Source organism: Rhincodon typus, chromosome 13 (genome assembly GCF_021869965.1).
Source record: "Rhincodon typus isolate 14 chromosome 13, sRhiTyp1.1, whole genome shotgun sequence".
Classification (NCBI taxonomy): Eukaryota; Metazoa; Chordata; class Chondrichthyes; order Orectolobiformes; family Rhincodontidae; genus Rhincodon; species Rhincodon typus.
This window is the reverse complement of record NC_063344.1, coordinates 27,265,011-27,320,109: the sequence shown is the minus strand read 5'-3', so window position 1 is coordinate 27,320,109 and position 55,099 is coordinate 27,265,011. Positions and strand designations below refer to the sequence as shown.

At 40.0% G+C, this 55,099-nt stretch overlaps 1 protein-coding gene across 1 annotated transcript; it reads right to left on the bottom strand.

Moving 5' to 3' along the window:
- Positions 1-16,501: 16,501 nt before the first annotated feature.
- prss56 (serine protease 56) lies at positions 16,502-53,530 on the bottom strand. The gene is made up of 10 exons (XM_048604571.1): positions 53,521-53,530; positions 51,760-51,946; positions 50,640-50,748; positions 45,027-45,186; positions 41,884-42,026; positions 37,722-37,881; positions 34,664-34,852; positions 28,046-28,216; positions 18,568-18,674; positions 16,502-16,675 (listed from the first exon to the last, which is right to left on the bottom strand). Exons 1-10 carry the CDS (start codon positions 53,528-53,530, stop codon positions 16,502-16,504), a joined length of 1,410 nt encoding a protein of 469 aa, XP_048460528.1.
- Between the last annotated feature and the right edge of the window lie 1,569 nt (positions 53,531-55,099).

Here is a 55,099-nt window from a genome sequence, read left to right as displayed (position 1 = left end):
AATCTGATTATGATATTTACATTGGGAAAATACTAAATTGGAGAAAGTGAGCAATAATCAGAAACTGCAAAAGTATGTTTGTTGGTTATACTATATGAGAACACAGCTAAAGATTTTGCTGGTGATCTGGATGATGCTTACTGATTTACCTAGAAGTCTTAAAATTAAGCAAAAATTTTTATGTTGGAATATTTGGCCATATTTACCTGAGGCACCAAACCACTCTCAGAAAAAAAAACCTCTTCTTGAATATCTAATGGTCTCATGAATAGAAAGCATTCTCAGATAAATTGTTGTTTGTTTGTCAAATAATACAGTGGTGCTAACTCCCTTTGGTGGGGGCAGGAAGTACGTTTTGTTTTCATAAATCTTTAAATTAGAAAATCACTCCATCTATCTTGCGGACAAGAAAGATTTAAAAAAGAATGAATTGGATTCTAAATCACCATGACCAAAATAGACTGTGACTGAATACCCTGTTGTCAGAAATGCTTTTAACGATAGGTGAAATGTAGAATCCATGGAGTCCCCATTGCATGATACAGTACATTGCTAGTTCAACATATGCTGTTGGATAAGCAGAAATTTTCTCCAGTTAAATATCTGGAGATTAAAGCTATTGCTTGTGATCCCTATCCCTAACTCCATTCCATGGATTCCAATTCCATTGTCTCCTTGGACTACTGTCCGAGGCTGAATCAGACCATTCACAACTTTAATGTTCCATTTGATCTTCAACATAACTTTCAATGCCATATCTTCCCCATCACCAAGATAGTCAACTTTCACCCAGCTCTCAATTATTGGAAGCAGGTGTCAATGGCTGGCTTGTGGCACCCAATGCAGCTGAGCTCTTTCATGGAAAATGCCAGCTCCTTGCAGTGTCCTTGTCCTCCACCTCCTCAAAAACTGCTCCAATTCAAAGTTCTTCAACATCCTGCACATTGCATCATTGCCTGCTCCAATTATGCAGAGTGCAATATACCAAGAGGAGGTTTGTTGGACTAAACTGGGGGGGACACTGCACCTCTCCCACATACCCTGCCCCACCAAAACTGCCATAACTGGTCCAAACAGTGGAACTGCATTTTCAACAACCCTATAATCTGCTCCACCACAACACTGGTTGAGACATGGGAGGCACTGAATCTATGCTCTACCTCAGTACAATAGGATGACGAACCTTGCTAGTAAGTGTGTATTCCTTGTCCCTTACCAGCCTTGTAAGGACCCTCGAATGCAGTGAGTATATGAGAGTGTTCCAGGATATAGGAGTCATGGTACCTGCCAGGGGAGCAGGTATCCATATCCAGGAAGTGGTAATGGTGATCACAGATCACCTGGACATTGATCAAATAGAATCACTTCCTGTTGATGAGTTCCAGAACATTGTGGTATGGCCCTCTCAGTGCTGTGTGTATGCAGTCATCAGCATCTTGCACCTTGCACCTTGCACCTGGGGGAACACAGCAACGTTCCTGAATCCTACAGTCTGGGCTACAGCACTGAATTGATCTTTGGGGAAAGTAATAAACTAGTGTGATTTTGCATAGATGGCATCAGTCACTATCCTGTTGCATTAGTAGGGGCAGGACTGAGAGATCTCATACAGGTTATCATACGTTCCCTGGAAGGAACCAATAGCATAGAAGTTCTGAGGGGCAGTCACCTTCATAGCCAATGAGAGAGGATGACCTCCCACTCCTGCAGCCCTCCAGCATCTGGCAAAGTTCTATCACGGTGTCCCAGGACATATGGAGCCAGTGTCAGTGCTGCGCCTCACTCATCCCCAGGAAATAGATTGGGGTCTGAAAATCTCTGGGCCTCCTGTTCAACCCAGACATTTTGAAAGGTCCTGCAGAGATCTCTCTTTGAGCTGGGAGCTCCTTATCCAACATATTGGCCTGTTGCTGCTCCTGGGTTTGCCATTGGCCCTGCTCCTCCTACATCTGTCTTTGCCTTCCAAGGTAGACAGCCACAGTGACCAACATCTCCCCAGAAGCTGAACGTAAGCTGAACAAAAGAGGCTCCTAGATCTCAGAACACCCATCACTGGTCTACCCTGTAGATAAAGGCTGAACACAGTTCTCTGCACCTAGATAATGAGGGACATGTCACCATCATCCATTAACATTCAGGCTTAGCATGTGCAGAAATTTGGTGAAGGTGCTGTGCTGGCTAAGTGACCACCCAATGTCATCAAGAGGGAAGTGCCTGCAGCATTTTGGCACTTTCCGTACCCAGACCCACAAACTCTTAAATATCTCATTGCATTCAGTACAGGCAATTATACGCACCCAGCAGATGATCAAGTAATATTGTGTGCAACCTTTAGCCATAATCTGACCCCCTAAACATCTTCACTCTGCATGCAAAACAAATGGGCAATAAAATTATTTTAAATTGAATGTAGTCAGGGTTTGCAAATGGTAGATTCATGCATTTGTTGCTACAATGTTCTCGCATCCAGCAAACATGGATTCTGTGCCTACCATACCCTCCTATACTTTTCAGCATTATCCCTCATGCACCTCGAATTTCCTCCTGTCAGCATCCCAGTCTCCACCTCTACAAAAGCCTCTGTTCACCGTTCCCAGACTTAACTCACCACCCTTTCTTGCAGTGATCTCTCTGCTTCCCCTATAGGCTCCTCTTGAAGTATCAACGGACAGATCGCCAGGTCCGTACTTGCTCAGGTCTCTGACTGCTATCTTTGCAGCTCCCTAACGGACAGTATGTGATTCCCCTCACTGCTTATGTTGACCCTACAGCACTGACGATTGCCCACTCCATGGACTGGAGTCTGACTGATATTATGGCCATGAGCATCCCAGTCAGACAACGAACCCTGGACTGTGCACAATCTGCACTCATGACTGATTAGTAACAGGACCCCTGACCAACAGTGGTGTCCATTTAACTGGAATGAGGATGAGCCACCAGCCATTTCTGACATGGGCATTTGGTTGTCTGAACATGCAAACTAGACAGGCAGCTAGCATATGCTGTAGTTGTTAGGTAAACGTTTTAGTGTGTCACTTATCAAGATGTGTCCCCACACCACCCTTCTATGGAGAAGTTCCTATTGACAAGTATGAGCAGCCAGTTTGTGTGTCTGCACTGAAAAGCACGTCAATTCAGCAGTAAGGATAGCCTTTGGCTCTGGCCAAAGTGGAAATGTGCTACCAGGCAAGGAAATGTAAGATATTGATACTGCAAGCATGCAGATAGACAATGTGAGCAGATGCTAAAAGACCAAATGAGCAGTTTTAATATGAAGCCTGGTCCAATCCTAGATCTGAGAATCTGTCCCTGCATAAAAGTCCTTGCAGCAGCCTTTCAATGCTCACTGTTGGTTCACTCTGCAGTACTGGGCTGTGCTCCCTATATGGCTTGGAAGTGTATACCAGAGGTCCCGTAATGATCATGTGTGCTAGATACCAATGTCTGTGGAAGAGACATATGTGTGGCTAGCGCCCGTGGATCATACCCTCGGCTGTAGTTTGGTTGCAATCAACGTAGAGATCTTTTGGAACAAACAGCAAGGTGATTGGCCAGGTAGCCGTTGTGGTTTCCATTTTGAATTTTCAAATCTGGCTTGTTTGATGAGTTTGGTAAGATAGATAACTTAATATTAATGAGGCAAGTTAAAGAGTCATAGAGTCATAAACTAATACAGCATGGAAACAGGCCCTTTGGCCCAAACTGGTCCATGCTGCCCACGGTGCCATTCACCTAGTTGCGCATTTGGTCCATATCCCTCTAAACCCTTCCCATCCATGTACCTATCCAAGTGTTTTTTAAATGTTGCTACTGTGCCTGCCTCAACCACTTCCCCTGGCAGTCCATTCCATATACACACCACTCTCTGCGTGAAAAGGTTGTCCCTCAGGTCCCTCGTAAATCTTTTCCTCTCACCTTAAACCTATGCCCTCTAGTTTTCAATACCCCATCCCTGGGAAAAAGACTGTATGCATTCATCCTATCTATGTCCCTTATAATTTTATACGCCTCATTAAGGTCACGTCTCATTCTCCTACGTTCCAAGGAATAAAGTCCTATCCTGGCTAACCTCTCCCTATAACTCAGGCCTACTAGTCCTGGCAACATCCTCATAAAATCTTTGCACACTTGCCAGTTTAGCTATGTCTTTCATATAACAGGGTGGCCAAAACTGTACGCAATACTCCAAGTGTGCCCTCACCAATGACATAACATAATGTTCCAACTCCTATTCTCAATGCCTTGACTGATGAAGGCCAATATGCTAAATGCCTTCTTCACCACCCTGTCCACCTGTGATGCTGCTTTCAATGAACTACTTACTTATACTCAAAGTCATTCTGTTCCACAACACTGCTCAGGACCTTACCATTTACTGTATAAGTCGTACCTTGGTTTGACTTTCCAAAGTGCAACACCTCACACCTATCTGCATTGAATTGCATTTGCCAATCCTCAGCCCACTTCCCCAACTGAGCAGATCCATCTGTAATTTTTGATAACCTTCCTCGCTATCAACGATACCTCCTAATTTTGTATTATCAACAAACTTTCTAATCATACCTTGCATTCACATCCAGATCATTTATGTAAATAACAAATAACAAAAGTCCCAGTACTGACCCCTGTGGCACACCACTAGTGACAGGCCTCCAGTCCAAGAAACAATCTTTAACCATCACCCTCTGCTTCCTACCATCAAGCCAATTTTGAATCCAATTAGCTAGCTCTCCCTGGGTCCCATGTGGCCTAACCTTCATGACTAGCCTGCCATGTGGGACTTTGTCAAAGGCCTTACTAAAGTCCATATAGACAACATACACTGCCCTACCATCATTTATCCCCTTGGTTACCTCTTTAAAAAACTCTAAAAGGTTTGTCAGACATGACTTCCCACACACAAATCCATGCTGACTATCCCTAATCAGAGCTTGACTATCCAAATGTTGGTTGATCCTGTCTTTCAGTATCCTCTCTAATAACTTGCTTACCACTGATGTCAGGCTCACTGGACTGTAGTTCCCTGGCTTGTCTTTGCTACCTTTCTTAAACAATGGAACAACATTAACCACTCTCTAGTCTTCAGGAACTTTACCAGAGGCTAAAGGAGTGGCAAAAATCTCTGCAAGCGCCTCTGCAATTTCTTCCCTAGCCTCCCACAATGTCTGAGGATGGATTTGATCAGGTCGAGGGGATTTATCCACCTTATTGTGATCTAAGGCTGAAAACACCTGCTCTCTGGTAATGTGTATGTTGTTCAAAACATCCCCACTTATTTCTTTTATTTCCTTAGCATCCATGATTCTCTCCTCAGTAACAATCTCCCCCGACTCCTGTGGCTCCACACATTGACAGCAATGTTGATCTTTAAGGGGATCTATTCTTTCCCCAGCCACCCTTACACTTTTAATATTGCTGTAGAACCTCTTGAGATTTAAAGTTTTTGAGAAGATTTGTAGCTTGGGTTGTGGATAAGGTTGTAGACTTGCTTGCCGAGCCAGTGGATTTGGTTGCAAATGTTTTGTCACCCTGCCAGGTAACATCATTAATGCGCCTCCGGTGAAGCGTCGGTGGTCTGTCCCGCTTGTTATTTAAATGCCTCGGTTTGCTGGGGAGGTTGATATTATTTCCGGTTTTGTTTCTCAGTGGTTTGTACACAGGGTCTAATTCAATGTGTTTGTTGATGGAATTCTGGTTGGAGTGATGACCACAGAGACGACCACAAGACTACTCAGACCCCTGGGTATCAGAGTAGCCCACAAACTGACAAGCACCCTATGACAGCTACTGATGAACGTAAAGGATCCCATAGCCAAAAGCGGCAAAACTGGGGTAATATACAAAATACCATGCAAGGACTGTGAGAAACACTACATAGGTAAACTGGAAGAAAATTGACTATATGGATACATGACCACCAACTAGCCACCAAGAGACACAACCAATTCTCACTTGTCGCACTATACACAGACAAAGAGGGACACGAATTCCACTGGGACAACACATTGATAATTGCACAAGCCAAAGAGAGACATGCCAGGAAATTCCTGGAGGCCTGGCATTCCAACCAGAACTCCATCAACAAACACATTGAATTAGACCTTGTGAACAAACCACTGAAAAACAAAACCAGAAGTAATACCAACCACCCCAACAAACTGGGGCATATAAATAACAAGCGGGATAGAACACCAATGCTTCACTAGAGGCGCACTGATGATGTTACCTAGCAGGGTGACGAAACGTTTGCAACCAAACCCACCAGCTTGGTGAGCATGTCTACAACTTCACCTCGGGATTAACTTTAACCTTATCTACCAGATAATTCTGCACTGAGACATTGTACTTCAGAAAAGCAAAAATGTGAACACATATGCGTTAAGGAACTAATGCATTTTGCAATTGGGTAGCTTTTTCCAGATTGATAATTAAAATGCACTGATTGACTAAATGACTAAATGTGCATATGTTTCCTGTTGTCTTACAATATGTTAACCATATAAAATTTACATCAAGACTCAGAGATTCTATTTATTGTACAGAACATAAGACGCCTGTCACTTAGGCACTATCACTATCATATAACTTCAATCGGAAGTGAAATTATACAAGGAAACCACATCCAGATAGTAATACTTCATTTGAAAGCGAGATGCTTGCACACAGTCAGCACGGAAATTCCAGGGATTTATTTATATACATGTGAATCCGCTGTGCCTGTCAATTTAAATTCCCTAAATATTTTCTCCTGCCACTTTTATCTTATATAATGACCAATTATCCTGCCCACAAGGATCAAATTTTATGGATAGGAAAATCAAAACATAAAATAATATCCTACTTGCATGCAATAATTCTGATCTACCTCCTGCAGCGATCTATGATAGTGATGGTTTCATACAAGTTTGTATCAATATTAACTTCTTGACTTAATAGAGTTCTAATATCACTGCACTTTGTTCAACCTGCTCATGGAACTTTTCCTTCATTAATGTATCGCTGGAGGAAGCCAACCATACGCCAAATTAATCTTGCAATGGTCCCAAAACTTTTAAAGGTGAATTCTAAAATGTTTTTGATGCCAAATATAGTTCTTTTACAACAGAATTCCATTTAATTGTTTCTATTTATATGCTTGAGTCATAAAATTTCAATCATGGGGTTTGGTCTGAGGAGCATAAAGAAGCTTCTTTTAGGAATTGCCAGGCCGGAACATCCTTCAGTTGTTGATTACAGTAAACTCTTACAATCAACATTGCAGCAACATATATTTAAGAAAAACATTCATGATGTTAGGATTTTCATTTCAAAAGTTAATAAGGCATGTTTAATTCTCATTGGTTTTGGTGAATATTGCTCACATTTTCTAATTTGATTCAGGAATTTAGTCAGAACAGCTGTACAGACTGTAGATTAAACTACAGGGTGAATTAATAGAATTAGCAGTAATACAATGCCTAATACAGTTGGTTCAGGTTTGAAATCATATCTAGCCTGGCATTTTAATCATTCACATTTGCCGTACAACAAAATTATGTAGTGGACTGGAACATAAGGACATAAGCTTATGCTGCAGCTACACAAAACCCTGGTTAGACCCCATTTGGAGAACTATGAGCAGATCTCAGCACCACACCTTAGGAAGGATGTTTTAAGAAGGCCTTGGAAGGAGTACATCATAGATTTACAAGAATAATACCTAGACTTCAGGGATTAAATTATGAGGAGAGATTATACAAATTTTGCCGGTTTTGTTTAGAATTTATAAGACTGTAAGATATTAACAGGAAAAGGCAGGATAAATCATGATAAACTGTTTCCACTGGTTGGGGATTCTAGAACTACAGGACATAGTCTAAAAATTAGGGCCAGACCATTCAGAAGAGATGTTAAGAAACATTTCTACACTCAGCACCATTGTTGACAGGGTCCTCAGCCGGGTCTCACCTATCTCCCGCGCTTCAGCCCTTGCCCCCTCTCTTCCCTCCCGCAACAGCGATATGGTCCCCCTTGTCCTCAATTACCATCCCACCAGCATCCACATTCAGAGGATCATTAGCCACCATTTCTGCCACCTCCAGTGAGAAGCAACCATCAGGCACATTTTGCCCTCCCCTCCTTTGTCAGCCTTCTGCAGGGACCGTTCCCTCTGGGACACCGTAGTCCATTTTTCCTTCACTTCCAATGACCCCCCGACCCCGTGCCACACACCCACACACACCCACACCCACACACACACACACCCACACACACACACACACAGCCCCATGGCACCATCCCCTGCAATCGCAGAAAGTGTACTGTTCATTTACTTCCTCCCTCCCCAGTATCCAAGGGCCCAAACACACCTTCCCGATGAAGAAGCGCTTTACCCGCTCTTCTTGCAATCTAGTCCAGTGCATTCGCTACTCACAATGTTGTCTCATTTATATTGGGGAAACGAAGCGTAGACTGAGTGACCACTTCACAGAATACCTATGTTCTGTCCACAAAAATAACTCTGAGCTTTCAGTTGCCTGCCACTTCAACACACTAGCCTTTAACCTGCCCAACATCTCTGTCTCAAGTTTGCTGTAGTGCCCCAGTGAAGGTCAGTGCAATCTGGAAGAACAACACCTCATTTTCCACTTGGGGGTCTATTTCCATCTATCGATTACTCCTTAACCCCTCTCCCACACCCTACTTTCTGAATATAAACTGACATTTTCCTAGCTGCCATCAGTTCTGAGGAAGGGTCACTTGAACTGAAATGTTAACTCTGATTTCTCTTCACAGATGCTGCCAGACCTCCTGAGCTTTTCCAGCAATTTCTGTTTTTGTTTCTACACACAGAGGATGGTAGAGCTTTGGAACTCTTTTCCACTAATGGCAGTTGATGCTGGATCATTTGTTAATTTTAAATCTGAGATAGCTGACTTTTTGTTGAGCAAAAGTATTTGTGGTTCATATGTGGAATGAACTGCCAAAGGAAGTGGTAGATGCAGGTACATTTACAACATTGAAAAGACATTTGGATGGGTACATGAATAGGAAAGGTTTAGAAGGATATGGGCCAAATACAGGCAAATGGAACCAGTTTAGTTTGAGAAACCTGGTTGGCGTGAATGAGTTGGACCAAATGGCTTGTTTCCATGCTGCATGACTCTATTATGGGACCTGGGCCAAAAACAGGTATATGGAATTAGGCCACAGAACAACGATGATCTCATTGAATTGTGGTACAGGGTCAAAGGGCTGAATGGCCCACTCCTCTTGCTGTGTTCCTAAATGGAGAAAAAAAAAAATTAACGTATTATAATACTAGTCTTTCAGCTATGAGACAAATACAGGGGGCTCTGCAATAATGTGTGTTCCATCAATGTGAATTGGCTATAACACGACTGACAAAGAGGGGAACGCTATTTCTAAAACACAAACATGTATTGGCTATAACATGATTCCATCAGTGCACGGAGGAGCACGCGTCAACATCACATGATCATTTTGCAGACATTGTCCAATGTTCTTCAATTTTGGAGAGATTTAACACCAAGAACACAATTGACATTATCGTGCAGGCTTGGGGTGATGTCAGGAATGACTACTTGCATGCAGTTTGGTGGAAGCTTCTCCCAGATTTTTTTCAAGATTTTAAAACCTTTGATCTGTCAGAAGGTCTCCCAAGAAACAAACAACAATGTGTTGATCTTTCAAAGCAAGTTGGATTTGAAGAAATGGAGAGTGAGGATGTTGAAGAGCTGCTCGAGTCCCACTGTGAAGACCTCTCTACAGTTGATCTACAGCAACTTGTCGCTGAGAGGGAATTGGAAGCTGGAGATGAAGAAGATGAAGCCAGCACCATGAGACCTTTCCACTTCTGTTTTGTCTTCTGCCCTCAGGGAAATTGAGAAGCAGTTGCAGCTGTTAGAGGAGAATGATTACAATGCAGAATGCAGTAGGATAGCAGTTCATGGAATAAAATCTTAGTTGGCACCCTATGAACAGCTTCTTCATGAAAGAAGAAAAAGGGCAAAGCAGCAAAAATTGGATGTCTTTTTTAAGCCAACGCCCAAGAAACAGTCGGAAGACAACGAACCACAGCCATCCACTTCTGGATTAACTATTTTTCGCCCTAACCCTGCAACCACAATTGCACCTGAAAGTGGTGGTGATGATGACAACCCTCAGCCACTGCATTAATAACAGAATTATCTCAAAACCTCCTCCCCTGTCAAGTCATCTTGATATCTTTTCAAGATAAGGTGTTGAATTTACTTTTATTTCATTATTAGATATGAATTAAACATTTATTCAAACTCTGCTATCCTTTGTGTTAGGCTTTTGAGTGAGTTTTGAGTGATGTTTTTTGGTGGTCTGCCCTAACCACAGTTTTCCCATAGGCCCTGTTATTTCTATAGTGTGATTTTCTACAATGCGATGTTGCACAGGAACGCAACTATCGTGTTATAGCAGAACTCCCCGCAGATTGAATTCTATCAAAATGAAGGTAGTGGTTATGAATGTTAGGTACAGGATACATAAGTCCTCTTAGATTCAAATGAGAATTTTCTCCCGCAAGGAAATTTTTCCCTCACTCCACTAATTAGATATATGGTCAAAACAGTCAAGAAAGAGATGAATTAGATTTTTTTTGTATCTGACTGCAGGATTTTTACCAATTGGAAAGTGATCATAGAATCATAGAGTCTCAACAGTGCAGATGGATAATGGGGATCTTGATCACATCTCAGATCAGTTGGATCTGAAATAGAAAAAAGTAAATTATATTTACAATTTAATCCTGTTTATACATTGGCAGAACTTCAATGAAAATCCTTGATTTCAGGATCCCAATATCTGTATTGTGTCCAGTCTTCTATGTCTATTAAAGCAAATTTATCCAAATCTGTGTTGTCATATCCTTTATACATGCCATTTAATGTGATGACATATGCAGTAGGATGGATTTTCTCCATGAGATGGAAAACAAAATGAATGTTGCTGCTTTAAATTGTTTCCCTATTTCTGTCTTTGAAATCGGCTTTATCACTTAACCAGAGTGAAATAACTGCACAGAGGCTGGTATCCAGTCACCAAGTCACCCTTTATTTACTCGTACACAGTGCTCTGGCTGTAGCCAGCCAGCTCGGAGTCAGTCACCTGGGCTGAGGAGATTCCCATCTCCTGGTTATATTAGTCAGCCAGGGCTTTCCTGATAAGCTCAGCTTAACAATCCCAATCAATGACCTTGTAGTTGATGATGTCAACCTGGTTCCAATCACCACACATCCTTCCCCTAGTAAGTCTGGGGATGTAGGCCTGGTCTTTGGCTTATTGTTTTTCCTGCGACATTTTCACCCCAAGTCTGGTTCCTCCTATTCGGACGCTGACACGGGCGGCCGCCTCTTGTGTCAGAGCATCTCGGGAGAGTTTTCTCCTCTTCTGGCAGTAACGGTATTGAGGCTGCATCCATCTCGGACTCTAAGGTTTGCTCGACACTAGACGGAGGGCGAGAACTTACAGTTTCCAACAGGCCTTCTGGCTGTTTTGAGGTGCCAGGTATGTTTTGTTCCTGTCCTGTTCGTGAGGTAACAGCTTTCAGGTGATCCTCGTGTTTGTTCAGGACTGTATCACCTATCTGAACTTTATAAGTGACAGGACATGACCTTGCATCAACCTTGCCTCGTACACATACAGGGCCATTTCCATGTCTCCAACACCAAACGTCGTCCCCTGAATTAAATTGTCTCTCTCACTTAGAGGAGGCATGTGGCCAGCATTGCCGTTCCTGCTGCTGTTTCAGGTCTGGGAATATCAGGTTTAACCTGGTACGGAGTCTTCTCCCCATCAGCAACTTTGCTGGAGCCATCCCTGTTGTTGCATGGGGGAAGGTCCTATAATTGAACAGGAACCAGGATAGATTGGCATCAAGTGACGCTGTAGGCTGCTTCTTTAAGCCTGCCTTAATCTGCAACGTTTCCACAGTGTATGTTCTTAGTCTTGCTAAGCTCTTCTGCAAACTTAAGGATTGGAGTCCTGAATGAATCTTGTTAAAGACTGATTCTGCAACCACAGATACAGCTGCACTGGAATCGACATCCATAGGAACTGGGTGATTGTTTAACCAAACATTAATTTTACCTGGTTCCCATTTGAATGTCACTAAGCAATTTAATTGTTCCAACCCACATGTAGGGGGACTTTCCAGGGTATGCACTCTCCTGGGTACCGGCCTATGAGTTTTCTTACTCACATCAGGCCTTGTAGGATTCCTTTGCTGTCTCAAGTCCACATACTAGCAGCAACTACAATAGCTTGTTGGCCCAGAACCTGAAGAACTTTTTAGCTATTTGGCCGAGGTTTGGCTTTGTTGTGGGGTTCTGCTGTGGGCTGGCCTAGGGTCCCTCTGCTCAGGATATGCCCTGCGTGAGGCTCTGCGATTGCCTACGCTCAAGTGGTGTTCCCCAAGCTCAGTCATACAGGTGAGGGAATCCACTTCCATTGGATGCCCTGTAATTCCCATGCTCCACTTGCTGCATTTTCTAATGAGAACACCAGCTGTTTGAAGTCCAGTTGGTGTTCAGCTTGTAGGTGCTTGTGCATGGTTATGTCATTAATTCCACATACCGAATGGTCTCTCAACATCTCATTGTGTTAACCCAAAATCACATGCCTCTGCCAGTCATCTCAACCTCATCAAAAGTCCTGATACAGATTTCCGCGGTTGTCTAACAGCCGAATAAAACCAATAGCGTTTTGGAATTAGAGGAGGTTTGGGTTGTAGTATTCCTTAACCAGCTCTGTCACCACTTGGAAGGTTTTGGTGTCTGGTAGCTCTGGGAAAGTTAAGCCCCTTATAACCGAGAATGCTATGGGTCCGCAAGCAGTCACGATTGCTTTTCATCTGCCCCAATGTCATTTGCCTGGAAAAGAAAATCACAATCTTTCCACATACTAGGCTCAGTCTATGACAGCAGGATCAAATGAGTCAAGCTTCCCAAAAAAAGAGCATGATGCCAGAAATTCTTACCCCAACTCCAAGATGATTGAAGCAAGCGAACGTCCTTGAGGCACGTCCTGTTTTCTCTCGTCGCCTCTGAAATAACTGCACAGAGGCCGGTATCCCGGTATCCCGTCATCAAGTCACCCTTTATTTAATTGTACACAGTACACTGGCTGTGGCCAGCCGGCTCAGAGTCAGTCGCCTGGGCTGAGGAGATTTTCATCTCCTGGTTATGTTAGTCAGCCAGGGTTTTCCTGATTGGCTGAGGTTGACAACCAAATCAATGATCTCATAGTCGATGATGTCAAACTGGTTCCAATCACTACACAGAGCCTTCAAATTGTGGTGTTCCCAGTGTAAGTGTTCTACCTATACTCTGTAAATTCTGATGAAAGATCAATCTTGTCCTTCACAAAATTTGGCTTGACTATCAATCATTACTGCACCTCACTCTTCATGGTTAAATCCAACTACTCCAGTGTCAATCCGAGTTGAGAATAATGAGAATCTGTAACTCCTGTTCTGAATGAAAAGCTCTCTAACTTCTTTCACAGCTTTAGAAACCTTCTCAAAATCCAAATCTTGAATCAAACTTTCAGTAAAGGTTCCTACTACGCCACAAAGTCATGTGTTTTCTTATTGTCTCCTCTATAAGACATCTGTGTATGGTTTCCCATGGCACAAAGCTTACTAAATGCAAGTCAGTTGGCAATATTAGATATAAACATTATTTTGAGGAACAATAAAGTTTGGTCTAGGTGAAAGATAACATCGATTAAATTATCAAATCTAAGGACATTTGCTTTGCTAACCACTTTATTTTCAGTTATGATGGCTTTTCAGCACAAATGTAAAGAAATTGCATCAAATACATTGCACAAATAATAAATAAGTGCTTTCACAGCAATACCATCATAGCAGCAGTGATTCTCTCATGTTGCTCTTCAATCCATTAACCATAGAAAGGAGAAGTACCATTATATACATACATACATATTCATTTATATACACAGTTCTTTTTACAAAGGGCAGAAATACTTTTAGAAACATTGCAATGCTCTGCTCAGACTGCTGACTATTACATTTATATATTCAAAATTTCTCAAAGTGGCAAGAATTTAGCAGCCTTATAAGAAAATAAAAAAAGAAACAAACCATAAAATGGTACTAATTTTCTGGGAAAACCAAAGTATAATCCAGAGCTCTTTTGAGGATTGAAGTTGACCAGTTTTATATTTTTCCTGCGAGGAAGCTCAAATACACACATCCTTTTGAGTTACTGATTTGCTGTCTTACTGTCTGCTACGGTTGGTTACGTTACCTGTGACCATCAGAAATCTATGGAGCAACCAATTGATATTCACATGCATGAAGGTAGTTGCCAGTTTTAAGTTGTGAAGAGGAAGTCTGCTTGATGACATTTTCAGGTTAACTGCAAATGGATGGGCAACATGACCAACGGTCTTTTTCAGTGGTCTTGGCATATAGAAATTGAGGTTGTGTGTTAGTTGTAAAAGGGTCAGCAGTGAAAGAAGTCAACTTCCAAACACCACTCCAAAAGCTCTGCTTTTCAAAACTCTACTTGCATTAACATGATTATTCTCCCTGAGTTCTGCCCAAGATTAACACAAGTGAACTATTTAACCCAACATTAATGTTACTGTACTGTTCTTAGAGTCATAGAATCATAGAGATGTACAGCACAGAAACAGACCCTTCACTCCAACTCATCCATGCTGACCAGATATCCTAGATAAATCTAGTCCCATTTGCCAACATTTGGCCCATATCTCTCTAAACCCTTCCTATTCATATACCCATCCAGATGCCTTTTAAATATTGTAATTGTACCAGCCTCTACCACTTCCTCTGGCAGCTCATTCTGCACATGCACCACCCACTGTGGGATGAAGTTGCTCCTTAGGACCCTTTTAAATTTTTCCTCTTACCTCTCACCTTAAACCTATGCCCTCTCGTTTCGGGTTCCTGCAGCCTGAGGAAAAGACCTTATCTATTTACTCTATCCATGCCTCTCATGATTTTATAAACCTCTATAAGGCCACCCCTCAGTTTCCAACATTCCAGGGAAAATAACCCCAGCCTATTCAGCCTCTCCCTATAGCTCAAACTCTCTAGCCCTAGCAATATCCTTGTAAACCTTTACTGAACTCTTTCAAGTTTTTAAATGCATTTTGGCTTATTAATGATTAATGTTATCAACCAATTAAAGGTAACACTTGAGTAAATATACAAAAAGTTATGTTTATACAAAAAGTTATATTTATATGATGTAAATGATACAAAATATCTGGTAAATCAGTAATGTCAGAATTTACATAAGCATTACAATTTAGTGTAGCAGGTATATTTTTTCACCATTTGCAGTCAATAATTCAACATGTTGGTCAAAAACGTAGGGTTCTTCTACAGAATGAGTTTGATTCACCATTTTGGACACACACTACAAAAGACCATCTTCTTCTAAGTAACCAAGTTTAACCAACTATTTTCCCCACTATCTCTTGCATTTAGATACGAATGCAGGGAAAATATATTAATCACAAATTTACTCCCCACAATGAAGTTAAGTTTCTCATATCAAGCTGACCAGATTTGTAATTGTTTTAGGGAAACTAGCAATACTGAAGTCTAACTGTGGCAAAGAAATAAAATTTAAATGGTGATTCATACCATAATAATTTCTTCCTTTCTATTAATTCTTCTCACAAGATATCTCCAGTGACAAATAATTGTATAGATGATGCATGCTTGAAGAAATTTACACAATTTCAGTGTTCCAGCAAAGTAACCTTTGATGGCTACCTAATGTTGGATGGTAGACTAGCTTAATTGGCTGGACAGCTGACTTTCAATGTAGAATGATGCCATTGGCATAGGTTTAATTCCTAAACCAGCTGAGGTTATCATGATGGACTCTTGTTCTAAACCTCTCCCCTTGCCTGAGGTGTGATTGCCCTCAGGTTAAACTCACCACTCGCTGTCTGTCTCAAATGAGCAAACAGGACTATGGTGGCTTTTCATTAAACATTTGATATTTTCCATAACTTAATAAGGACCAAAAATGAGATATTTAAGACATTTCATTTTTGAATTTTTGGTCAAGAACATAAATAATTTTGCTCCTTCAGGTTCCAAACCTAAGTCTGTGTTACCCAGAAGCTCTAAAATCTTCTAAAAGGTCATCCAAACATTTATTAAATTTAATACAAAACCTACTAGTTCATGATTTTTGACCACATAGCGGTCACTGTATTTTGAAAGTAATTATGTGAAAGGCTTTGTAATGTTTCAATATATTGTAAGGTGCTTTGAAAATTTTAATTCCTTCCTCATTTTCCAACTATTAAGAGTTGTGGAGGTGCTACAACCAAAGCAATATAATAAATTCTCCCTACATCGTTGAATTTTTCATATTACTAGAAATATGCATGAATGTGTTAACACCAGAATCCCAACAAGAAGGAGAGTTGCAAATACCCTATTCTTAGAACTGTATTATGTTTGTAAAACATCCAAGGCCTGGCCAATAACTCGTGCCATGCTTCTGTAAAAGGAGTCATTCTCCAATCCAACCAAACTGTTAAAAGTTGCAAGCCGACCTCCAACCGTAGCTTTTACACGTGCTTTAAATAGCCCTTTCTCATTTTTAGAAGTCATGTCAACCAGAACCTGGACAAGAACATAAATACACCCAATAAAGTGCTATTGAGCTAAAAATACATTTATCAACTGCTTTTTAATTTATATAAAATATACTGCAGAGAATCATAACTATTGTTTACTAGAATCAATGCCAGACCAGGATTATAGAAACAACAGACAAAGCTGTTACTATAAAAGGGAAACAATAACACAACAGAATACATATATACATTTGTCTCTCAGTAAAAAAGCTACAATTGCATGGAAAGATGCCAGACGATGAGCAAGAAGAAATCACGATGATAGAAGAATAAGCGAGGGCATCTGGGAGGGAGGTAAGCCTGTGAAAAGGAACAGGTGGAAGAGAACATGTCTTTGATTGTTTGAGCTTGTTATAAATGATGAAAATAATCAAAGATGAAATGGTGAATACATAAATTAACAGAATGTATAATGAGGGTAATCATAATTCACTCACAGTGCCATGATACAATACCTCACCATGTGTCAGTATTTAAATATGTGTTTTGCATGCATTAGACAGCACTCTAAAATAGAAGGGGAGATGTTCATTATGTTTTGCTTTGAATTTATTCATGAGACATGAGTGTAGCTAGGAAGGCTAATATTTATTGCCTATCCCTGATACTCCTTAACAAGGTGATGATGAGCTGCCTTCGTTAACTGCTGTAGTCTACGTGGTATTGATATACAGACAAAACTATTAGGAAGGGTTCCAGGATTGCAAACCAGTGACAGTTGAGGGGAAGTGATGTAATTTCTAGTGAGGAAGGTTTGAGATTTGGAGAGGAAATTGTAAGTTATGGTTTTCTGACCACAATGTTCTAGGTGGTAGAAGTCATAGATTGGGAGGTGCTGTCAAAGGTAGCCAGGTGAATTGCTATAGTGCACCTTATGGATGGCACACACTGCTGCCTTTGGGCATCACAGTGGAGTAGGTGAATGTTCAAAATGAGGAATGGGTGCAAATCAAGCAGGATGGTTTTCATAGATAGTGTCAACCTTCTTGAGTGAGAGCTACGGTTTAATAATGTGGCCAATTTTTTGGAGGAGGTTCACATGCAGTAACATCCCAGGCTGTCCATTTATGCTCCTCTTGGCCCTATAAATGTAAATGAAAACTTGCGCCCTGGATTCCTCTTCAACTGGACCGCCAGCTGCTACTGGATTGAGTGTGTAAGGCACATTAGACACAGTAAATGAGAAAACAATATTTTTATATAGAAAATCACAAAATGTCCAAATATACTTTACAATTAAATGCTTTTCAAGTGGATTTACTGATGTAATTTAAGAACATAGCTGCCAACCTAAATACAGGAAGATGCCAGAATCAACAATGTGATGATGACAATAATATTTGGTAAACCGATGTTAGTTTCTCAGGATATTGGAAGTAACACCTTTGCTGTTCTTTTTAATAATATCACAGAATCTATTACATTTGCTGGAGGGGACCTTGTTTTTACATCCCTTGTGGAAGATGCTACCTTCAACAATGCAGCAGTCCCTCAGTACTGCAATCCTGTCCTTGTCTTTGGTGTTGGAATCAAACCCAGAACATCTGGCTCAGTGGAGAAAGTGGCCAACATCTAATCAACAGTACCACGTTAGAATGCTAATCAAGGACTCATATATGTCACAGGGATCAAATTTACCCTTTGCAAACCTATCATTTGATTTAGATGGGTGCTCAGATCGGAAGCCCTGGGAAGACATGGAGAGCTGCACATTTGGCAGAAATTGAGCAGTAATTTATATCCCTCCATATTCAGGGAGTTCTTTCCCATCTCCCATGAACACGAAAAACTCACATGGGTCTATTTAAAGTTTGAATTATACATATGAATCTTCTTAGTGAAGACTTTTATGAATTAAAATAAGGCATTGATACATACCTCTTGAAACCTCATTGACAATTTCTCTATTGGTATAGACAGGATCCATTTATATTCATCCATTAATAAACTGACATTGAGCAGTGATTCATTGATGCTCTGACAACCTAAACAGCGAGAAGACTAACATGATTATTCTTTTAGTTACAGAGTCAAATGGGAGAGATACAATAAAACTATCACTAGTGAAAAAGTGTTAGGGAAACCAATGGGGCTAAAGAACAATAAGTCCCTTGGACTTGATAGAATGCATCCTAGTATACAATAATCTCCTAGAAATCCTGACATTCTGGAAAAGACCCAGAGAACTGGTAACCTGCTAATGTAACATCTTTATTTAGAAAGGGAAGGGGACAAAAAAAATGGTAACTGTAGGCCAGTTATCTTAACGTTTGTTGGGAAAATGTTAGAGTATTATAAAGGATGTAATAGCTGAGCATTTAAAAATGCATAATATGATCAAGCAGAATCAGCGTGGTTTCATGAGAAAGGTTATATGCCTAACAAATTTACTGGAATTCTTTGAGGAGGTAATAAGGAAATGGATAAGGGGGAAACAATGCACATAATACATTTAGATTTTCATGCATTTCATAAGATACCACACATTAGGCTACTTAATAACAAATCATGGTGTTGGAGGTAGTATATTAGCATGGATAGAGGATTGCTAACTAATAGAAGACAGAGACTTGGGATGAGAGGAGTATTTTCAGGTTAGCAGCCTGTAACTAGTGGTGTGCCACAGGGATCAGTGTTGAAGTTACAATTATTTACAAAAAACATAGGAAAGTGAAAGTACCATAGCCAAGTTTGCAAATGACAAAACTAGATGGGAAGGCCAGTGGTGATGATGACATAAAAAGTCTGCGAAGAATTATACATAGGTTAAGTGAGTGAGCAGAAACTTGGCAGATAGAATATAATGTGGGAAAATGCCAGGTTATGCCCAGTAGCAGGAAGAATAAATAGAGAAGCTGAATATTATTTACATGGAGAGAGAAGGCAGAAAGCAACAGAACAGACTGATTTGAGGGTCCTTGTCCATGAATCACAACAAGCTTGCATCCAAATTCAGCAGATAGTAGGGAAGGCAAATGGAATGTCGGCATTTATTAAAAATGGAATGGAGTATAAAGGTAGAGAGGTTTTGCTAAAACTACACAAGTAAAGGTAAAGTCACCAAAGTCCCAGACAGCCATCAGGCACGCCACTAGTTACAGGCTGCCATCCTGAAAATACCCCTCTCATCCCAACTCTCTGTCTTCTACTAGTTAGCCAATCCTCTATCCATGCTAATATACTACCTCCAACACCATGAGCTCTTATTAAATAGCCTAATGTGTAGTATCTTAAGACAAAGATGAATACTGGTAAGTTTAACCTGAGAGTCACCCCACCTCAGGCAAGGGACGAGGTTAAGTAGGTAGAACTGTCATGGTGAACTCAGTCAGTATGGGAACTGATCCCATGCTGTTGGTGTCATTTTGCATCACAAACCAGCCTTAATACAGGGCACTGGTTGGAACATAGCTGTAAAACTATGAACAGTTTAGGGACCCTTATCTAAGGAAAGATATACTGGCATTGGAGGCAGTCCAGAGAAAGCTCACTATGCTAATACCAGATATGGAGGGACTGTCTAATGAGCACAGGTTGAGTAGATTGGGCCAGGCTTGTTAGAATGTAAAAGAATGAGAGAAGATCTTATTGAAACATCTTAGACTCTTAGAAGACCTGACAGGGTAAATGTGGAAAGTTTGTTTTCCTTTGTGGGAGAGTCGAGCATCAGAGGGCATAATCTCAGAATAAAGTGTTGGACATTTAAGACAGAGATGGTGGGGAGTTTCTTCTTTCACAAGTTTGTGAATCTGTAGAATTCTTTACCACAGAGGGCTGTTGAGGCTAGGTCATCAAGTATATTCAAGGCTGAGATAGTCAGATTTTTAATCAGTAAAGGAACCAGGAGTCATGGGGAAAAGGCAGGAGAGTGGATTTGAGGATTATCAGAGCAACTATGATCTCATTGAATGATGGAGCAGACCCAGTGGGCTGAATGGTCCACTCCTGCTCCTATATCTTCTGATCTTATAGTTATACCCATTCTTGCACAAATGGCACATTTGCCTGCTTTGTCAACTAACCGCTGTTACTAATCACAAAAATTATTAATAAATATCAATAGTTTTTGATGGTTACCAAATTGCACAGAATGTTCAAAACTGGATCAATTATTTGTTTCAATTGGTATGTGTGGTGTTTATGCTTCACACAAGCCTCCACCCAACCTTTTTCATCTAAATTTTTCAGTTAAACCTACTTTTCTTTTACATCTCATTTGTCTGCCTACTTTCTCCTTAAATGTAAATAACCTATTCATCTTAGCTAATGCCCGGGTATGGAAAGAAATATTTTGTTTAAGCTGGTTCATTTTTCACTATTAAAATGACTGAATGGCCTAGATATTCTAATGGGCAGATAACTGCCGGAGCAGCTTGGACTGGAGTTGCATGTTGGGACCAAGCAGAATTCCCTTTGCAGCTTACTCTGAAGGAAACTGAATTTTCAATGATTAATTCCCTTACACCTGGAATCTTCTGAAATAGGCTGTTAATGTTGAAGATTCCAAAGGGTTCTGACTCAATTAAGCTTAACAATTACCCAGGAAAAGGTAGAGGATTAAAAACTTGCTCTAACTTCTGAGTAATAGCTCAAGAGATCCCTGATACTCCATTAATAGCCCCCTATCTATTACCCTTCCCTATGCCCAACCATGACTGTACCTGACTCGATCCTTTTGGAGTCAACCTTTCCCCAACCTGACCCTGGTGGGCCCAACCACCACATCACCACACACCCACCACACCCCCACCTCCACCACAACTCCACCCCTGCCCAATCCATTTCCGCTGATCCAACCTCACTGAACCTAATTCCTACCAACCCTCCCAACCTGACATGCTTAATCCAATCCCTAACACATTCATCCAACCTGACCCACTCTAGCCCCACCCCTCACCATCTTCAATCCCAACCTGACCCACCAGCCCACTGATTCGACTCCTGGGCCCGATACCCACCACCCCGAACCTGACCTGACACCAACCCCCAACTACCACCGGCCCACTAATCAATCCTATGAGGCCTGGCACCTACTGTCATTGACTCAACTGACGCACCCAGTTCAGCCATCTGGTCTTGCCACTTACTTCCAATATATATCTTTTTATTCACAGCATTGACCTTTGCTTATATGCAGAACTACGTATTTAGCATGAACCATGGTTAGAGGTGTTAAATGGAAAATAACTTTAATTTTAAGAATTCTGAGGATGTAAACGTCACTGGCAAGGCAGTGTGGCTTGTGTTGGTAACAGTACAATACGTTTTAGTAAGAATTTTCAGGATTTTAATCCAATAGTAATAAAAGGATGGTGAAATCCCAGTGGTGTGTGACTTGAAGTAAACATGGAGGTAATGACATTTCCATTTACCTTCCAATGAATGCCATGGAATATGAAGGGAAGATTGATAGGCTGTTTGTGATAGTCATTGCCTGACACCTGTGTGGCACAATGTTCTCTGGGTGTAATTTATTGGATTAGGAAGCATTTTAAAGCACAAATAAATTAAAAAATATTCCTGCATTTTAGGGGCTAATTTGTCATGCTTCTCTCTCAGTTAAATAGAAAAGCCATACGCAGGTTCACATTTAATGTTATCCTCCAATTAACTTCTAACGTGGATGCCAATCTCAGAACTCAGATCCAAACAAAGACTACCTTCAGATTTGAGTTTCATTGAAAGTACCTTTTCCTCTTAGTGACGATCCCTTTCAAAATTTGCTGACATTTTTGATGGTATACAAATTGACAACTCACCATTGGTTTTCAAAAACATCCCAGAGTCTGGTACAACACTTGAATCACCTTGTTTCTTCACTCTTAAGTTATTTTTAGATGAATTTAGTCCTATTAAAAATAGTTGATTTCAGTTACATTTCTTTTACAAGCATTTCCAAGGTGTTTTAGGAAATAATGAAACCATGGCTTTTGTTTCAAGTCAGCAAATAAATTGAATTTAACTTTATTAAACTTACTACTCCCTTTGTTTTCATATCGTTTCACTTCTGCAGTTTAAACAACAGCGAGGTGACAATGGCCTTTCTTTTGTTGGAAAGACAAGTAGATGGAGACCACTCTGGCTGGGAGAGGAGGCCAAACAACCCATACTGTCCTCCAACTGGAGGAGAGGGACGACTGACTTCATCAAGTCTGCGCAACAGGTGAGACAATGACAGTCTCTTCATTGTTCTGGTTAAAATTTCTCACTCTCTTCAACTAGGTAACAGGTAGACTAAAGGGTTACTTATACCTTTGCTTTAAGGATAACCACTGAGTATATGCGAAAAGGACTATGTCATAGTAATGCCAAATCACATGGAACTGGAACTTAAGTCTGTAGGGCATCATAAGCGTATCGCCTGTTACCATATCTTGTAAATAACTTTGTTAAATAAAGTCTTTTGAAGTTCATTAATATGAGTGCAAACCTCATACATGTTATATTAAAACAAATTGTCAAATCTAAGTGGACAGTCCTGATACCTCACTCTGAAGGAGAGTCACATTTGACCTCTTTTTATTCATTCATGGGATTTTGGTGTTGCTGGCTAGGACAGCACTTTTTTGCCCACCCTAATTGCTCTGAAGAAAGTGGAGGTCAGCAGTCTTGTTGAGCTGCTATTTCCACAGTGCTTGTTAGGAAGGGATTTTGACACACTAATAGTGAAGGACCAATGATATAGCTCCAAGTCAGGATGCTGTATAGTTTGGTGGGAAACTTGTAGGTGGTGGCAATCCCACTATGGTGATGACTCAAAATGTTAACTGTTTCTCTGTCTCTCCAGATGCTATCAGACCTACTAACTATTTCCAGACATGTTCGGTTTTAATTTCTGATTTCTCATTCCCCATATTTATACTGTGATTTCTTCTGCCTAACAATAAGACAAACTGATAAATTCGCAAACTGCCTTATCTTTGTGTGGATGAGACAATGTTGCAAAAGGGAAAGAATGTAAATGTAAAAATAAAAATTAACTTCTTTAAAAAGGACGACTGAAAGTTTCTAAAATATACCATTCTCCTTCAAAGGTGTTGGAGACAATCTCTCTGCTTCGTGTGGAATTTTCTGCATGGCAGATAGTAGCTCATCTATCTCAGGCTGGGAGCTCAAACTCCTCAACAGACTTTGAACATCTTCTTTCAGTGATTCCATCTGTATTTTGGAATTCTAAAATAAAATATTGGCAAACATCCCTCACATACAGTTTGTGATGAATAACCACTACATTTACCAATTTAAAGGGATAACAAAGAATACAACATGATACAGGGAAAAGGAAATGGGATGAGAAAACCTAACACTGGAAGTGCCATGGCAGACATATTGGTCTTGTATGCTATAAACTATTAGTATCTATACAAAATTACTATGTTGCCAGATACATTCTGTACTCAACACTTGCAGAATTATTCACGTGTTTAATTCTACTAGAGCATTGGAACTGTGAAATTCCTGGCTACTATACCTGGAAAAAGAGTTGCCTTTCTTTTCTGCCTGTATTATCCTGTTCTTTGTCCACGTCAGGGAAATTTACGTTCTCAGTAAAATAATTCATCCAATTGTCCAAATCAGGTCCAATACCTTTAAACAAGTTTTGAACTTCTTTTGTTCCCATTTCTACAGTTCTTGAAAAGAGAGGAATTCAGGTAAATAAAGTATATGTGTTTTTGTTAGTCAATAGTTACCAAATAAAAACAGTGAACTATCTTCTACTTTATGCCACTAGGCAACCTAAGGAAATTACTTACATATAACTTAAGTAAAACTTGCACATATTATAGTGTACAGAGCATTTTTTGCACAGGAAAATAACATATTCAGTCTAAATGAATTTCATGCAGGCAGCTATATATTGGGAGAGCAATCTTTGATAATTCATATTGTTCTACATATAAATTAAAACTTTTTATAGAAGGTTATCACTCATCAGATTGCAAAGAAACGCCACCTCACAGTGCTACATCATTGCCAAGTGATGGGCACAGCTGCCTTCCAACTGAAAGGGTAATATATTGAGCCAGTTCTTGTATGGTCAGAGAAGTGAGTCTTCGGTGCACACTCCATGTCCAAATTCAGCCTGAAGCTGCTCTCTCTCTCTCTCTCTCTCTCTCACCCAACACAGGCAGCCTTTGTCCCTGCTATGGACCTCTGCCATTATTCTGGAGACTTTGGCCTCAGTACGGCTATTTGCATAACTGTTGTGACATCATTACATATGGAACAGAGAGACATAGCCCCGAATATTCACCTCTATTCTAGCTTTGAGACATTTGTTGTCAGTAATTGATGCCACCATTTGCACGTTCATAGGCAGTCAGGTCAATGACCATTTGTGCATTCTGTGCTGTTCACTCCATTTATAAAATTAGAAACCTGTGGTTTTTAGAAATACCAGGCCACGAAAGATCTATAAAATCATATCTTAAAGTATTGTCCCAATAAATGGTTCTCAGACATACAATTTAGCATAGTTGATGGACAATAGTACTATCAACACTGTCCACATAAATCACCAAAAGAAGTGTCTACCGTTTCTCCCCCTTACAAAAAATAGCTCCACAAGGCTGGAAAAATTCAGCTCAAAGAGAATGGAACAAATATCATAAGCATCAACAGTTTTTCTCTCCACGCATGTTGCCAGCCCTGTTGAATATTTTAGCATTTTCCACTCTTATTTCAGATTTCCAGCAGTCACAGATCCAGGTTGACTGCACAGAGATGGAATCAATCCTGGCTCCATGAGCCTGACCTTTAAGAATGGCTGCCTGGACTTTGGACTTTTGGTGGGGCTGCTGGGTGAGACAGGCTGGAATCGAAGTTGTGGAGAAAGACCCAGAGGTTTGGAGGCTGGCTACATGCCAGACCTACCTTGGGAATCTTGCCCTGTGTCCTAAGTTTTGAAATAAAAAATAAAACATGAAACATGCCTCCAACCCTCTCCTTTAAACTCCAAACACTCTTCATACCCTACCCATGTCAACACATACCACCTTATGCACCCATTCACTCCCAAGCATGGTGTCAGCAATTCATAAAATCCAACAAAATCAGGCTTTGTTGTGATGCCACACATCATTAAATAACTTAACTGAATACACTGTCTCAATTCACGCAAGAAGATATCCCCTTGGGCCATTTGAGGTGGTTTGGGAAGAAAAATAAATTTGAAAAGTTGAAAAATGTGCTCACCTGTTGCTGATATTCTGCTGAATATTTGACTCTAAATTAGTTTCCAGCGACCATCCATGTCTTTCTTCTAACAGATCTTTTCTTTGCATCCATTCTTTTAATCATTTAAAATGCACATGCTAATTAATAAATCAGACTTGAAGCATAATTTCACTTAATAAACTTTGTAACTCAGTAACTGCAATTTGAAAATACATTGAATCTCTTATGGTGGCCTACTAACAGTTACATACTACAAATAAGAACCTAATTCTTCTGTTCAGCAGAAGTGCCAATGGAATGCCTACAGAGTCTAATTATAGCAAAGGTCCTTTCAGATCATCCGGGATGTTTTGGACTAATTTATTTATTAACCATCCAACTCTGGGCAGCTGGAGGACAAAATTAATTTTCAAATTGTTCCAAATGATGGGACAGGGAAGATAAAATGGTTGGCTAATGATCGATTCAACTTATTTTGGAGTTTTTAACATTTTGATCCATGGCTTTACTATCCAATACTGGCTCCCACAAAGCCTTTGAATCTAGCATGATGAAGTGGGAAATACATCTTGTGACATATTCCCATCATTTCTACTGGTTAAAATGGCCTTCATGTGCCTGCCACCTGTGTTATTTTAAAGTTTTGGATATTGGTGTATCTGAATCTCCTGCTGTGGAAAGGAAGAATGCTTTATTAACATGTTTAAATCAGATTCTCGCAATGCATTTGGGAGTGCAGTTTTAACCTTAACATTACTGCACATTGTGTCTAGCAAAACCCAACAAAAAAAGGGAGGTGGGAACTACCAGTTCCACCAAGTAATGTGCATCTTTCAGCACTTCCTTTTGTAATCCAGGGGAGCAGTGTTTCTTGCCATAGGCCCAACATAGCATTTCTGGCCTCCCACACTCCTGTTCACCAATAAAATCATAAGAAATTGAAGCAGAAATAGGCCATTCAGCCTATACATACTGCTATATCATTCAATAAGATTACAGCTGATCTGACTGTGGCTTTAACTCCACTTCCCCGCTTATGTTCGTTAAACTGATGATCAAACATCTGTCCATTTCAGCCTCAAATATATTCGTTGATTCAGTATCCACTGTTCTCTGGGAAAGAGAATTCTAAAGATTAACAACTCTTTGAGAAAAAAAATCTCCTCATCTCACTCTTAAATGGTAAACCCTTGTTTTTAAATTGTGGCCCTAGTTCTAGATTCCCGAGGAGGGGAAAATTCCTCTTGGAATCTACCACATCAAGCCCTCTTAGAAACTTATAGTTTTCATTAAGATCATCTATCAGTTTTCTGAACTCCAATGATTATAAACCCAATCTGCTCAACCTTTTCTCATAAGAAAACTTCTTTATTCCACGAATTATCCTTCGTCTAAACTGCTTCTATTACAAGTACATCTCTCCTCGGGTAAGGAGACCAAAACTGTATACAACATTCTAGGTCTGTCTCAAATGCTATGCACAGACATAAGTTGACTTTCCTATTTTTATGCTCCATCTTCTTTATAAGAAAGATCAACTTTCCATTTACCTTCCTACTTACTTACTGAATCTGCATGCTAACTTCTTGCAGCCCATATACAAGATCATATTATACCATCAGCTCCCATTGACACATTCAGACCCACTAACCATGAAAGGGAACTTCCCTCCAGCTGTCACAGTAGTCTGGCATCCTCCCTCTTGTGCTGTCAATGCATTTTTTGCCTGTACAAGCTCACTATTTGCCATGCTATGCAATACCCTTAATGAAAGACAGACTTACATTTTATTGTGCATTTTGTAAACCTTAACATCCCAAAGTTCTTCACAGCCAATTAAATACTTATGAAGTGTATTCTCTGTTACAACACAAGAAATATGTCAGCCAATTAATTCTTCATCGCTAGGGAAAATTCCTGGAATACCCTCCCTAATAGCAGTGTCTGTTATCTACACCACATTCACTGCACTAGTTCAAAACATTGGCCTACCACCACATTCTCGAGGGTAGTTAGGAACAGATAATAATTGCTGGCCTGGACAGCATACCCACATCAAGTGAACATATAATAAAAGTATCAGAATAGCATTTTTGTTTGTGTAATTAATGTGCAAAATCTGAATTAAAACTAAGATTAACTTAGATAACCCACACAATCCCATCACTTCATTGTGTACCTTTCTCATGCTTTGCTAAGTGCTGCCCTTGGGATGGAAAAATGTTTGTGTAAATGTTCTCCATGAATTTCGGGATTGTCTCTGTAAAGAAGGAGAAACTGTCTCGAATGCGGATAAATTCTTCCACTGGGTGAAGCAGGTCCAGCAATTTCTGCAAAAATGTCCCAAGTTCTGTAATAAATAACGATGTTGAATGAATAGAATATTACAAGACTAAAGTTAATAGTGATTTAAAATAGCCACCTAGATCTTTTCAGGACTATGTTTTTGTCAAAAAATATACCTTATTCACAAAAGTTGTGAAAGTACATTATAAGACATTTTAAATGGAAATTTACAGAAAATGCAACAGATGAAAAGGTATTGTCGCCATTATTGCCAAAAGTCAACATCATTACCAGAAATATGCAGAGATGGCTATTCAAATTCCAGTGTTACAATGCCTGTATGTTACGATGTCCCAGTTATGCTTGCTGGCATTAAAGTCAATTCAATGAAAGCCTTCTCATGATCTAATTCTTTGTGCTAAAAATACAATGAAATGTAGTTTTGGCATACATAAAGGATTGCACCCCTTGGTAAATTGTGCCAATGATAAATGTCATGACCATGAGCCAAAACTCCAAATTACTATGGACATTCTTAATTTTTAATTCCAAAATATGAGTGGATTTGGGAACTAAGTAGCTGTCTGAAGAGATAGATACATAGATTATCAGAACTATAGATGTGAAGCTCCACTACAATGGCCACAATGTTAAACTACCTGATTTCACAAACACTACAAAGATTGATCCATACATCTGCTTTTTATATCTTTATCTTTTTGCACTCACGTCTTATTTCTAATCTGTTTGTATGCATTACTAATCGTTCTGTGTTTAGTAATTATTAAACTCACTCTTTGTTAACTCAAGAAAGATTGGTTAAATTGGCAGCTTTTAAAACATAAAATCATTTGGGCTTTGGGAAAAGGTATCCACATAGGAAGGGATCCTTTTTAACTTAAACTTGTTGCAATTAACCGAGGGGCAGGTGAATAAACAAGGGGAGTCAGTTCACCTGGGAACTTAAACACTTGGGGTATCCCGTCTGGAACTGTAACAGATTGGGGAATATTGCCCCCATTCTATGAGCAACACCCACCATAATATTTGAATTCAGTGGGATGTTACCCTATTTCATAAGGTCAGCAAGCACATGTTGAATTAAGTGACTGTGAGGCTTGGGTCTGTTCAGAAGTGACAACTTATGTTCCCAATGACCATCAAATCGAAGAGACATCACGTAATGTTCAGGTCTATTCGTAAGAACCGTGATCCGGTTCAGTTCCATCAGGGGTCTGAATATTCAATTACAAATCACACAAGTACATAAAATCCAGGCATGTAACAATTGAACTGCACTTGTGATCTGAACTGGCTTCTGCATCCTTTGCATGTTACATTATATGTATACTGAATTCTTTTTAGAAATGGGCTGAAATGCATGATGAGACAAGGTTGGTCATAAAACACTGAGTTAATTTATTTTGCATTCTCTGTCGCTTTCAAGACATTACTTCCTCTTATTTGAAATCTGACTTCCTGTGGTACACTTAGTAATTTTTATTGTATACCCAATTGTGAGTTTGAATGTCACTTGGTAGTGTAGCACTTGTATATTGTGGACAAGAGAGATATGTTGCTAAAGCTTTTGATCATATGCTCAGCAGGACATACAAAAGAATGCCAAATTTCAAACAACCACAGTACATTATATTACAAGAGCTCGAGTACAGCCTGCACTCTGCCTTTTGTGAACAGTTGAATGAACATGCTTTGCACTGTTACTATGCAGTGGCAACATGTACAGTGGCTGCAACCATCAGTCCAAAAAATGTTATGCCTACCACAAAATTGAGCAAAGTCGTGCATAAATTTCAGTGTCAGTGCAATACTAAATACATTGACTCTAAATCCCAATGACTGGTGATCAAATAAAGTAAACAATCAATTTGTACTTGCAAGACCCAAAACAAAATGTCTACTGCTGGAGGTGATTCCCCAGTCGAACAGCACTTGCTTCCTCCATGATAACATTTTGGTCAATCTGTGTCACTTTGCCAACCAATCAGCACCCTTGTTCTCTAGTATAAATTGTAGTAATTGTTTGAAGTTTGGCATTCTTGAGTTTAACCTGACGAGTGCTAAATCAAAAGCCTCAAAAAAATGTCTCTCCTTTCAGCCAGAGTTAAACTAGCAAATCAGTTTTCAGTCAGAGGCTACCAGGGTCATTAAAGTATTTAAATAACCAACCTGGGAGCAAGGTTGGTTGTCTGACACTTGACCAAGCTCTGATAAACCCAGAAGTGGGTAAGTTAAATTGGTGGTTTTGGTTACTCATTCAAGATCATGGGCATCACTGGCTGGGCCAGCATCTATTGCACCCCTAATATCCCTCAAAAAAGTGGTGGTGAAACACCTCCTTGAACCATTGCAGTTCATTTGATGATGGGACCACCCATTTGCTATTGGGAAAGAGAATTCTAGGATTTTAAAGAATGGTGATATATTTCCAAGAAGTAGAGTGGCTGGGAGGGTAACTTGCAGGTGGTGGTGTTGCCACGTACCTCTTGTCCTTTCTTTCTAGATGGTAATGGTCTTTCTAGATTTGGATGGTGCTGTCCAAGTAGCTTTGCTAAACTTCTGCAGAGCATTTTGTAGATGGTACATACTGCTGCTACTGTGTGAAGTTGCTGAAGGGAGTGGATGTTTGTGGATATGGTGCCAATTAAGTGGGCTGCTTTGTCCTGGATGATGTCAAGCTTCTTCACTGTTGGTGAAACTGTCCTCATCCAGGCCAGTGGGAAATATTCCATGATACTCCTAACTTGTGGTTTGTAGATAGTTGACAGGCTTTTGGAAGTCAAGAGGTGAGGTGCTTGCTGCAGGATTCCTAGCCTCTGATCTTCTATTGTAGCCACAGTATTTGGTGTTTGATTTGAGACTTTTAAAATGTTAACATCTGAGCTCCATAAGACCGTAAGATATAGGAGCAGAAATTAGGCCTTTCAGCCCATTTAGTCTGCTCCACCATTCAATCATGGCTGATAAGTTTCTCAACCCCGTTCTCCCACTTTCTCCCCGTAACCCTTGATTCCCTTAACAATCAAGAGCCTATCTATCTCTGTCTTAAGTATACTCAATGATCTGGTTTCCATAGTCTTCTGAGGCAGTGAGTCTATAGATTCACTACTCTCTGGCTGAAGAAGTTTCTCCTTATCTCTCTTTAATCTAAGGCTGTGCCCTCGGGTCCTAGTCTCTCCTACCAATTGAAACATCTTCCCAACATCCACTCTGTCCAGGCCATTCAGTACTCTGTAAGTTTCAATTAGATGTCCCCACATCCTTCTAGACTCCATTGAGTATAGACCCAGAGTCCTCAAACGTTCCTCATATGTTAAGCTTTTCATTCCTGGGACCATTCTCATGAACCTCCTCTGAACCTGCTCCAGGGCCAGTACATCCTTCCTGAGACATGGGGCCCAAAACTGTGCACAATACTATAAATGTGGCCTGACCAGAGCCTTATAGAGCCTCAGAAGTACATCCCTGCTTTTATATTCAAGTTGTCTCAAAATAAAGGCCAACATTGCATTTGTCTTCCTAACTACTGTCTCAACCTGCAAGTTTATCTTGAGAAAATCCTGGACTAGAACTCCCAAGTCTTTGCACTTCAGATTTCTGAATTTTCTCTCCATTTAGAAAATAATCTATGTCTCTATTCTTCTTACCAAAGTGCATGACCTCACACTTGCCCATGTTTTACTCCATCTGCCACTCTCCTAACCTGTCCAAATTCTTCTGCAGCTTCCCCACTTTCTCAATACTACCTATCCATCTACCTTTCTTTGTATCTTCTGCAAACTTAACCACAATGCCCTCAGTTCCTTCATCTAGATCATTAATGTATAAAGTGAAAAGTTGTGGTCCCAACGCTGACCCTCGTGGAACACCACTTGTCACCGGTTGCCATCCTGAGAAAGACCCTTTTATCCCCACACTTTGCTTTCTGCCAGAGAGCCAACCTTCTATCCATACTAATACCTTGCCTCTAACACCATGGGCTCTTATCTTACTCAAATCTTATCTCATCCCAACACACATATTTATGCGATTAAAATTTTCTCCCTCGTGTCGAGATTATTGCATTATAAATCCAGGTGGCTGACTCCTCAATGGGGCAGAGTTCAAGCTGAATATGCCATACATGGATTGGGTTAAAAAAAGACTTGCATGAAGGAGCAAACTTGATTAACTACATACACTTTTTGTACACTGTGCTTTGTTACCCTCATAATAAAACTTGCAAAGTTGTCCAGGATGGCTTGACTTTCATATTGAGAGTAGATTATCAATAGTAGACATATAAAGGAGTTTTATTCTAACTACCTGGGGAGTAATCTAGTGGAACTTATTCATCCATTACAAAGGTAAAGTTCCCATATTCTTACTAGGCTATAGGGCTTCTCTCTCTTTAGAGAGATGTGACTGGTGATGGTTTTACCTGAGGGTCACCTTGCCTCAGGCAAGGTTGAGAAGCACAGTCTTTCATGTTGACCTCAGCTGGTGCAGAATCTGGAATAATTAATTTGATGGGATGAAAATCAGACAGACTCTATTCTGGGTGTTTGCTCCATTTCACCAGCTCATGGCCCAAATTATGAAGATGAAAATTGACTGTGAATAGATCACAGAATCACAAGGTGAGAAAGCACAGAAGGGAGACATTTGGCTCATCATTCTTGTACCAGCTGTTTGACATAGCTATCTAATTATTCCCTTACCATTATTCCTTCTTGATAGCTGAAAAAAAAGGATCTTTTCCTTCAAGTATTCATTCAATTTACTTTTGAATACTTATGTTATGATATCATTGCCCTTTCAGGCAGTCCATTTCAGATCAAAGAAAGTTGCTATGTTAAAAAATAAATACTTACATCCTCTTTTGTTCTTAGCCAATCACCTACAATTACTCTCTACTGGTTATCACAGCAGTGCTTTCAAGCGGCACCTGCTCAGCAATAACCTGCTCAGTGACGCCCAGTCTGGGTTCTGCCAGGGCCACTCAGCTCCTGATATCATTACAGCCTTGGTTCAAACATAGACAAAAAAGCTGAATTCTAGAGATGAGGTGAGAGTGACAGCCCTTGTCCTCAAGGCTGCATTTGACTGAGTGTGGCATCAAGGATCCCTGGCAAAACTGGAATCAATGGGTATCAGTGGGCAAACGCTCCGGTGGTTAGAGTCATACCTGACACATAGGAAGATGGTTGTGGTTGTTGGAGACCAATCATCTCAGCTCCAGGACATCTCTGCAGGAGTTCCTCAGAGTAGTGTCCTTGGCCCAACCATCTTCAGCTGCTCCATCAATTACCTTCTCTCCATCATAAGGTCAGAAGTGAGGATGTTTGCCGATGATTGCACAATGTTCAGCACCGTTCAAGATTCCTCAGACGCTGAAGTAGTCCATGTTCAAATGCAACAAAATCTGGACAATATCCAGGGTTGAAAAATGGCAAGTGACATTCGCGCCACACAAATGCCAGGCTATGACCATCACCAATAAGAGACAATCTAACCACCATGCCTTGACATTCAATGGTCTGACCATCACTGAATCCCTCACTATCAACATCCTGGGGGTTATCATCGACCAGAAACTCAACTGGACTCACCGCATAAACATAGTGGCTACAAGAGCAGGTCAGAGGCTAGGAATACTGAGGCGACTAACTCACCTCCTGACTCCTCAAAGACTATCCACCATCTAGAAGGCACAAGTCAGGAGTTTGATGGAATACTCCCCACTTGCCTGGATGAGTGCAGCCCCAATAACACTCAAGAGGCTTGACACCATCCAGGACAAAGCAGCCCACTTGATTGGCACTACATCCACAAGCATCCACTCCCTCCACCACTGACGCTCAGTAGCAGCAGTGTGTACTATCTACAAGATGCACTGCAGAAATTCACCAAAGATCATCAGACAGTACCTTCCAAACCCACGACCACTTCCATCCAGAATAACAAGGGCAGCAGACATATGGGAACACCACCATCTTTAAGTTCCCCTCCAAGCCACTCACCATCCTGATTTGGAATATTTCGCTGTTCCTTCACTGTCACCGGGTCAAAATCCTGGAATTCCCTCCCTAATGGCATTGTGGGTCAACCCACAACATGTGGACTGCAGCGGTTCAAGAAGGCAGATCACCACCACCTTCTGAAGGACAGATAGGGATGGGCAAGAAATGCTGGCCAGCCAGTGGCACCCACGTCCCACAAATGAATAAAAAAATTTGTCCTTCTGGTACAAGAAACAATTTCTCCTTGTATATTGCCTCAAAAAAATGATATTGAGTACATTATCAAACTTTTGCTCAGCTATCCCAGCTTCAGGGAGAACAATCCAACTTCTTTGGTCTCCCCACATCTGAAAATGTTCCAAGTACCAATGTCCTCTGTAACCTTTGATCTCCACAACCATCCTCCCACTCATGGAAAATATCAAAAATACACCTATGTGTCATTTTGCCCTTTTTTTATAAATCAAAATGCAGAAACACAAGCTTACGACATTTTTTCATTTTCCCTCTGCATTTTTCCTCAATGCATCGACTGCAAGCTGTCGGTCCCAATAAAGGTGGGCAGAATCTATGATAGAATGCACAGAGTCGGGTAACTTCAGATTTTCGCTGTGCGTCCTGCATCTCTGAGAGTTTATGAAAGTCAAAGCAGGTTGGCTCTCGACTTCCAGGAGATTCTGGAAGGACACCAAACAAGACATTAATTTAAAATAAGGACAGAAACACATTGCACTAATATCATAAGCAAAATCTTCTACAACCTTGCAATATGAACATTTAGTTCCTCACAATTATTTATTTGCTGTTAGAATTTGATCTTGAATCAGAACAGAAATCATTTTTATTTACAGTTGCTTCTTTCTAAAATTGTAATACTCAGTTGGAATAGAGTAGCAACTTGATGAAATTAATTCCTGAGTTTTGCAGTTTTCATATTTCTTAAAACTATACATAGATCAAAATTCATCTGATAGTATTATCAGTTTTTTTTAGAAATATGTGTCATAAAACATAGGCATTATAAATTGCTGTCAAATAAGCCCTCACAGTTTTGAGAGTTATAGAGATTGATTTCTGGTGGTCATAGTAATGTGTTCTGGTTATTCTGTCTGTTAGGCCTATATTAAGTCAAAGTTATTGATTGTACTAGCTCGTTTATTTTCCAGAGGCAAGGCAAAAATATAAGAGGGCAGTTCAGTTAGCTCTCAGTCTGATATTGAATTCATACTTTAGTGTAATACAGGCAAAAGCACATACCCTTTGGAGAGTACAGAATAGTTCACTTCAGCTGTGAGCAGAAACTCAAGCATTACCTAATTCATCACTAGGTGGCTGTACAGACTAAATACATAACAAAGTGAAAATGTCATATAGAACTAAGAAGAAGAACAGAATTCTCCTGCCCACGGTTGTGATTCAGAAAGTTGTCAGGGCAACCAATGAACTGTAAACAGAACAATGCTGCATCAGCTCCTGAAGTTCTTGGCTGGGATTTCTAACTGTATTCTCTTTCTCTTCAACAGCAGATGTGTAGTATGCCCATATTAAAATGCAATTATTACAACATACAATAGTTCTCTGATTGCAGAGCTTGGCTTTGTACATTTACAGACTTTAATCTTCGGAATTTCCTCTTGTTGATCAATGTTCAGGTTCCTAGTAAGTACATCAATGATTTTTTGACAATAGTCCCTAAAGACCAGTCCACTCTCTCATCAGTACAATCTCTCAGCCAATCTGTACAATTTTTTTTACAATCCCATTGCACTTCTAGCTCTGAAAGACCAGACTCTGTTCTCAACAGTATTAATAGAAAGAATTCTAGGCCATGTACAGTATGGTGTGAATTCTTCTGAGAAAAGGAGTTTGATTTGCAATACATAATGTTGGAATCATTGTTATTAGCAGCCGAAGCAACATTGGCCAATTCAGTCAAGTAGCAGCCAGATTCAAGTAAAATGGGAGAAGGGTAGAGTGGATAAAGAAGAAGACAGTAAGTAGCAATGAAGAAATTGGAGTAGAAATAATTTAGATTGATAGAAAAGAAGGTGATTCTGGATGGCAATTGTTTGGGACAATGGATGTCAATGAAGGTGAATGTTTGGAAATGAAGGGGAAATATATGTCAACGAGGGGGACAATTTGTAAATGGAAGGGGAGAGAAGAGATGGTACAAATGAAGAGAAAAATAGATATTAGTGAAGGAGAATAGATGGCAATGAAGGAGTGAGGAGAAGGTAAAAGGAAATAAAAACAATGTCAGTGAAGGAATGATGGATGGAAATAGAAGAAAGAAAAAAATTTCTCATAAAAAATGAAAAGGAAGTAAAAGCTAAGCAGAAGAATGCAGATTGAAGTTTGGGAAGGAATAATAATGTCAACATTACTAGGATAGGGGGAGAAATACCAGCATGAACTGAGGAGACAGAGTAGCATCTTCAACAGTGTATAAGGAAGATGAGGGCAAGGTGAAACAGAGTGTAGAGAAAGTTGTCGTTTTGAATGGAGGATGTGGAAGAAGTGTTGAGGAGGATTTGCAAGGACACGACGAGCTTGAACAGTTTATGGGAAAGAAGATTACATCTTGCATGGGAGAATAGAAGATGAAAACCAATTTAAATCTGGTTGGAGGAAAAGAAGTATGAAATTGAGTTGAAGGATGATGTAGAGAAAATTGACAGTATGAATTAGAACATTTGAAGAGGAGTGAAATACAAGTGGGTTGGTTGCAATGTTCCTATAGGCTGTGCGGATACTGATTGCAGCATTGACTTCAAGTTCTGGAGGTCATTATCAAACACAGGTCTTGGAGGTTCACTCAGAAAATTAGATGGAATGGTGACCAGTTGAGTACAGAGCACTGAAGCAGTAAAGGAATCGTGGGGGAGCTTGGATGTGGGAGACTGTCACTTACAGTAAATTAGAAGAAATAATAATTTTCTTGCTTAGTTGAAATTCCAAAAGCTATTAGATTAAGCATGAAATCCAACAATACTTAAAATGACTCAGAATGCATCAAATTAATGCCAACATAGAAGGGAATACTGTCAGATTCTCCTAGAAATACATTGCTTGTTTGTACTTTAATGTTTAATTTTCTCATTTCAGGTTTTCATTTCCAGCTGTCTTTTTGCTTTATTACAAATTTAAGGAATATTGGGTATAACTATGTGTAAGTTACTTCACACTTACCAGCTTGTGATCAGGCTGTTCTTGTCAGTTTTCTGAGAGATGCTGTCAACATTTTGAAGCTATTGGCTACCTTTAGATGTTTCTCTAGGCTGGCATTGAATCATCAACTTTTACATCATAGAAGGAAGTCACATAGCCCAGTGTGTTTGTACTGACTGTTTGAAAAAACTATCCAATAAGCTCTACTCCCAGACTTTCCCAAAGGCCTGCACCATTTCTCCTTTTATAGCATATAGGCTTCTTACATAAATCATTGAAACAATATATTCATCAGAAGCAACTTCTTCCACAGCTTACAACACAGTTTAGAACAATTGTAAAAGGAAGCTTGTGATATAACATAAAGATATTTACTTTTTATTTCATTGTTAATCCAGTTGATAAAACTGGGTACCCTGGAGTAGACCCCTGGTTTTCCTGGCTGTCCACAGCCATCACCCCATGATGTAATCCCATACAGGTAATATTGCTTAGATACAGGATCTATGCAGGTCAATGGTCCTCCAGAGTCTCCCTATAAAAAGGAGAAGACAAGAGGATGTATTATTCAAGCACTAATAATATCTTTAAGATGTAAAAAATTGTTTAAATCAATTTTGCCCTTTTTTTCCATTTCCCAGACCTATAATTGTCTTCCAATCATCTTCCAATCCCATGGCTAGCCCACATTATTTGCATAGGAGCCCAGACAGCGACTGTCAGGAAGCTATCCAACTTATAGCTTAAGATGGAACTTGCCTTAAATTATCTTTGCACATATGCACACTTCCAGAAACAGCTGCAGTTGAGTAACCAGGAGCCCTGTTTGCTGTCACATATGAGAGCTGTTGATGTCAGATCTGGTGGTGATTTTGCCAATTCGTTGTGAACAGTTAACTCAATAGGAAGCAGAAATCCACCCTGAACATTTATGTTCTGTGACTCAGCTGGTCACCAAACCCCAAAAAACTTCAAAAAAGCTTAATCTTCTCATTTATTTGCAACAATAATGCTTTTAACAGTGAATTCATGCTGAGTAAATCTATTTTAACAACATCATTTACATCATCATCCTGTTCTCAGAGTCAATATGACTTGATGTTGAATAACGCGTTCAATTTAATTCATCTTTCAGTAGGAAAAGTGACTCTACTCTTGACAAATTTTTCACTTAATGCTTGCAATATAAAGTTTTATCGAATGGGAATCCATTGTAAGAATTTGAATGTGAAGGCTGCTGATTCCCTATTGTTTCAGAGATAGTAGGAACTGTCCAGACCCGAAACGTCAGCTTTCCTGCTCCTCTGATGCTGCTTGGCCTGCTGTGTTTATCCAGCTCTACACCTTGTTATCTCTAATTCCCTATTGTGTTCCCCCATGATATTAGACAAAAATTGTGACTTCTACCACCAAGAAAGACAACAACAGCAAGCCCATGGAACACCAGCACTTCTATGCCACCATCCATACTTCCCACTATCTTGACTTGGATATACATTACTGTGTCTTCCTCAAAGCCGGATTGAAGTTACAGAGCAACCCTCCCCTCCCCAGCACAATCATGGGAGCACCGATACAAAAGGACTGCAGTAGTTCCAGGAGAAGGCCCACAACTACCTTTCTATAGTGACTGGCAATGGGCAATAAAAATACAAGGTTGCCAGCAACACCTGTATTCTGACCACAAGTGTTTGAAAATGGAATGCTCTTGCCTCATAATCTGACTTTCTAATATCTGCTTTCACAGCATGAAACTGGAACACTAGGTTGTGAAACGTGGCCTCAAAGTGTTACATTTTTGAGTTAGTTCCTGTAGAATATTTTCAGATTTCAGCAACTCAGCTCTTTCCCAAAAGCAAACCTTTGCCCACTATGTTTTCAAATATGTCTTTACCTGCCCACTATGCACAGTTTTAAACTCAATATTACCTAAAATTGAATATGAGGTTTGTTGAACATTGACTGTAATGTGGCAGTTTTTTTAAATTCATTCACAGGATGAGGGTATCGCTGGGTGGGCCAGCCCTTATTGCCCTTCCCTAATTGCCTAGAGGGTAGTTGAGAGTCAACCAGTTTACTGCTGACTGGACAGGGAGCCTTTCTGGATCCTTAATCTCTCTCTGCAGTTTTGTTGAATGCTCTGGGGAATTGCCCAATTCATAAAATTAAAATCAAATTTGACCAGGACAAAGAAAATTGAATATGTTCCTTCATTAATAAAAAACATTATCGAACAAACAGGTAAGAAACGAAACTCATAAAAAATTGAGTTAAATTAAATTGCCCCATCCTTAAATGTATTCCATATTTGAATACATAAAGCATTAAAGCATACTAGAGCATTATTTGTGAAAGAAAGCTATGGCTTATTGAATGAATTCACACCCCAAATCTGAACCCTCATTCACTGGGAAACTTTGGGAAATGATGGGCACAATTTTCCCCTCCACAGGTTGAGAATAATGCGACTGTGATGATTTATTTAGGTGAGAATCCAAAAATCAGATTTTTGCTTTTGAGATAAACTTTCACAATTAAGTCCTCCTTCATCAAATGAAGAGGTCAATTTCTTGCTGCTAGGTTGCCAGAAGACTGTTTACACACACTTAAATCACATAAAATAACCCTTCTCACCAAAATTAACTTTCGCTTCCCAAGTTAAATTCCCATTCGAGATTCTTATGCTTCAGAAACCCAACTGCAAAATCAGGCATGTACAATCTTCACTCACTGCCTCCTGGATGTTGCTGCAAAACTGTTTCTTGTGTTCAAGATGTATGAGTTGTATTGAGGAGTCCATTTCCTGGTGGATACTACAGAGTTGTTCCAAATCCTGAAACTGTTCCTGATGCACCTTACATGCTCAATTGCCCTGCAGTGCTGCAGATTGAAATAAGGCCCGAGCAACCCTCACTGAAAACTTTTCCAACACTATGGGCTGCAAAATGTGGACCTGTTTCCTCCATTCAGCTCCGCGCTAATGGTAAATTGATGGGAGTTTACCATTGCCAACCTCACTCCCTAACATATTCTGTCATGCTTCTGAGAACCCCAGGCGCAAGACAGACCTTGTCTCCCTTGAGCCAGTAGTTACACGACAGATTCCAACCTTGTGTCATAGGGTGTGTGTGTGGCAATCAGCGATTGGGCCTCCTAGAGTCTGATTCCTCTACAAGACCCTCAGTGTCCCTGAGATTCATCTGCAGTGCCTCAACTGCAATCTCCACCAAATAGGTGTGTGGCTCCCTGATGGATGAGTCGATCTCTAGTCACCCACTTTGCTGTTTAGGACAAAGGTTCCAAGATGTAGTAATTATAACACGATGTCTTCTTTTTCTGGTTGAAGTTGTTCCATATATTTAAATTTGGAGAACTTATCCTGTCCAGTTGGGACAATAAACCCACAATATATGTTAGAATACTGCAAATGAATATATATTCCACACATTTGTTTACTCTGTGCAAAGATTGAACATCTATACCATGGATGTGACCTCAGAAGTTTTTTGTCTCTTGTCCTCACTGCATCTGGATCAGGCCCAACTTCTGGAGCTAGGATGGAGACATCCTGCTGACTAGCATATTCTGGTGACTTTTGTGGACCCAGGGCTCTGACAAATTATATCTAACCTGACAGCAGGAGTCGCGAAGTCTGCTGACTGCAACAACTGACAAAATACTGTGGGTTCAAATGATAAGCAATTTGGGTGATAATATACATCCTCCAGCTTTGATGAAGCAGGAGACCAGCTTGGATTTCTTAGGAGACACCTCTGGGGTTCAGAGGGGACCACCACAGAATGGAGGGGAAGTTCCTGGTTTGCAGCATCTGAAGTAGTGTCCAGTTGGCACCTGAACATTTGACCCTGGAAGGTCACACCAGACTCTAGAGTTTCCACCTTGGTCACCATGTGATTTGGCGAGTAATTCATGCAGTATCTGACTTGCACATGTGCATTCCCAACATTTTCTATCCACTAGTTGATCCTGGGGAGTTCACCCTTGATTCTGAAATGTGCTCCCAGTAACCAAAGTTCTGTTTCTGGACAGTGTTTCATCCAATTAACTTTCTTTATTGAACCTTCTTTAAATTTTGACAGAAACCTGGATTTGCACATTTACATTAATCTGTGTTACTTAGCAAAAAATCTTCAATGCTAAACAAGGCCACTTGGCCAAGTTTTTCTGTGTTACCACTAATTTCACATTAGAACTGTCCATTTCAATCCCATTTAATTCTCCTTAACAGTCAGGTTTTATAAATGTTAATGCAACGCAAAGTGTAGTTATATCTCTTTCACCTACCACTGTCACATATGAACCAACCTTGTAGATATCCTGAGTAAAACTATCAGATGCTGGAACATTTCAACAGTCAAGCAGCATCATTGGAAAAGCAAAGTTTATATTTCAGACTGATGAACTATTAGTGTGAATTCTCCCTCCACAGATGCTGCCTGACCTGCTGAGTACTTCCAGCATTTTTGCGTTTATTTCAGATTTCCAGCATCCTGTGTTTTGATGGTGGATAGCTTACCTGGCAGGAATCCACATTGCCGGATAGATACCCAGCGCAAAACATTTGACTGGTGACCAACTCCTTTCCTAGTGCAGATCTACATGTACTCTGACCCAGCAAAGGCACTTTTGCTTCTATTAGCACATCTGCATATGGTCCATCTGTTTATGTGAAGAAAAGAGAACCACAATTCAACAAACATGTTTACTGTTTCATTAATGGAGTGTTGCCAATCCAGATGCACAATTTTCCTGCAGTTACTTGCAAGTATTGAACTTGAGTACTGTTGAAAATAGAGATATGTTGCTGAACATTTTGTTTGCACACATGAAGACAAATGTAAGAATGTTAAATTTCAAATGGTCAGAACAACTCATGCAGCAGGAGAAAACAGTGTTGATTAGAGGAGGCATTACTTGGAGAAAGAAGGAGAGAACTATAATTTCTCCAAATGTCCGGGTAATTCAAAAAAGGCACAAGGATTACATATTCTTCTTTAATTTGCAGAGAATGGGTCCCAAAGCATTAAACAGAAACTGCCCAAATACAGATTTACTTCTAGCAGGAGGCCTTTTGCTTTGGGTTTCGCGAGATGGTCTGGTTGAGTATTGTACATACTCTGCTAATTACAAGCCACTGAAGAAACATTCCATTTGATTTGTTGGAAAGTTTTCAGTTTGTTTGCTTTTCCAAGGCAAATTGAGATGACCAGAAACACATGAAAAGAAGCAACTCTTTAGCCCATTCGCAAATTTGTGCAGTTCACAGCAAACAACGATGTGATCAGGATAGCTTTGATGTGTCCGAATTCTGAATCAGGCCTACAAGGTGAGCAAATGGCACTTTTTAACAAGATCGTTGATAAGGCCAGTCTTATAGCACATAGAGTTAGCATTTAAGATAATCCATTGAGTTTATAACATGACTCATTTACACTTTCTGAAAACATCATGTGCAAGGAACCATTTAAGAAACAAAGAGAATATGCTCAAGCTTTGTGCTTTTATTGAATTACACAAACTTGGGAAACCTTTGGTTCCTTGTTGCTTTTTCCATGGCAACATCTCAGTCAATTAGATTCAATTTGCCAACTAATCGGTGCCAGTTTCTCCTTCAACATAAATTGTGGTCATTTGAAATTTGGCACTCTTGTGTTCATCCTGAGGAGTTTGTAACAAAAAGTTATGGTGATTATTTTTTCAGCAATTTTCCTTCAATTCATGGCACTTTTAATATATAACTAACCTGAATGATGTCAAGGATTGACATATTTTTGTAATCAGGATTTGCATGATACTAAACAAATATTTCCAAAGAGTATGTCGTTTGGGAAGGGGAGGAAGGCAGGTGTTTGAAAGTTACGCTAGAACTGACATATAGGAAAATAGTAAATGAAAAAGAGGTTAGAAAGCAGATCAACAGTCTTTATTTGAATACCACTCTCTCAAAATTATGTTATAATGTACAAATCCTTATAGCACTGTATAAACATACAAACATATGAAACAGGAGCGGGCATAGGCCAGTCAGCTTCTTGAGCCTGCTCCACTATTCAATACGATTATGACTGATCTCATGACTCCGTATTCCTGCTTAACCTGTTATCCTGTGCTTAATAAAAATCTATCTACTTCAGCCTAAAAAATATTTGCGGACTCTGCTCCAAAGATTGATTTATGTCATACGGTGAAAAAATTGCCTTATATCTGTCTTAAATGTGTGACTCTCTATGTTATAACAATAACCTCTATTTCTAGATTCTCCTACAAAAGGAGACATCCTTTTCATAAGTACCTGTCAAGCTCCTTGGGATCTTATGTTTCAATCAAGTCACTCCCAGTCTTCTACACTCCAGTGGATACAAACCCGGTCTCTCTCCAATCTTTCCTAATAAGACAAATTGCCTTTCCAGGTATTAGTTTGGTAAATCTTCTCTCAACTGTTTTCAATGCATTTACATCCTTTCTTAAATAAGGTGATAACATTTTACACACTGCTCAAGGTCTGGTTTTAACAAAGCCCTGTACAACTAAAGCATGACTTCCCTAATTTTGTATTCAGTCCCATTTGCAATAAATAATAACATTCTTTTTGATTTCCTAATTACTTGCTGTATCTGCATGCTATCCCTTTGTAATCCTAAGACAGTACATCTCAGAGCTATGCAATCTTTCACTATTTTGATAATACACATCTTTTTTATTCTTCCTGCCAAAATGGATAATTTCAGATTTTATCACTTTATATTTCATTTGCCAGATCTTTACCTACTCACATGACCTATATATTACCTGTTGTAGCCTCTTCTATTCTCTGCACAGCTTATTTTTCTATTTATTTTTAGGTACTTAGAGAATTTAGCAACCATGCCTTCAGTATCTTCATCCAAATCATTTATATAAATTTTAAACAGTGGAAGCCACAGCACAGATCCCAGCACACCCACTTGTTATTTCTTGCTAACTAGAAAATGATCCATTTACATCTACTATAATAAGAGATAACAAGATGCAGAGCTGGATGAACACAGCAGGCCAAGCAGCATCAAAGGAGCAGGAAGGCTGACGTTTCGGTGCTGCTTGGCCTGCTGTGTTTATCCAGCTCTGCACCTTGTTATCTCAGATTCTTCAGCATCTGCAGTTCCTGCTATCTCATTTACATCTACTGTCTGTTTCCTGCTAGCCAGTCTCCTATTCATGCCAATTTGTTACCTTCAACACCATGGGATTCTATTTTCCACTATAATCTTTGATATGGCACCTCAAATGTATGATTTGTAAGTGCAGCCATTGTGGGTAAAAGCTAATATGAAAAATGTCCTTTCACAAAGGACGAGAAATGGCTGATGTAGGCACTACATGAAAGATATTGTGATAATTATGAATAAATATTTGAAGAGATCCAGTGGTCTTAGTAATTTCAGTGATGACTTTGAAATAACAATGAACACAGCAACTACATTGTCAAATCAGTAGAGCACAAGTAGAATGAACTCATAGGTTCTTAGATGTTAACAGGACAGAAGGAAGCCATTTGGCCCATCGTATCTGCACTTGGTCAACAAAGATCAGGCTACACTCATCTAATTTTCCAGCATTGAATATTATGAGAATTAAACCAAAAACAGTGGTCAGTAATTTGAACTTGCTTTTCCACTTTACCTTCATAGAGTGATCCCCAGCCTGCAATGTAACACATTGTCCCAGGAGGAAGCTCTCCAATGCTTTCCGGCAAACACACAAAGTTCACATGTTCTGATATGGCTATAGGTACGGTCAATTCCAGGAGGGCAATGTCATTGTTGAACGTCCTTTGGTTAAACTAGAATAAATAAACATATAACCTACTAGATACCTTGAAAATTTGTGGTGAATCTCACTCTGAATTCAACATTTTCCATGAACATGAACTGTTTCCTCATATTCTGAATTAGCTTTACTATTATTAACTTTAATCCAGACATAGTGAAAGGAGTTCCAATTGCCCAACAGGAGAAAATATGGGAGCAGGTGTGCTTTAAAAATTACCCACCTGGGTAGCATGTGTATGCCCTTTCATCTCTAGAATGCACTAGAATTTTTAAAGCAAGGACAGCTGGGGAAGTCAGGAATCTACTCAACTTCAGTTAACATTCCATATAAGCTATTTGTTAATGGATAGTGAAGATGTGGAAGACATTTTTTTCAATATGTAAAACACCAAACTTGAACTGTATGGTGCACATCAATACTCAATTATTGGGTTCAACGAATTTGATGTGAAAGATTATTGTATTTATTTTGCAGAAAGTCATAGATAACAGAAGATATGATCTGATTATTGTTATGGAATCATGTGTGATGGATAATGAGCGAATATTTCAAGTTGCTGGGAGTAATCAAGGACAGTCATCATAATGTTTTAAAAGTAAGTTGAAAAGTTCAAACTTACTATTTCTTGTTGAAATACCAATTCAGATATCCCATCCTAGACCTCATATGAGAACATGAGAAAGTAGTAACATGAGAAATAGGAGCAGAGGAGGACCAGATATCTCATTTAGCTTGTTCCACCAACCAATAAAAACGTGGATGATCTTGAGGTTCAACTCTACTTTCCTCCTGTTGCCCATATCTCTTGAGTCCCAATGAGACCAAAAAGCTGTCTTTATTAACCTTTAAATGTATTTATAATGAAGCATTCGATTTGCTTGAGTAGATAATTACCAAGATTTGCAACCCTTCTGATGACAAAATTTCCCCTCATGTCAGTCCTCAATGATTGGCCCCTTGTTCTACATTCCTTAGCAGAAGAAGCAACATCTTGGTACCTGTCTTTCAAATTGCTTCATAATCTTGAATGTTTCAATGAGGTCACCTCTTATTCTTCTAAACTCCAGAGTATAGCGACCACCCAATTTACCAAACCTTTCATCGTAGGACAACTGTCACTTCCTAAGAACCAATTTGTTGAGTCATTGCTACACTGCCTCCAGTATAAGTATTTTCTCCTTTCAATATGGTCACCAAAACTGCACACGGTTTCCAGAAATGGTCTTGTGTAATTATGAAAAACTTCTGTATTCTTGCATTGCAACTCCCTCGTAATAGAGGCCAACATTGCCATTTGCTACCCTTATAGCTTGCCACATTTGCATGTTAACTCTTTGCATTCCTTTCATGAGTACACCTAAAGCTCTCTGAATATCAACATTTACAAGTTCATGGCTTTTAAAAATCACTTTTCCTGTTTTGACACCAAAGTGGATAGCTTCATATGTCCCTACATTTTATTCTATCTGTCTCATGTCCACTTATTTAAAATATCTATATTTCTTTCATAGACTCCCTACAGTGTGGAAACAGGCCCTTCGGCCCAACAAGTCCACACCGACCCTTGGAGCATCCCACCCAGACCCATCCTCCTATAACCCACACACCCCTGAACACTACAGGCAATTAAGCATGGCCAATCCACCTAGCCTGCACATCTTTGGACCGTGGGAGGAAACCAGACCACCCGGAGGAAACCCACGCAGACATGGGGAGAATGTGCAAACTCCGCACAGACAGTCACCCGAGGCTGGAATCAAACCCGGGTCCCTGGTTCTGTGAGGCTGCAGTGCTAACCACTGAGCCACCGTGCCACACCAAACAGCTTTGTGCTCTCCGAACATCTTGTGTCTCCACCTGGCCTTGTATTATCATTATATTGTCCTCTATCTGCTAGTCTAAATCATTAATATTGATTTAACAAAGGTCTCAGTACTAATCCTTACAGCACCCCACTAGTCACAACCTCCCAACTTGAAAATACCCCATTTATCTCTACTTTTTATTTCCTGTCTGTGAATCAAACTTCTATTCATGTATAATTTCCAACTCCATGAACACTTATCCTGAGTAGTAATATTTTGTGCGATACCTTATCAAATGCCTTCTGAAAGTTCAAATTTTACTATATCTATTGGTTCCCTTTATTTATCTTACTGGTTACATCCTCACAAAACCAATAAATTTGTCAAACCGATTTCCCTGTCATAAAACCATGTTGACTTAATTTGAAATATGCTTTTCGAAGACATCAGTCGTATCAAATTTCAATACATTCCCAACGATTGACATCGAGGCTAATGGGTCTGTAGTTCTCATGTTTCATTCTTCCTCCTGTCTTGAACAGTGGCCTTACTTTTGTAAACTCGTAATCTGCTGGAACTGCTCCAGAATCCTAGGACTTTTGGAACTCATAGCTAGTGCATCCACTATCTCAGCAGCTACCACTTTTAGAAACCTAGGGTATAGGTCCCGAGGTTCTGGGGATTTGCTGGCTTTGAGTCTGTTACATTTCTCCAGGTTTGTTGAACTATAAATTGTAACCATTGAGAACTATATTTTGCACAATAGGAGTATTTTTAAAAATTATTTGTCAAAATTCTAAAACTCACTTTTCAAATACCTGGGAGATACTGGCTGTGAGTGTCAACCTAAACCTCATTTCTGTATCCTGTTCAGCAGCCTTAGCAAGGTAATTAACTAACAAGGGACTCCATTTTATGGGGGGGATGGTGGGGCTGACGGCAAAAACTGGAAGGTGATTTGTTCCATACAATGCCACACTGTAGCCATACAACACTGCAGGTGGGCTAAAGTGGTTAAAAATGGGACTCCCACCCCTCAGTGAGAGGATGACCCTCCCGCATGAACTACCAACCAATCTGATTGGCCAGCAGTTCCATCAGTGCCTACAGTACCAGAGCTCAGTAGTAAGTGCTACAGTGAGTACAGGAAGGCTCTCAAAGAGGAACATGGTTTCCGTAGGTGCTGGGAGAGATCTGACAGCCCAGGAAGGAATGGGAGGAAATGTTGTACTATGTTCTGTCGGGCAGACAATATGGAAGGAAGGGGCAATGACATCTTGGGGAAATGCCTTCGATGTGCGGAAGGCATGCCCAAAATTATATGCTCCCTCTTCCTTCCCACACTTCCTCATGTAGAACTTTAAAAACATCCTGCCCACTTCCACCCAACTGCCCATGCAAATCACATTTTGATCTGGCCTGGTTATTATTCAGGTAAATAGACTGTTAACTAACCTAAATGACCCTTAGTTATGTATTTAAATATGGGCTAGTGGTAATTTTGGTATCTTCCCCTGTAACATATTATGGGGTGTGCAAGAGGGTTCTGGGCTAGCCACCCAACCTATTTTAGGTGACCCCTGCCAAAACACACCCTACATGGGCATGTTAATGTGTGGTTGTGAATACAAATGTTTCTTCTTAGAAGGAGTTAAATACTTGAAGGGATTTAAATGTATTGAAAGGGCTTTAATGAATGAAAGTTTTCTTTTTATACAGTGAAATTGATAAGATATTTAACATAGCTCTTGAGGTCTGTTCATGGTGGTTACTGAGAGAGGAGGGTAGGTGAGTAGGGGCGTGAATGGTGTAAGGTCAAAGGGTGATTGGTGAGTGAAGGAAATGGATTGACATGAGTTGGCACTAAATTAGCATAGGGGCTATAAATGGCCATTGGGTGTGGGTAGGTATATGGGTTATGAAGCATGGGGTGTAACTGGGACTAAGTGAAGTGAGGGATGAGGGCTAGAGTATATTTAATAACACAATAGTGTTTGATGATTTTCTAGAGAACTCAGAACTTTTAGTTAGCTCACCTCAGCACTTGTTAACCCCTGTGGCCGCCTCTGAACTGTATCTGGGGACTGTAGACCTTGCTGTGGAACAAAACAATTGCTTCATGGACTTAAAATCATGCTACTCAGGGCATTTTCTCCCCAGGCAGGTTAGGAAATTTCACACCTCCTCGTCCCTGTCTGCAAGCTGAAAACCCAGCTCATGGGAAGGAATTTCAGAGCATGGAGTCAAAGTAGGTGAAGCCACAGCCACCAATGGTAAAGTACTATTAATAGTTCTACTATCTTTATCAGCTGGCAAGGTCAAATTTATTGTCAATCTCAACTAAGAGAAATTTCAGATCATTAAATGCACTTAGTCAGCTTTACACCCTATAGAGTATGTCCTCCAATGAAATGTCTCCCTCAGGAGGTTTTAAACCAGCAAACTTATTGTCAGTAGCATATAGCTACAAGTTTATTATAGCAGAAGCATTTTTATTTAAGTTTATCAATATCAGCACTTAGAATCCTAATTTGATTAGAGGATACTGTGACCTAAATGTGCGCATGTGAGAATTTAATATGACACTGCAACTTTTTTATAATTGCTTATTAACATTTATTGTAAAAATTAACTCTAAATTACATTATAGGAATGAATACTGTTTTATAGAATATACAACAATCAAAGAGAATTATCTCATTATATACATGATAACTACTCTGAGTAAATATTCAATGTTGTATTGTCTTGATACTGCAGTGTAGTGATACAGTCAACTAATGATAGTTATAACTATTCTACTTCAAATAAATTGATAACATTTAATGCACTTCATTAACATTTTGGATGTTTAATCAATAAGATTTAAAGAAAACTATACACATAATCCAGTATAATTACTTTGGAAAGTCTTTTCTCAACTTTTCAAAGGGCCTTTTTTGTACTACAATGGCTGATCTTCCTCTCTCTGTGTATATGTGTTGCTATTTATGACTTATAGTCTGTCTGCGTGACAATGAGAAAGGCTTTTCTTGTTCATTGCATGGCCACAAAACAAGTCCCATCGCTTTGGTTATGTTGTTTCTCTTAGCAGCAAAGCCTCCAAGATCCCTAAATGTGCCATGCTTTTCTTTATAGTGTTTTCTTTTAGCTTCTTAGCACCAGTTGAAATACTGCATTGGTGCATTTTATTTCCAGTAATTCCTTTTAGCTTAATTAACAGCTTAAATTTTCCATTAAGTTGGTCAGATTGGTCACCGTGGTAAAACTTGGGGCTGATGAAGAGGCTGGAATTGTAGAATCTACTTTCATAAATCTGTGTCTTCTGATTACCAGAGTACAACATATCCAACAGAAACTTTGCTCATTAATTCCTCCACATGAAATTTCACCTTAATAGCCTCCTATTGGCCACTTTATAAAATACTTGTTGGAAATAAAGACAGACGTAGGGCTACTTGTCATCTGGCAACTTTGTGAAATTTTCAAAATATTCAATCAAATTAGTGACACAGAATTTCCATTTCGAAAAGCAATCCTGCAATTCCCAAGCACATATAACTTTCCCTGCGTCTGACCAGGAGCTTTCCTAATGTATACTGAGTTAATGTACAAGTCAATAAAATTCAGGGTGCAAATTTTGAATGAACCACTTTACCTTGGGGTGTGTGATGATCCGGTTGATTTGCAAAATTCTTTCTTCAGTACCTTGCTTTTTCAAGTCATATTCACCAACAACTACTTGCCAGTAATTCTCATTTCTGTTCCTGAATGTAAAAGCAAAGAAAAGACTTTCATTTATGTCATATCTTCCACAATCTTGGGATATCCCAAACTACTTGATAGACAATGAAGAACTTTTTGGGTTTGGTGATATCACAGGACAATTGGATATACTTGTTATTGAATAGAATGGGGCTTTATTTGCTGCAGTCTAAGAGATAGAGGGATACCTTTATGGAAATATATGACTTTCCTAGAGGGGTTGACAGTATAGATACTAAGACATTTTACCCTGCTGGAGAGTCTAGAACGAAGAGCATAGTCACAGGTTAAGGAGACAGTCTTTTAGAACTGAGGTGAGGGTATATCAGTGGGTTATTAATCTTGGGAATTGTCTGCCCCAGTGATGGATGCTCAGATTAAATATTAAATATTCGCTAAATCCCAGGACTCATTTAAATGCCACATGTAAGATCAGCAAGATGGGCTCCAGAAGCTGTCCTCTAAGATTGATCTCTCATGACAAAGCTGTCCATGATTAGAAAGACATGGAGACATTGTACCTTGGAAGCCCCAGTATTTATTATATGTCCACAGCAGATAGTTTAAAAAAGTGTAAACTTGTCTTTTTGATCCTCAATCCACTTCTTTACTGGGTTAGCCTGGTAAGAAATTCACTGTCCCTTCTCGTTCATGGCTCTGAGTGAAATAGCAGTAGGCCCACAAATCTGTAACATGCATATGTTAAAAAGGATCCCTGTTGGCTTTGTGCAGGTTGTTACTACTTGTTGAACACAGCAGTTCAAACTAGAACCAGATCACCTCCTGGGGACTCCAGGATGGGTAAGTAACCTGGGAAATTTCTATTGGGTGTGTGTCTGTGCCAGCCAGACCCTCTCCCCATGTAAACTTGCTCACGTCAGTACACTGGTAAATGATGTTATTCAACCTACAAAAAGTTACAAGGACATCTATAAATAATAGTTCTTTATTGGCTTTTGATTCATATTAAGTTTATTTCTGGTCGTTCTCCATAGCATCAGAAACAATCTCACCCTGTGAAGCAATGTGCTGCTGTCATAATCCATGAATGGTGCACCAATACGCCTCCACACATCACATTCCCATTCAGTTTTAACAATACCAGCCATGGCCAGCTCCCAGGAGCTGCTCTGTTCCCACCAACAATCCTCCCCATGGCAACAGTGTAATTGGTTGTCGCTGCTTTTTGACCACAAGTGACTGAAAGGAAGAGAATATTTACATAACCATATCAAACATGCTGCATTCTACAACAAAAATTACCCACCCACACCTCCCACCAAAAAAAGCCCAACAGTGTCAGGGAATTGTAGCTTACATCCTGCTATGGATTATGGAAGCCCAGCTTTACATGCTGGTTTCGTGTTGTAAATGGTTTTATTATCTTTACTCCACAGTAAGGCAAACATATTCATTTGAACCTATTGTCACCTTAAAATGTCAACAAAGAGACACTTCAGATCATTGAAGAAACTAAGTGAGTGTTACTAGATACAGACTGGGTCCTGCAACAGTCCTTCTACCCTGAAGAGTTTTCAGATGAGCAATATTATCTTAGGATAGAATATTATAGCTGAAATAACCTGTTTAATCTAAACAATATCAGCATACAGAATCCTAACTTAAGAATTCTAGGGATAGTGGGAACTGCCGATGCTGAAGAATCTGAGATAACAAGGTGTAGAGCTGGATGAACAGCAGGCCAAGCAGCATCAGAGGAGCAGGAAAGCTGACGTTTCAGATCTGGACCCTTCTTCGGACCCTTTTTCTGAAGAAGGGTCCAGACCCGAAACGTCAGCTTTCCTGCTGTGTTCATCCAGCTCTACACCTTGTCATTTAAGAATTCTAGGATATCGTTATCGGTTTGTGGTTTCTTGAGGATGTAAGTGTGAGATTGCAAAGTTTTAATGCTTGCTTATGAATATTTGTTATAAGAATCAATTCTAGATTATATTATATTCATGAATAAATGATAATTGAGGATAGTCATAGCGTGACAATTCTATTTTAAATGTACATACAATCTTCCAATCCATTCATGAAAAAACAGAATATTCCATCAAATATGTCAAGAAGGTTATAGTCATTGTTTAGTATAGTTTCTTGGTAGGATGATTCAACAGTGAAATGAGATTCTCATAGTGAGCAGTGAGAGGCCTATTTGCATGTATTAGCACGTATGAAATTCCATTTTTTCCTTTATTCATTCACGAGATGAGGGCATTGCTGGCTAGGCCAACATTTATTACCCATCCCTAATTGCCCAGAGGGCAGTTAAGAGTCAACCACATTGCTGTGGGTCTGGAGTCACATGTAGGCCAGACCAGGTAAGGATGACAGTTTCCTTCCCTAAAGGACATTAGTGAACCAGATGGGTTTCCCAACAATTGGCAATGGATTCACAGTCACCATTAGACTCTTAATTCCAGATATTTATTGAATTGAAATTCCACCATCTGCCTTGGTGGGATTCAAGCCCAGGTCCCAGGAACGTTCCTTGGGTCTCTGGATTAACAGTCCAGCGATAATACTACTAGGCCATCGCCTCCCCTCATTATTCTCATTACTACCTAATTTCACCTCATTAATATGTAGCTTTTCATTCTCCCACCTGCTGGATAGAAACTAGATGGTGACAATTCCCAACATGTAAGTCAGAACAGTTACTTGGTGAATCCAGCTCACCACTTGCTACTCCAATATCCATCTTAGACACTAGGCATCAACATCTCAAAGCTTGGCCCATGGGCAATGATGGATACATCAGACCTTACCATTCGACATGCTCAGCCTCACCGCATCATTAAGTCACAGCTCCAACTCACGTACAATACGTTCTGCACTTCAATACTGCAATGCTGCACTGTGGAACATCCCAGCATTGTTCATTGCAATTCTGCTGCCAGGGCATCTTGCACACAGGGACAGGTATCTATTTCATGGATTTGACCAGGGTGCATCTCAGAGCTGCTTGTCTACTGTCTTAGTGCTCACTCCCTTTGTGCCTATGTTGATGTTCACAACATTCCTGCCTTGCCTTGTCTTGCCTTTTTGCACTTTGCCCTCTCAGCCAGAACTTAAATGCCCACAATTGTTCTGAATTGCCTTGCATTTTACAGCAGACACACAGCCAGGTAGCTTTAAGGGACAAGTACATCAATCATGCACTTGCACAGAACAAGGTGAATGCAAACAGTGTCCCTATGGGGTGTAAATGTTGCTCACAAGCTATCATGATCATTTCATTGGTCATTGCATGTAGTCATCTCTGTGAAGCAGAAGTAATCACAGACGTTTGTAGACTATAAAGTACTAAGATAATGGAAAAATCTCATAGGCTGCACAGGGGCACAGAACTGATTTCCTCTCAACTTGAACTGTAGGTATTTGCCAACAAACCCTGATGTGCACTGATGCCTTTCTTGAGTGATATGAGGCTGGGAGGAGAATGTGTCATTATTCATACAACGCTTACAGCATCCTACTGTCTCTTTGTGACACAAATAGTGCTGCATTCAGCATAGTAAGGTCCTATGTCAAAGTTCCATGAAAAGTTCCATTGTCCTCACTGTCAGACTGCTCCAAATCCCACTGTCTGCTGGAGTATGTTAACCTATCATTTCTGTGTGATGTGAACGCTGACAGTACAGCCCAGACAGAGAGTGCAGCATAATCCTAGCACGCTGGACTGTGTACAACTGGAGCAGGCTATGTGGGGGCATGATGGCAGTGGATGAGCTGGGAGAGTGGTAGCAGTCTTCCATGGAGGAAGATAAGAACACTGTGCAGTAGGAACATCACCTTCTTCCTGAATAAAAGTGAATGTTTTGAACATTTTCAGTATGTGATGGTCCCACATTCAGAAATGAGAAGGTGCTGGACTACACTGGACATCGGAGAAAGGGTAACAATAACTTAGTCATACATAGTGTAGCACACTTCTGGAGCAGGTGGGACTTGAACCAGGGTCTTCTAGCCCAAAAGTAGGGATACTATTCGTATGCCACAAGACCACTTTAGACACATGACCATAAAATGGCATAAGGCTAGGCACACATAAGCTGTGCCACTTGGTTCTTAAATAACAATATAGTATGAACGTTCAACAAAGAGTCAATTGGTTTGTAGTTGCCCTCCCACTGTGCGCACAATGAATGGCACCTCTGGACTGTCAACGTTTGACCAGGTAACAGCTGAGGTTTAGAGATGTTATTAGTGTCAGAAATCTTGGAATATCCTGGCAGTGGTGAATACACTCGGCTACAGGAAGTAGGAGAATACAAGTGGAGCAACAATAGAGGTAGTAGGAACTGCAGATGCTGGAGAATCCGAGACAACAAGGTGCAGGGCTGG

What these genes read in the sequence shown, in the direction of transcription:
- prss56 (XM_048604571.1), bottom strand. An exon ending in GCAGCACATTGCTTCACAGG is followed by an intron (nt 50,749 to 51,759) that starts GTGAGATTGTTT and finishes TTTTACATTCAG; the next exon opens with GAACAGAAATGAGAATTACT. An exon ending in GATTAACAATGAAATAAAAA is followed by an intron (nt 34,853 to 37,721) that starts GTAAATATCTTT and finishes GTGTCCTTCCAG; the next exon opens with AATCTCCTGGAAGTCGAGAG.